The sequence below is a fragment of the Salvia splendens genome, chromosome 2, assembly GCF_004379255.2.
Source record: "Salvia splendens isolate huo1 chromosome 2, SspV2, whole genome shotgun sequence".
NCBI lineage: Eukaryota > Viridiplantae > Streptophyta > Magnoliopsida > Lamiales > Lamiaceae > Salvia > Salvia splendens.
In genome coordinates this window covers 18,970,462-19,042,550 of record NC_056033.1, presented here as the reverse complement: position 1 = coordinate 19,042,550, position 72,089 = coordinate 18,970,462, and the positions used below count along the sequence as shown (strand labels likewise).

Genomic DNA, 72,089 nt, shown 5'->3' with positions numbered 1-72,089 from the left:
AAAACACAAAAACATTTCATAGACTGGCCAGTCAAATAATCTCCCCATTTTCTCAACAATCCATCAATCACAATCATCAATCCACAGTGCGACGAAAGTGTGGCCACACTATTCGCCCACGAGAACTGCCGACTAGCAAGGACGGCTCCCGATCTCACCAGTGTACACAGCCTGATAGGGTTTGCGGCCCTACTCAGACCCGAATTCGTTTCATAACACAACCATATAGCCTAACGGAGTAAACTCAGACGAACTAGGCATCATGCTCACAATCTCAATCAAAACAATCCATGGCATGACATAACAAGTTAAACCACCCTTATAACCCCACATCATATTTTCGGAAAATAAAAAGATTTGTAAAGCAAGCCCATCTCGTTGGTTTAATCAATTCAATATCCACTTAAGGCAACCCGCGTTCCTTGTGCTCACGTACACACAATAACCCTTACCAATCATCACAACACAAATCAGCCTTCCATAAATTCACATTACCATGCATGTCCTATCGTTCCTTTTATCATTCCCTTAATTTATCCATCCCAACATTCATCAACCTAAGGAACAACATGCCATAATATTTCTCAACGTGTCACACATAATCACGTCACAGGATACCTTCCCTAATCATACATGCATCATATAATTCATTAAAACTTGGCAACAAGTGATATTTCCACATAACATTAAATCTGGCAGAACTGCGCGGTTTGTTTGTAAAAATCACCAAAAATCCATCCAACCTCATATGAAGCTAAAATTTGGTCACAACACATTAGAAACATTCAAATTCATCCATTTAAAATTTCTCACTCAAATCATGTCGATTGGTCAGTCAAAACATTAATGCAACTCTCTGGTCGGAACATAAAAATTCTGGCAGAACTGCGCAGTTCATTTGAAAAATTCACCAAATATTCATCAGATTCCCAATGAGGCTGATATTTTCACAAAACACAGAAGACACTTCTAATTTCATCCAGTTCAAAATTCACATCAAAATAAGGCCATTTGGTAGGTCAAATAGAAAACGAAACTTTCTAGGCGAGAATACAAGTTTCTGGCAGAATTGCGCAGTCGACTTCAAAAATTTATAAAACATTCATCTTTCGTCAAAAGGGGCTGAAATTTACACACCACATAGAAAACACCTTGAAGTTTACTCAGTTAGAAATTTGAACCAAAATAAGATCCTTTGGTCAGTCAAACACACGTCGGAATCCACTGTCCGAACACCACAGTTTTCAGGTCTCAAAATTTCGAAATTAGGGTTTCTTCCTTATTCAACCAAACACAATTTTTCATGCTTCCCACACGCAAACATGCTTCGAAAGGTTCTCAAAATTATGTTCTCATATAACCACACATCATTCACCAATGAATCATTCAAACTTTACACATTCATTCACAATCGCATATTGACAGTTTTTCTCATACAAACACAAATTCCGACCGATTAATTTTGCGATCTGTGATTCCTACACTCACTATATGCATGAATGAATCAAGAACAAGGTTTCAATGGAGAAGATGAGGAAAAGAGACTAGGTGGGCAGATCAACGACCCTTGTGCTGAAGACCGTGAACTGGATCATTTTATTCCCAATTTTTCTCCACCATTTGTATTTCCCGTTCGGGGTCTTGATTACGAAAACTTCAGGGTCAACTGGAATTTGAGGCTTCTTCTTAGCCTTCTTCCTCTTTTTGGCCTTCTCCTAAGAGGGGAGCTTAGCTTGCTTAGGTGTACCCTTTTTGGGAGATTGGGGAGGAGTATGGACAATAAAGATAGAAGGGTTAGAAAAATTCTCCCATTCACATGGCCTATAAGGCTTAGACGTGTCGGTCATCGTGACTGCCCTACATTCGCACTCCTTCCTTGCTTGTGGCGGTTCTTCATACTTAAGCACCTCGCTCTCAATCTTGTAGGTGGAGCTATTGTAGTTGTCACTGATGGTGATCTCGTCTCTACCTACATCAATAAGAGCTTTGCATGTGGCTAGAAAATCTCTGCCTAAGATTAGAGGCACATTTTTGTCTACTTTCATGTCAAGGATAATGAAGTCGGAAGGAAAAATAAAATCCTCTACCATTACCAATACATCCTCAATCATGCCCACTGTCTTGATTGCCGAATTGTCGGTCAACCCTATGATTACATCTGACGTCTTGAGAGGTCCGATGTTGAGCTTTTCATAGTACTTGAGTGGTATGATGTTGATGCTGGCTCCCAAGTACAAAGAGCCTTGCCCACTTTTCCTTCTCCAATAGAGCACCTTATGATGAACTGACCGGGGTCCCTTTGCTTCACGACCCTCTCTCGTTGAATGATCTCGCTGCAATGATGTGGCAACTTGAGGTCGGCATTGGTGAGTTTCTTCTTTCTCATCACGACCTCCCTTAGTAGCTTCGCGTACCTAGGTATCTCCTGCAATCATTCAACGAGAGGGATGTTAATATGGACCTTGCAAAACATGTTTAGAAAATGCTTGAACTGCTCTTCAAGCTTGAACTTCTTCTTCGGCTAGAAATGGAGTACAATCCCGTTGTGCCTCATGAGCTCATTCTTGGCAGGGACCCCTGCCTCTTCTGTAGCGGACCACTCTGGGATGTGCGGAGGTCCGCGAGGCGTTGGACAGACTCCTGACGGTGCCCCAGTCCCCAGATTTCGTTCCGGAGGTGCTGCCTTCATCCTTTTTCTGTTTCGCGACCCACTTTTTGTTTATGTTCTCCACTCGTGTTGCTTCCTTTGCCTTCTTTTCCTCGAGCTTCTTGTGTACTTAGTCCATTTGAGTTTGGATGTTCGAGACGGCAGTGGCAATGGTGTTTATTCCTTGCTCGAGATTGTTCAACCTTGCTTCAACAACCTCAATCTTGGTGTCATTGGTATTTCTATCTTGCACTAGTACTTCTAAAATTTTCATGATCCCTTAGTCATACTTGTCCTCCTACTTGATCGGTTCAACTACCTCACCTTTGCTAACATTAAACCCTGTGGGAGCGGAAGGAGTATCGGGTTTGGTGACCGCAATGATGGAGGTCGGTGGAGCCGGATTCTCTCTTCTAGATGTGTCCATTTGGTCAACCCAAACTCTAAGCTCGTCCAATTCCTTAGCAAAGGAACTCTCCTCGGCCTCCTCTATGGTCGCTACTCTCCGCGAGTTGTGCCTCTTTTCGACCACCCTCTACTTTTGGTGGCGAACTCCTCTATCACCGTAGCCTCTGGTCCTCTCTTCTTCAAGAATCCCCCATTGGCTCCTGAATCCAACATAGCATTGATTTTTTCATCGAAACCATTATATAAGATCCCTACCTGATGGTCCACGGTGAAACCGTGGTTGGGGCACTTGCGGAGTAGGCTTTTAAACTGCGAAACCGCCTCGTAGAGGGGCTCATCGGGGCCTTGCATGAACTGGAAGATCTCACTCTTTAGCTTCAATATCGTGCCTGGCGGGTAGTACTTGTTGAGAAAGGCCGCTACTATATCTTTCCACGTGGAGACTTGCTCTATGGACAGACGCTCAAACCACTCTTTAGCACAATCAATTAAAGAAAAAGGGATGAGTCTTACCCTAATGGAGTCGTCGTCGACACCATTCAACTTGAGTGTGTTGGCAATCTCCACGAACATTGAGAGGTGGCGGTTGGCATCTTCTATGGCCCTGCCTGCAAAAGGAGACTGCTCAACCCTTTGAATAAGGGTCATTCGCAGCTCAAAATTGTTAACATCAATGCGAGGGCCTTCGGGGAGGCTGATCATATTCCCGTGATTGAACATGTGCATCACGGGCACTATCTCCTTGTCTTTTTTTTTCTTGCACCTTGCGGGCAGCCTTTTCCGCATCTCTCTCCTCTATCAACAGCTTGACCATGGCTTGAAGCCTCTATGTCACGACCTCCCTTACTAAGGATAGTAAAGACAGGAAACTCGTGACTATGGGGAAACGATAAAGAACAACATTTAATATGAAAACTCAATTAACTTTAAGAGAAAGTGTTTTATTCTACAAAATGGTTAAGCAGCGGATAAAAGTCTCAAAGTACTTGGTGGCATAAAACTGTATAGAGTAATGCGGAAGGCTGGAAAAAAAATAGTTTCCACATTACTCTGTACAGTTTTATGCCACTAAGTACTTTGAGAGTTTTATCCGCTGCTTAACCATTTTGTAGTCTAAAACACTTTCTCTTGAAGTTAATTGAATTTTCATATTAAATGTTGTTCTTTATCGTTTCCCCATAGTCACGAGTTCCCCGTCTTTACTATCCTTAGTAAGGGCGGTCGTGACAGAGTGGTATCAGAGTTTCGTTCTTTCGCTCTGGTCCGAGAGTCTTCTTTCAGCTTATGTCTAGATTAGTACCCCTAGACTAGAAGTGTCACGGAGGCTCAACATCCAAAGCATCCCGCTCAACCAAAAGAAAGTGAGGTATGTTTTAAATTGTTGAAAGAATGTGAAATCGATGATGTGATGATAAGGATGTTTTGGCAAGAGTATGCATATGTGTATGAAAGTTATGTGTGAACATAATAATGTGATGGTATGATTATGTGGAACATGAGCACGAATGACACGAGTCCTAAGTATGTGTTATGTGTGTGAAAGTGTTACGAAGTAAGCATTTGAACATACAAAGCCTTAAGATGATCTCAAATTTAGTGATACGTGGCAACCTTTAGACCTATCACAAACAGCGAGTTAAAATGTAGTTTGAGGAATCTTCGTTTACTAAGGAAAATCATCGTCTTCGCGTAAATGGTACGAACAAAACAAACCGCACGCAAGAGCGCTCAATATAATGTCAGCATGCGACAAGCATGGAACGAGTACCGCCGCTACCACGGAGAGGAAGGAAAAGCCATGGGAGAGTTTGTCGCCCATTTCGAAACCCTGTTGAAAGAGATCCAAGGGCACTATGAGACGGCTTATGGTGGTATACGAAGGCTAGTTGGGTTAATGCCCGAGATTTGGAAGGAATGGATGGAAGCGACAGCCAGTCGTTTCACTTGGTACGAACAGCAAAGTAACGAGATGGACGGTGACATGAACGACCTCCTGAAGGACGTGAAGTGTGCTCTAGTCGATTCCCATTTTGAGCTACCACCGTCGGTGGAAGAGGAGGAAGACGAGATAGTATGGGAGGACAAACACATGGTCGAGGTTGGACCCGTGACAGGAGGTGAAGCCGGAGCTCGAGTAGGAATGGTTCTGGGCTTCGAGGACGATTACGTATGGGATTCCATAGAGGATGACGAAGACCTCCGTTTGCTTAACGAGTATCACGAAGATGAGGACCCGAAAGAAGAAGAGGACTCGGAAGAAGAAGAGGACTCCGAATAGGAAGAAAATAACGATAGATAGTTCGATGGTTGTTTTTGTCTTAGGTTGTTAGAAACGAGTAGAAGTAGTACCCCTTTTGCTTTTGATCTTGAACGAATGTTTTCTTTCCCTTTCCAAGCTTCTATAAAAGTTCCATGTTTTGTTTGACTTCGCGCACTTGTGGTTTATCGTTTCGTACACGTGAATGAATGCAAGGAAGCCTTGTTTTGATAACAACAAATACTAACAACGATGCTAACTTGTGTTTTAGATCAAGATGCATCCAAGACGTGGACGTGGCCCACGAGTAGGGGGAAATGAAGAGGAACGGTTTGAGGGAAGTGTTGGGAATCAACCCCCGCCTCCACCACCACCCCTACCGCAACCTCAAGATAAGGAATACATCAAGACCTTCCGAAAGGAAAAACCCCCAAAGTTTGATGGGTTGGGAGAGCCACAAAGGGCAGAGGCCTGGATTCACGACATCGAGCATATTTTTGAGTTTATGGTGTGCACTGATAAGGAGCGTCTGGCATGCGTGACTTATCAATTGACTGGGCCGGCTGATCATTGGTGGGACACTAGGCGAAGGACAATGGACCCTGCCCGCCGAGAGGCATTGACATGGGACGAGTTCATGGAGGAGGTGTATAATAAGTACATCCCCATGAGCTACAGATGAACCAAGATAGTAGAGTTCCACACCTTGAAACAGGGAAACATGACGGTGACAGATTATGACCGTGCACTTTGTGAGATGACCCGATATGCACCTGAGTTGGTGGACACGGATGAGAAGATGGCCACGAAGTTTCACTCTGGCCTTAGAACCGAGATAAGTGATAAGGCTAATTTCATGCATAGGTCTAGGGGATAAATTCGAGGATTTACTGGGTCTAACACACTGAAAGAGCATGGTTTGCGTAGGTGTCGCTCAAGCAAGGATCTATCCTACTGATCAGTATAAGAATCCCCGCTAGCCTAGAACCTGCTTTCAAAGAATCCTCAACCCTCTTCTACTGGGTAGTATAGTGAAGGTAGGGGTCGAATCCCACAGAGATGGTGACGGTTGGACAGATTGCGGTGATATTTTGGATGGTTTGGTTAGCTACCACGCTTGGGTTGAGTCTCTACCTAGACGGGAAATTAAGATGGTGTCCTACTGACTAGGAAGGGTGAATGGTGGTCGACATGTAGTGGTGTACGTGGAATTATGGTGGATGCGGTGTAACAGAAAATATGCGGAAAGTACTAGGTTTCTATAAAAGGCTAAACAAAAAAGCAGAGAATAAGTGGTAGTTGTGGTGACTAGGCTGATAGATCTGCAGGGTGTACTAAAGGTGAAGGACAAAAAGCAAAAAGCGTAAAGCGTCTAAAAAGCAAAGTGGTCTCAAACTTGGATATGGACATCATCTTCTTCAACAAACACAAACTAAAATCAGAAAACAAACCAGATTCAGCACCATAAAAACACAAATTAATAACTCACGAACACAGATCTATAATAAAAAATTCCAAATCGAAAATCAAACATCGAAACTGAAATACCGCCTACTGATCAGCATGGAAGAAAACAGGAAACACATAACTGCACCTTGCATGAAACAAACCTCTATGAAATAAAAGTAAACAGATTATGCTAACTCGAAGAAATAAACAACTAACTGGAAACACACGATTCGATACTCAGAACGACCAGAAACTCTAGATCTAAGCTAACTAGGCAGAAGGAAAAGAGATCGGCGAAGTAAACTGAACAGAAAACAACTTCATAGCATAAAACATGTTTGGATCTTCAAACAAAGTACTTCTAGGCGGTGAAATTCAAAAGCAAACAAAGATACAGCGTAAGGAAAAACAAGCAATTTAACTACGAAAGCGAAATAAAAGTGTTTTGTCACGCCGGGCGATGGAACTTCTAACTACGATCTTGATGACTGGATGAGAACGTCTGGAACTCTGGGAACTTCTTGATCTTCAAGTGACCATGGCAGTGGCGAGGAACGAGACTCTGGACTGGGCTGAAGGACTGAACTACCGAGAGAATTCTACCTAAGAGTGATGATGATGAATCTGTTGATGATCCTTTCTCTCTCCAAGTGGCTTCCTTTTATAGGGAGGCTTACCCTTGATTTTAGGGTAAAACCTTGTGGTGAGATGACTTCTTTGCCCTTAATTGTGGTTGATCAGTCCCAGCTATCCTTCTTCTCCATCTCGAGCCATTTTTGCATGTATACTGGTCAGTACGTAATCGTCCTGACTCCCTTTTCACCTGAAGTATCTGAAGCTTTGCCTACTGGCTAGAACACTCAACCTGCACGCTTAAGCAACTTGTTTTGCAGATAAAGTTCAAATATGCACATCATACTCACCAGTAACCAAGGCCTAGAATACGACTTATCAAACTGCTCACACTTACCACATGCTTGTCCTCAAGCGTGAAGAACAAATAAAAAAAAAAGAAATAAGTCGAATTCTAGCCTGGTTACTCCCCTGACCGACTCTACCTAAACTAGACTCTATACTACGACGCAAAGAAAAACACTTGAACAAACATAGAAAAAAAACACATAAACAAACATAAAAAGACAAAAACACAAAGATCGGGTTATATTTTCAACCATCCCTCCCCTCGGGATCAGGTGCAATCCGGCCTTAGACAACCTTGAACTTCTGCCGCCCCCCTTTTCTTTCCCAGTCAGTACATCCGCTTGTCAAGATCGCCCACACTCTCGGCCGAACACTAGGTTCACTCAGTCAATTGGCTTGTAATGTTTTAGGGTGGATGTTCCTAAGGCTCTAGGTTCAAAATTTCTTCTTCATTGAGGTGGGGGAACTGTGTGCATTTGGGCTCTTGGTTGTTGCTTCTCTTGGCTGGCGCTTCTGGCTATGATCTCCAACTGGTCAGTAGCTTCTTGTGGCTTCGTCACCCTTATTCCTTCTTCATTTTTTTGTGTGGCCGAGTTTTTTTCTGACCATTTTATTCATATTCTTTCTTCTTCTCTTTTTTTTTCTTTTTCCCCCGTGGCTTCGCCACCCTTATACCTTCTTTTTGGGCCTGGGATGACTCCCTGGCCGATTTTCTTCCAAACTTTCTTGTCCAGCTGGATTCTGCTTTCTTGTACACCCTTCTAGCCAGTAAGCTTCATTCGCTTCATGCCTTGCACACACACAGTCCCAGAGGCTAGGGGTATTTATCTTGGTATAAAGAGTTAGAAAAGAGGTTCTAAAGGTGGGTTTTTTTTTGGGGGGGGGTTCCTACTGCCTTCAGTGTTGCTACACGCAGTCACTTCACCCTAGGCAATTTGTGGCAGCCGCTCTTTTCTTTTCTAAACATGTGGAAAGTGGTTCCACTTAAAGCTTATAACTCACATTTTAAGAGGGCTTTCGTGTTTGGCTCTAAGTATGGGCTTTTCTCTCATACTCACATCATCTATCCTGGCTAGGAGGTACTAAGGGGGGTGGTTTCTGTTTTCCAGCATGTCTTATTTCCCTCAATTCCCCTCACCGTCAGCTCAAGACAGTTGAGTTTAAGCCCAATCAACACACAAAATAAAAAAAAACTATACCTAACAGGACACTAACACAAGCACAAACATAGACCACACATATACACATTCATCATACTGGTCATTGCGTCCCCCCTCCCACTTCACAAGTGTCTGCCCTCAGATAGGGCTGTGAAGTGGAAAAGGTAATGGCCAGTATGATGGACACATAGACAAACAGACAAAAACAACATATTAAAACTAAAACTTCTCACACTTAGACTATGGAATAGGCTAAGTGGGAGAGTTTGAAAACTTAAACAGAAACCAACAAACAAAACACACATATATACAAAACTCCTCACACTTAGCCCATTGCATGGGCTAAGTGTGAGCCAACATGCTTACGAAAAAGAAAACAGAAAACACAAACACATGCGCAAAAAAGAGAAACCCTTAAGTTCTCACACTTAGACTATAAAATAGGCTAAGTGTTATGAATGGGGTTTGCGCACAAACAGAAATTATACTACCTAAATAAACAAAACAAAAACAGAAATACGGAAAACTAAAAACATAAAAAAAAACTAACTGGTCAGTAGGTGTGGTGGTCACTTGTTCCTCATGCTCCTTCGCGGGGCAGGTTGTGGTGCAGGTGGTTCTACCGGTTTCTCCTCCTCATTCTCGGATTGCTTGTTCCCAGATTCTGCCGATTCTTCGGCATCTCCTTCCTCTTGTTCCGCCTCTAGTTTCTGCTCTGCTTCTGTCGTCTTGGTTAATACCTCCTCTGATACTCGTGGTTCATTAGCTCGGCCTCCATGGCCACTTGGTTCAACAGCTTCCTCTTGGCCTCGTTGTGTTAACTCCATCAATATCTCATCTATCACGGACGCCATCCTAGCCATTTCTGTTATCAACCGGTGGTTTTCCTCTCCTAGCCTGGTAACAATCGTCTCCAAAGCTTCTTGCTTCTGACTCTGCCTCGTCTGTCCTGCAGACTCCTTCAGGATCCCTTCCATTACTGATGCTAACCGTGTCATTTCTGATCTCATCTGTCTGTTTTCCTCCGCTATCTCGTCCACAGCCTTCTCTAGCTTTTCCTGTCTCTGCTCCTGATCTTGTGTTCCCGGATGTGCTGCAGATCTCCCATTCGGTATAGCTTCTTCTCCCATTGCGTAGAATTGGGGTGTGCCCTGCCTCATGTAAACGGTGTTCGTTCGGACGAACAAAGGTGTATCAAAAAGACCAGGAGGATCCACCATGATCTGGTCGGATAAGTCTTCGGCCTCCGTGATGATGATGTTGTTTCTGACGAACACTCCCAAGACATGGCAGAGAGTGAGGTTCCTCGCTGGGTGGGTGGCAATTAGATGGCATTGGTAGGCGGTCCAAAAACCCAGATGCAACTTCCTTCTCTGCTTGGCGCACCAGATAAGATATAACTCCGTCATCGATGTCCTAACAGCGGAGTTCGACTGCCCCAATAAATTGAAATCCAGGTAAAGCTGTACAAGACGCAGAATTGGGTTGTTGAAATGAACGGAGCGGGAAATAGTGGACTGGAATTGCCCTGCATCAGGGTGAGTAAGTTCCTCCCAGGCTTCCTGGGGCTCAAATTCCACATGCCTGCGGGGAATTCCCCGCTCCCTACTTCTCCACTCAGGCCCTAGGGCCTCCTCTAAACTGTACATTCCCAGACGCACGGTCCACTCAATCAAGCTCATCCGTATCTCTCCGCCAAACAGCCTAAAACTGATACATTCCTCATCTAGATCAGTGGTGACCTTAAACCTAAAGGTCGTGAAAAACTCCTTCGCTAATCTAACCGGGACACTCAGATCCCCATTCTCCAACAACCATTCGAATCCTAACGCGTGCAAATAAGATAGAAACTGCTCGCGAGCACCTAACTCATCTAAAGAAGGAATGTGAAGGACCTTTCCGCTCTTCACTTGCTTACTCCCTTCATCCTTGCTATCGAAAGCTTTCTGTAGCTCCTTCGAGTAGAAAAGCTTCATCTCCTCCACCAGATCATCAGTAAGGTCCACTGTCCAGCGCCGGTACCTCAGTCTCTCTACCGGTGGGTGGACTAACTCTCGATGATCATTTTGAAGATGTTGTTCTGCGTACTCCTCATCCTCCAAAGAGATATCGCTGTCGGAGGCTGATTCCTCGCTGGCAGCGTATTCGCTATCACTTCGCTCCCTCCGGTGTTCCTGGACTTGCTGAACTGACTCAGTAATGACTATGCCAGTGTTTACTGTATGTGGCTTCTTGTTGCTGGGCTTCTTCTTTATAGGGGCTTTCCCCTTTCGTTTTCTCTCTTCACGCTATCTAACTTCCTCTCCGTCATCTTTGTCTTTCTCTTCTTCGGGTTCCTTCTCAGCTTGTGTTGAAAGTGGATCCTGGATAGTAGGACTGGTCTCCTTGTGGCCTACTGACCTGGATGCGAGGTCCAGACCCTCAGCCATCCTGTCAGCCTCTTCACCTTGGCCACTCAGTGTTGGAGATACCGCTCTGGTTTCCATTGCAGTATCCTCTAGGTCGGTAACAGGTAAAGGCTCCTCCCCGGGTTTTGTGGGAGTGGTCCTTTCTTCTTCACTCAAGATCTCCACGGGATCTGCCTCTGTGTTCGGCTTCGCCTTACTAGCTGCCCATTTGCCCAGGCATCGCTGCGATACCCTTTGCGGCTTCGGTTGTACCTCCTTCTGGTCTCCCTTCAACACTAACTTCCTCTTAACTACCTTTGGTTTTATCACGGGTGGTGCTACTTGTTCAGATTCTTCTAAACTCTCTGCCGTCTCCTTCTGAGCAGTATGCTCCTCAACTGCCCCTTTTTCTTGCTGGGGAGTTTCTGACTTGTCTTCCACCATTCCTCCTGCTACCCTGGATTTGAGGTCCGGTCCCTCAACCATCCTGGCAGCGTCTTCTTCCTGCCGATATACCCCTTCCAGAATCGCTTGAAATTCTTCATCCGTCATAAGGCCCTGCTTCCTGGCCGTCTCATTTAGATCTATGGTCTCTCTTGCTACTCCTTGAGGAATCGGTTCTGCTATCGGTGTCTTCTCTGTCTCACCGCTCCCTTCTTTGTCTCCTTGTTCCTGACTCGTCCTGGCCTCACGCTCCTCAGGGTTAGAGTCGTAATGGGCAGCGACAGCGTCAAGTTCCGTCGAATTGGGTACTGAGGTTTCCGATGGCGCGGTCACCGAGGGAGTTCCCTCCTCTGAATGTACTGTTGTATGGCTGACTGGCGCAGGCGGAATTTCACTGGGTGCGGTTCCTACGCCCCCCATTTGGCCGAAACTGGTCAGCGCCGTCGTCCAGTCCCTTGTCGGGTCTTGTTGGCGAAGAAATGCCATCATGGCATCCATGGAAATCATGGGTGGCGGCTGAGCGGTCGGTGCCGGTGGTGGTGGATTTGGCTGTGGTGGTGCCTCCAGGGTTTCTTGGCGGCGAGGTTTGATTTTCTTGGCGAACGCTTTCTTCCCCATGATCGGAAATTTACGATTTGGTGGTGGAAAGTAGGGTTTGAACTGGTGGAAATGGGAAAGAATCTTTTGGGAGAGAAAGTGTAAAAGAAGGTTTGTGAGGGAAAAGGGTTGGGACGGTGAGTTTAATTTGGATGAGAGAGAGCAGTTGCAGGTGGTTGTAACCGGTTATCAGGGGTTGCCGGTCGCGACGCTTCAGATGGGAGGCGGTTGAGATTGCTGGCCTCTGATTGGTCAGCGTGTCCATTCTCTCTGCTCACGCGCCACTCCCAGCCGCTGTCACCCTGCAAAAGCTGCACCAACTTTAATTCAAATTTTCGTCCTCTCCATAATCCCCCCTATACTTACCTACTAAGGAAAATAAATCAAATGGGCCCTTAAATAAAATCTGAAATAGCACTAGATAGGCAATTTTTCAATACGTATTCCAAATTAAAATTAAGGCCCGAAAATTTTTTTGGATTTTTTTAGAAATTATCTTGCATGCAGAGATTAACTACGTATTTACAATATTTACATCTTCCTTAGGCAATTTGGAATTCCACTTGGCCAGTATATGCAAACTATTTTAAAAAAAGAAACTAGCCACGTGGAACTCCAAATTCCTATCTTACTAATCAGTAGACAACCGTAGTAAGTGGTTGAAGTGGAATTTCATCCACTACACCCACCTCACTATTCTCCCTAAATATTTTTAGCCTATGTCCATTTACTATGAAAGGTTCAGAGTTAGGAAAACTCCCTGAAATTTCCACTGCTCCATTGGAACGGAGTGAGGTGATGACATAAGGCCCTGTCCATTTCGACTTGAGCTTCCCAGGCATGAGCTTCAGCCTCGACTGGAAGAGTAGTACCTTCTGCCCAACATGGAGATCCTTGGTCCTCAGATTCCGGTCGTGCCACAATTTGGTTCGCTCCTTGTACCACATAGCTGAATCAAACGACTCCAATCTAAGTTCCTCAAGCTCCTGCAGCTGCAGCTTCCTTTCCTCTTCACAGACTGTAGCATCCATATTCACTTTCTGTACTGCCCAGTAAGCCCGGTGTTCAATTCCAACCGGTAAATGGCACATCTTCCCAAAAACGATCCGGTATGGGGACATTCCTATGGGGGTCTTGTAGGCTGTACGATATGCCCATAGAGCATCCTCTACCCTTGCACTCCAATCCTTCCTAGAAGGATTTACAGTCTTCTCCAAGATCTTCTTTATCTCGCGGTTAGAAATCTCCGCTTGACCGTTAGCTTGCGGATGGTAGGGGCTTGATAGTCTGTGGTGTACGCCGTATTTTTTCATTAATGCTTCAATTGTACGATTACAGAAATGTGTACCTTGGTCCGATATGATCGCTCTTGGTACTCCGAACCGGCTGAAGATATGACTCTTTAGGAACTTGGCCACCTCCCTTGCTTCACACGTGCTTGTGGCCTTGGCCTCCACCCATTTGGAGACGTAATCCACTGCAACTAAAATGTACAAATTGCCATAGGACGAAGGAAATGGACCCATGAAATCCATTCCCCATATGTCGAACAACTCACAAACAATGACGGGTACCTGCGGCATTTCATCCCGGGCAGATATTCCTCCGGTCAGTTGACAGCGCTCACAAGTTCTTCAGAACTCGTACGCATCCTTGTTGAGCGTTGGCCAATAAAAGCCGCTATCCAGAATCTTCCTTGCCGTCTTCTTAGGACCGAAGTGTCCTCCACATGCCAAAGAGTGGCAATGTGTCACAACGTCCCTTTGCTCCCAGTCAGGAACGCACCTCCTTATCACTTGATCGGATCCTACTCTCCACAGATAGGGGTCGTCCCAAAAGTAGTATTTTGCCTCACTCCTGATTTTCATTCTCTGGGCTTTGGTAATACTCGGCACCTCTGGAAGTTCTCCAGTCACTAGGTAGTTGGCCAGGTCTGCATACCACGGCTCTTGCCCTACCTTTTCTTTTCCTTTTTCAGTATCGTACTGGCCAGTAAGCTTCATCACTTCTTCCCAGTCAATCTTCCTGGCCTCAAAATTTACCTCACATAAATGCTCTTCTGGAAACTTGTCGTACACTTCTTCGCTGTTTCCCTCTTGCACTATTCTACTTAAATGGTCTGCCACCTTGTTCTCGACTCCCTTCTTATCTTCCACGTCCCAATCGAATTCTTGTAAAAAAAGGACCCATCGGATCAAGCGGGGTTTGGATTCCTTCTTGGCAATCAGATACTTAATCGCTGCATGGTCAGTATAAACGATGACCTTGGATCCCAACAAGTATGGCCGGAACTTCTCGAAAGAATACACCACTGTCAGCATCTCTTTCTCAGTGGTATCATAATTTCGCTGGGCTTGATTCAGAGTCTTAGATGCATAAAAAATTACGTACTTCTTCCCATCGATCTTCTGTCCTAGTACGGCTCCTACTGCATAATCGCTGGCGTCGCACATCACTTCAAAAGGATAGTCCCAGTCAGGAGCCCGTATGATAGGTGCAGATATCAGCTTTTCCTTGAGAAGGTTAAACGCAGCCTTGCATTGCTCATCAAAAACAAACTCTACTTCATACTGAAGGAGTCGGGTAAGGGGTTGGGCAATCTTGGAGAAATCCTTGATAAATCTTCGATAAAATCTGGCATGCCTCAGAAAACCCCTTATCCCCTTCTGACCAGTAGGGAACGGTAATTTGGATATAACATCCACCTTAGCTCGATCCACCTGGATTCCCCTCTCTGAAACCACGTGTCCCAGAATAATCCCTTCGGTGACCATAAAATGACACTTCTCAAAATTCAACACCAGACTTTTTGCTTGACACCTTTCTAGAACTATATCCAAATGATGAAGGCAAGAATCGAAAGAGTCTCCGTAGACCATGAAGTCATCCATGAATATCTCTATGCAGTCTTCAATCAAATCGGAAAATATGCTCATCATACATCGTTGAAACGTGCCTGGAGCGTTGCATAGACCGAAAGGCATGCGTCGGTATGCATAGGTTCCGAATGGGCAAGTGAAGGTGGTCTTATCCTGGTCTTCCGGATCCACGTAAATTTAGAAGTAACCGCTGTACCCATCCAGAAAACAGAAGTACTTCTTCCCAGCTATTCTCTCCAACATTTGGTCGATGAAAGGCAAGGGAAAATAGTCCTTCCTGGTTGCATTGTTCAGCTTACGGTAATCGATGCACATTCGCCAACCCGTGACTAGCCTCGTTGGTATTAGCTAATTCTTCTCATTCTTCACGACTTGGATCCCTGATTTCTTTGGAACCATGTGAATGGGGTTGACCCACTCGCTGTCCGGCACTGAATAGATAATCCCTAGCGACAACAACTTCAAGATTTCCTTCAATATCTCTTCTCGCATGTTAGGGTTTACCTTCCTTGAGCATCTCGATGTGCCTTTGCTCCTTCCTCCAACCTAATGTGGTGCATGCAGACGTCGGGGCTAATTCCAACTAAATCTGTGAGACTCCATCCAATCGCCTTCTTGTTCTTGCTCAACACGGTCAGTAGCCTAGCCTCTTGTTCCTTCGTAAGGGTTTTCCTCTCCATCCAATCTGTGAGTTCTCCTCTCCAAGGAAGGCATACTTCAAATTCGATGGCAATTTCTTCAGCTCAACTTGGGGTGGAAGTGTGTCTTCGGGTAGAGGGTTTTTCTCAGCCTTTCCTCCTTTCTCTAATTCTCCCTCTGGAGATTCCTCTATACTGACTGGTAGCTGAACCCCTGCGGCTCCAATGAACTCTGATTTCTGGCAGAAGTCCTTAATTGCTCCTTCTATCTCTTCATCAGTCAGCCCTTGGCTACTGATCAGATCACACCATGCAGCGGCTTCTACGTCAGCTTGCTCATAGAACTGTGTTTTTACTTTATTCACTTTACAAAATACAATTTATTCTAGTAGGTTCATTACTTCATTCAAAAACGTTATTACTTCATTCGACAAGGTATTTAGTTCATTTCAGTAGGACTTTAAATGTTTCTACACATATTTCATTCAAATAGTTTATTAGATCATTCATTGTGTTTATTACACTATTCAATTAGGCTATCACTTCACTCTGTTGTCATAGCTGGAATTTCGGGACTATCACAGCGTCGACGGGATGGTCTTGATGTCTCCGTCTGCGAAACAACCTGTATGTACTGGAATGAAGTAATAATCGTATTGAAATGAAGTAAAAACTTACTGGAATGAAGTAATATATTCTTAAATGAAGTAAAATCCTCCTAATATTTTATGACTTATTTTCCCTCGGCTGGAGTAAAATAGGCTCGTGATGAAGGCGGAAATAATTTATATATATACGCATCTTATCCATTAAAAACTAGATCTAAAACCCCTAATTTATTCTAGTTCTGCGGTTCTGCATTAAGGAGTGGATTTGCATATAATGAGATTATGTACGTTGATGTTCAAATTCATCAACCAATTTAGGATGGCGAAGAGTCGAAGTCACAAACAATTTCATTAGAATGAAAGTTGCAATGGAAAAATCACCATGACAATATATGGGATAATAACAAGGTAATTTTAAGAGTTTAATATGATAATGCTAATCTGGCCCCTCCCTTCAAAATTCATACTCGAAAAATAGAACTTTTTCTTATAAGAATGAAATTTATAGACATGAAATCTAGCAAAATCTTAATTGAGTGGTGGAGAAATATGACAACAATAATTAGGGGCCCAACTAAATATCACCTCGTGACCCAAATAGTACCAATCACATTCACGGACTCACAAATTTATCACTCTATATATCCCTAAGTCCTCACTCAAAAACCAAAAACAAAAATTCATCAACCTTAGTTTTTACCATGGATGTTGGTGGGATAGCAAAAGTGGTGGCGTTGGTAGCGGCGATTGTCGTGATTCTCTACAGCGCAAAGGCAATGACCTTGTGCAATGTGACGGACGACGGCTTCACTGCATGCAAGCCGTCAGTCACGCCGCCTAACCCAGTGATGCCCTCTCCCGAGTGCTGTGAGGCCGTCACCGGGGCTGACTTGCAATGCCTCTGTTCGTACAAGCACTCATTCTTACTGCCCTCACTTGGGATAGATCCCGATCTCGCCCTAGCTCTTCCCGCCAAATGCAATGTCCCCTCCCCGGCCAACTGCTAATATTAACTCTTATTTACAAACGAGTTAATATTAACAGATGTTGTCACACTGAATTTTCTAATTAGACATCCAAAAGTTTGTATGCCAATGTGTTTGCTTTATTTTTATGTATGTGGGGAGTGTTTATCCTAATATTTGCATCTAATATCAAGTTAAGCACAAAAATGATGCATATTCTTTTTATTATTATTAATATAAAAATCATGATTTTAAACCTAAATAGTCATTTATATCACATCTCAAGGGAGGAAAAGACTATCATCGCACACCATGAAGAATTACTCCCTCTATCCACCAATAAATTGTTATTTTGCCATTTTCTCCGTCCACAAATAAATGTCTCATTTACTTTTTTACTATTTTTGATAATGAACCTCACATTCCACTAATATTATTTCACTCACATTTTACTATAAAACCAATACTCCCTCCGCCCCACAATAGGATTGTGTAGGCACGGGTTTTACAAAACATAAAAAATATAGTAAGTTAAAAAAGTTAATGTAATATGTGGTCCACTTTTTTATATTAGGTTTATTATAGAACGTGAGTGAAATGAGTTAGTAGAATGTGAAACCTACCTACCATTTATGGTAAAAGTGAAATGTGACTCTGATTATGGGCGGATCGAAATGACAAAATGTGACTTTTATTATGGGACGCATGGAGTGTATAAAAGCAGAACTCACCTTCCACTAATATTTTTCACTCATTTTCTAATGCATTTTTAAAAACTCATGCCCGATCAAAATTAGCCTTGTATTGGTAGACGAAAGGAGTCTTTGTATTCAGATAGCCATATCAATAAAAGTAACCATACCAAAGCAAAATGTGCGAAAATTTGGTAATTGCAATACAAAATGACAATGGAAGTCAAGATGAAATTGAGTTATCACAAAAAATGGGACTAAATCAAATAAACCCCAAGTTCTAACACATAATTTTTGAGGAAAAACTGAGAATTTGACCAGAGCTCCAACTGAGGCTAACTCACCCTGAGCTGTAGGGGTGTGCATTCGGGTTTCGGTTCGGTTTTTTGCTCAAACCGAATCGAACCCGAAAAACCGAATTTCGCCTAAAACTAAAACCAAACCGAAACCAAAAACCGAAAACCCGAATTAAAAAAACCAAAAATCTGGAGAGAGAAAAAACAGTCCAGAAACTTAGAAATTTTCAACCTACAAAACATAACATGATAAAAATGATAATATCCCTAATCCATCAAAGGCATCAACCAACAAATACAAATATGCAATCAACATTCCATAATAAAAACATCAACCAAAATGTCTTCAATAGTTTCAACACATTACATCAAAATAAATCCAAAATGAAGTTCCATGACAAGTCTTCAACATTGTCCAAGTGCAAGCAAGTTTCAACAAATAATGGAGATTGATTAATTTGTTGAATCTTGAGTAGACATCAATGCAATACCTACACAAAAAAGAGTTATATAAGTACTATAAATGAAATAATCAATAACAAAAAACTTAAATGTATAAAACTACCTTCTTCTATCTTTTAGACATCTTCAAGAATTTCTTCAACACTAAATTTGGAAGATTTGCGAAGCCAATTTTAACCACAAACAAGATACTCGACAACTTTAGGACTTAAAGAGCTCCTAAATGGATCAAGAACTCGGCCACCGGTGCTAAAAGCGGACTCAGATGCTACAGTGGAGATAGGAACTGCTAGAATATCACGGGCAAATTGGGAGAGTACAGGATATTTATATTCATTATTTTTCCACCAATCCAAAAGGTCAAATTTTGGCCCACCACTCTCAATATCCTCCTTAAGATATTTATGTACATCATTGACTTCATCATGCCTTTGGTGAAAAGTCTCATACAAGGAACCCACCATTTTCATAGCATTCTTCAATACATCATTATCATCAGGTGTAGCATTCAATTTCAACTCTGCATGTCCTACATTTTGTTGGACAATTGGCTGTTTGTAATCACCACACATGTTAACTAATTCAGCCTCAACTTTATTTCCAAATGAGTTAGCCAACTCCTCATCGTACATATGTGCCAACACAAGTTTCACCAACTTCAACTTGTATCGAGAATCAACAACAACAGCCATGAAAATGAGCATATTCATGTTCCTAGGATTCCCCCTATACTTGTCAAATTTTTCTTTCATTTTCTTTGCCATGATACTCAATTCAAAATCATCACCCTCGATGAAAGCCTTCAACAATGCATGCACTTTGTAAATCTCATGAAGAAATAAATTAGAGGTAACATATAAAGATCCAGAAATCCTATTAGTTGCCTCATAAAAAATCCTCAAGAAATTCAACATTAATTTTGCTTTCCTCCAATCTTCCTCTTTTGGCACCCCGTGAACTCTATCTCCATCCACATCCTCATCCTCATCCTCATCATCATCATCATCATCAACTTCAAGATCCTTATGCCTTACTTCAAGATCCTTTTTATATGATGAGTCTATCAACTCATACCTATAGAAAGCTTTCTCAAAGGTTGTCGCAGCTTCCAACATGAAGAATGTTGAGTTCCATCGAGTTGCAACATCTAACCACAACATGCTCTTACTAGATATTTTTTCTAGTTCACAACACTCCTTAAATTTGCCCAGCCTTGTAGATGAGTGCCTAATAAACCGAACTGCATTTCTGATTTTCTTCACCGAAGGTCCAATCTCTTTCAAGCCTTTTTGCACCACTAAACTGAATATATGAGCAATGCACCTCATATGCACATAGTCACAATTTCCTACACTTTCCCCTCATTGCCTAATAGTTCTTTTCAAATAAACCAATGCAGTATTATTCGAAGAAGCATTATCAACAGTAATCGTGAACACCCTATTGATTCCCCAATCATGTAAGCACTTCTCAATTTCCAAACCAATATCTATACCTTTATGACTAGAAATTGGACAAAAATTAATAATTTCAATCATTATCAATATAGAGAGCAGCCAAACACATGTAGTTCACCTTTTGACAAGAAGTCCATGTATCTGTGGTAAGACACACTCTTTGGTTGGCCGATTTAAGTAATGTCATGAGCAATTTCTTTTCATCTTCATAGAACTTAAAACAATCACGTGAAACTGACCATCTAGATGGAATCTTAAACTGAGGACATGACTTCAAACAAAAGTATTTAAAACCCTCCCCTTCAACAAACTTAAAAGGCCACTCATCCACAATGATCATATAAGCTAAAGCTTTCCTAACCTCTTCTTGCTCAAAATTCCAACTACTAAGTGATGAGCTTTGGCCAGATTGTAACACCAACTGTGTTTGCCTAGGACCTGTAGTTGAAATTTTATTGCATTTACTCAAATGTGCTTTAAGTGAAGAAGTGTCATTCTTAGATTCTCCACACAATGTTTTCGCACAATGCACACACTTAGCTCTTGTTTCTTATTGTTATCTAAGAACGGAGCAAAATGGTCCCAAACCTCTGATCTTTTCTCCATAGTTTTCCTCTTTTTTGCCTCTCCTTTGTCTTGAGGATCCTCAGATGGAGTATCTGCAGTTGCATTATTTTCGATGGTATCTCCAACCGCTTCACTTTCATCACACAACATCTATGTTAAGAAATTTTTAGAGATACTTAGCAATCAATTTGCAACTTAACAATACATAAATTACATCAAAATTAATGAATAACTTACATTACAACTTGATGCTGAATAATCTATGTTGCAGAGTGGAGAAAAACTGTCTGCCTTTCACTTACTAAATCTGAAATCTGCAAGTACGAAAGAATTAAAGAAACATGTCAAGATTAGCATAACAATATAAGAAATCTGCCAATCTGGAAAAAAATTCATTGATAGATGTTGTGTTATTTCTTCAAACACTTACAGCTTACACGAATTAAACAAGATTGGGTAAAATCATGTAACTGAATAATACCTTTAGACAAAAAAAATCATACTCCACTTGAAGGTGGGTTTAGGGATGCAATTGAAGGTGTAAGTAGAGATTTACCTGGAGTCGGAGCTGTGAAGAGTGGAGACGACGTTGTGAAGGGCCGACTGGAGCTGGCGAGGGGCGAGGGGCGACAGGCGACGGCTGGAGGGGCGACCGGCGACGGAGGACGATGGAGTTAGTGGTGGATTGGTGGAGGGATTTAGGGTTAGAGGGAGAGGAGAGTTGGACGATGGATTGGCGGCGGATTACTCAATTAGGGGTGTATCCCGTGAGTTTCCAATTACTCAATTAGGGCATTTACTTTTAGTCTTTTAGTTATAATTAAATAATAGTAATATATATATATATATATAGGGTTGTGCTATATACAAAACAATCCTTAAGTGTATAACATAGAACTGTGTTTCATCCACTCCGATGTAGTATAATGTTAGGTAATGAACGTATACACATCAGTGAGAATGATGTCCACGTAACAATGGGGTTCCCAATGGGTAGAAGAATGATTGTAAGGTCAGAACGACGAGACAACAAACAACTAGTGGATGAGATTGCAAGAGCCGGGCAGAAGCGTAGGTACAATATGCTACCTAAGTATCTGAAGATCAAGATGATGTGTGACGAAGAAGGTGGAGTTTGGTTCAAAAGAATCTTCCTGATCTTGGTAGAAACTCACCTTATTGAGCCATCGGCCGATGGTTGTTGTAAGACTATGCTCATTGACGTACTTGAGGATGTAAATAACGCTAGAAACTACAACTGGTGTGCTTATGTATTGGATGTGCTTGTCAATGCTCAGCAAAATTGGTATGATAATCCAACTACACCATTCACGGGGCCAATCGCTTTCCTTCTGGTGAGTTGTACTATTAAATAATTCACTGCACTGTTATATGTTTAAACTAAACAATATGCTGTCATTCAATGGACTTTACAACCATCATAAACTGAAGTACTGACTAGCACAACATGTCCAGTGCTTTTATGTTGATAGGATTGTTCTGTCCACAAGGAAAGTTAGCCGCGACTTTCCATCCATGAAAGGATGGACATCCAAACTGCTCAGAAGTAGAGAAACAGAGGAGAAACAATTGGGAAGATTTGTTTGGGGATTCTACGAGGCTATGTACGACCCACATAATGACAATATTCGTGCATCATTGAAAAAGAAAAAGAAAGCTATCAGGAATGCTGCAAGTGGTGCTGCTATAGGCACATCAGATCCTAACAAATCAATGCACACACTCATGGAGGCAGTCCGCACAGCTGCAAGGGCTTTAGGTAATCTGATCACCAAGTTGAATGAAATGCCTATTGATGTTAAAAACAGGGACTACTTCAAGATAGTTGCAACGACCGCGTTGAAGATGATTGGGTTTCAAGAGAAGGAAAGAAATGAAGATGTTGATCCGATAGGTTCTATGACTCAAACCTTGATGGACGAGGATGAGGAATGGAAAGATTCATCCTGGGTAGAGGCAGTGGAGGATATGGTTACGACCGTTGAGAAGAGGGTTACATTGTGCGACAACGATGGTATCCCAAGTTTTGACTTGGGAATAGAGTGGGTAAGCAACAACGTAAGTAAATGATTCAATTTTCTGATTGAGAATACTGCTATTCCATGCTTCCATTGTTGCTTTTTTTCATGACCTACACTATTTGTATGCATACCACATGATGAAATCAAAATGCAGGAAACTCATGCTGATGACAAGGAGGATAAGATTATGAGGATGAAAAAACTAGAGAAAGGGAAGAATATCATGGAGAGTACAGCTGAAGATAATTTGAACCGAATAGATGAGGTAGTTTTTGTCAAGATAAATCAAAGGAGACATTCCCACCAAGGGAGAAGATTGCAGAGAATACTTAATTGATTGCTATGATTGATTCAATTATACAATGTACAAGAATAGAGCAATTACATTTATAGCATTACCATAGATAGAGAAGATCCTACTCTATATAATGTAAAGGTTGTACATCTTTTGATAATCAAGCAATATATGCATCTTCTACTCTCTAAACATCTAATACCTTTCTTTCGCCTAACATGAGCATCGCCTCTCTCGATTACCATCGTTAAGATGGTATCAGAACAGGTTGATCCGGAAGCGAGACTCAGAACAATCTCATCATAGTCTCGTATACCTTCCCCGACCTTTTTTTTTAGCCCTGCAAACCAACAAAGAAAATGTCAGAATCCGAACCCAAAGCCTTCCAAATCACAAACCAACCCATAATTCTATCTGCAGAACAGTTTGCAGAACTTATGAGACTGAATATGTCTCAAGAGTCTCCAAAACAACCACCAAAAACCGATCCCCAGCCAGAATCACTGGGCGAGATACATGTACAAACCAAGCTCAATGGGGAAAACTATCCCCTATGGGCGAAACTGGTGCAGAGAGCCATCGGGGGGAAGGGCCTGATTTCTCACATCTCTGGAGTGTCGAGCCCCCCCCCTCCGACTGACCCGAACTACGCCCGATGGATACAACGGGATCACTGCTGCTTCAGTTGGATCATCAACAGCATAGATCCCAGCCTCGTAAACGAGGTTTCACAATACGAAACGGCTCAAGATTTGTGGGAAAACTTGGCCATCACGTATGGAAGCGGCTCCGATCCATTCCAAATTGCGGACCTGCATCGACAAGCATACGGGATGAAACAAGGAACCTTGTCATTAGAAAATTTATGGCAAAAGTTCCAAGACATATGGATATCTATTGACAGCAGAGATCCCAACCCGATGGACACCCCTTCATCAATCGACAAGTATAATCAGATCACCCAACGCCACCGACTCTACCAGTTCCTATGGGCCCTCGACGACCGATATGATAAAATTAAACGGGAGATCCTAAACATGGATCCGACTCCAACAGCCAAGAAAGCTTACGGAATGGTCAGACGAGAGGCAGTTAATGAAATGCTACTGAAATCAGATACAAAGGACCCTGGAATTGGCGTCGGCCTCGCCGCAGTGGACCGAAGCCGACACTCAACCCAGAGCATTGGACACCCACCTCCACCGGCGAAACCCTACCGACGAGAAACTGAAGACAAGAGCAAGCTATTTTGCAGCCACTGTGGGGGTAAAAAGCACACAAAAGATACATGCTTTCACCTCCACGGATTTCCAGAGTGGTGGGACGAGATGAAGAAGTCTCGACAACAGAAGAATAACCGCAATAACGGTGGGGGCGGCGGGAGAGCGGCGGCGGTTGTGACAATCGGAGACCGAGCCACCTACGCTGACACCTCGGCGGGCGGCTTCGGTCCTACAGTGGAAGACGGAGGAATCAACGACAAAGGCAAGGCTACACCGGAGGAGATAGCCATCGCCTCTGCGTCGACGGCAAAGACATGGTCTGAAGGTACAGGGACACCCATCGACGACCGGACAACAGAGGCTCGGGTCCCCACTGGAGAGGACCCAACGACGGCTAGGGTTCCGGAGATGGAGGTGGCTAGGGTTCCGGAGATGGAGAGGGCTAGGGCTCGACGAAATTGGGCCTCACCCAATTTACATTCAACCAACTTCCCTAAATGCCAAACCAACCCCCCAACTTTTCCTAATCCCGCTCTGAAACCCCCAGATCCTCCTAAAATACAAACTGACCCCCAAGCCAAAATATACTCTCACCAAACACCCCAGATTTTCCACAAATTACAACCTGACCCCAAAATTCCGGAAATATCCACTTTAGAGCCCCAGAAAAACAGAAAATCCCAAATCAACCCCACCAGAACCAAAAAATTACAAAACACACCCCAAACTCCTGCAAATCTGGAAAACCTACCCTCTATACCGTGCAAAAATTCTTTCGATGCATTGGCCTGTTCCTCAATGTCCCAAACCGGCCCAAAAGATCCCCATTGGATTTTTGATTGCGGAGCCACAGACACGATGTCATTCGATGCGTCAGATTTTTTGACTATCTCCAAATCCACCAAATCCTATGTCCAAACAGCCAGTGGGGACCTAGCCCGAGTACAAGGGGCCGGAACAATCAATATTTCTCCCACATTACGCTTATCCAACTGTCTTTTTGTTCCTTCGTTATCACACAAGCTCCTGTCAATCAGTCATGTGACTAAGGAGCTACATTGCAAACTACTAATGCAACCTCGTTTTTGCATGTTACAGGATATCAAGACGGAGACGATAGTTGGGCGTGGCACTGAACGCAACGGACTGTACTATGTGGATAAGATAGCCCAACAAGGTACCGCATTGCTAACTCACGGATCGACGGACATGCAGGCTTGGCTTTGGCATCGTCGGTTAGGACATCCATCCATAGGCTATCTTCGTATGTTGTTTCCTAAGTTAGTTACTTCCATGAATTCCTTTAATTGTGAGACTTGTCTGTTAGCCAAAAGCCACAGACACACTTTTAAGTTGAACAATACGAGAATGAAACACCCTTTTGCTTTAGTACATTCTGATGTTTGGGGCCCTGCTCCTTTCAATGGGGGACAAGGTTATAGGTATTTTGTGCTATTTATTGATGATTATTCTCGCATGACTTGGATTTATTTTCTGAAAAATAAGTCTGACGTTTTTGAAAAATTCACAGAGTTCTATAAACTAATCCAAACCCAATATCACCGACAGATTAAAATCCTTAGGTCAGATAACGGGGGGGAATTCGTCAATACGAGCATGCAAGAATTTTTCTGGGAAAAGGGATTAGTTCACCAAACATCTTGTGCCTACACCCCCGAACAAAATGGGGTCGCAGAAAGGAAAAACCGGTATATTCTTGAAATTACCCGAGCCCTTTTAATCGACTCCAAAATACCAAAATCCTTTTGGCCTGAAGCTGTTGCTACCGCAGTTTATCCTATGAACCGTTTACCTACTGGAATCCTAAACTTCAAATCTCCCCTAGAAACGTTTTCAAAACACTTTGAGCTCCCATCATCCTTATCTTTGGAACCTAGGGTTTTCGGGTGTACTGTTTTCGTGCATATTCCTAAACACGAACGAACTAAATTTTCCCCTTGTGCTACGAAATGCGCCTTTCTGGGCTATGGAAAAAACCAAAAGGGGTATAGGTGTTATGATCCAAAAACTCAACACATACACACCACCATGAACTGTGATTTTGTGGAGGGAGAGTACTTCTACAACCAACCTAGTAGTCAGGGGGAGACACAAACTTCAGATGATCATCCGAACAGTGACCTACTAAGTTGGCTGCCTACACCTAATACTGTACCAAAGGAAACCCAGCCACAGCCAAGTCCTGTCTCAGATGTTGGATCAACAGAGGAAGTCGACGGTACCACCGGGCCGTCAAACCATGTAGTACAGGACGATGAACAAAGTGACATCGACCAAAGATCAACCCCGACCTTGAATCCTGAGGTAACTAGTTCTAATATTAATGGAAGTATATCTTCAGAGAACACTAACATTGATAGGGACAATGGAGTCGAGGGCGAAACCAGTACCGTTGACAGAGAACAACGTCACGAACTACCTCCCAGGAGTACAAGAGGAGTTCCACCCCGCAGATACTCCCCAGAATGGAAAGGGAGAAGGGTCAGATATGCAGTTGCAAATACAACACAGGGACAACTGTCCGAAATGGCCCGAGCATTTGAGGCCGCCCTGTATGACGAAGAAGAAATCCCTCAATCATTTGAAGAGGCATCAAAACATAGGCACTGGCGAGAAGCTATGAAGAATGAGGTAGATGCCCTCATCAAGAATAAAACATGGAAAAAATGTGCACTGCCTGACGGGAAGAAGCCGGTTGGATGTAGATGGATTTTCACGATCAAAAGGAGAGCTGATGGTTCAATCGAGAGGTATAAGGCGAGACTTGTAGCGAAAGGGTACACGCAAGTGTATGGGATAGACTATGAAGAGACCTTCTCTCCAGTCGCAAAACTCAACACCGTCCGAACACTTTTGGCCGTTGCAGCCTGCAAAGACTGGCCCCTACACCAGTTCGACGTCACCAATGCCTTCCTCCATGGAGAATTAGAAGAGAACAAGGAAGTCTATATGGAAGTACCACCGGGATGTGTAGCAGAATTTGGAGAAGGCCAAGTATGTCGTCTGAGGAAAACATTGTACGGGCTAAAACAGTCTCCAAGAGTATGGTTCGGAAGGTTCTGTCAGGCAATGACCAGACAAGGTTTTATACAAAGCCAGTCAAACCATACATTGTTCATAAAGAAAAGAGGAGACAAAATCACTTGCCTAATTATCTATGTGGACGACATGATCATCACTGGAGATGACAGTGAAGAAATTCAAACCCTGCGAGAAAATCTATTCAAGGAATTCGAGATGAAGGACTTAGGAGCATTGAAGTACTTTCTTGGAATAGAAGTGTTGAGATCCAGACATGGAATATTCCTAAGGCAAAAGAAGTATGTCCTTGATCTGTTGGCAGAAACAGGCCTATTGGAGTGCAAACCAGCAGAAACTCCCATGATCCCAAACCACGGCTTGAAGATGGAAGAAGAAACGGCACTTGCAGACCGCGAGCGGTATCAGCGGCTAGTGGGAAAACTTATCTACTTATCCCACACTCGGCCAGACATTACTTATGCGGTGGGCATCGTGAGTCAGTTCATGCATCGACCACAAGTTGACCACATGGAAGCAGCCTTGAGGATTGTCCGTTATCTAAAAGGAACGGTGGGCTACGGAGTATTCCTAGCTAAGAGAGAAACGCTAGAAGTCGACGGATACACAGATGCAGATTGGGCAAGTAATCCCGTCGATAGAAAGTCCACAGGAGGATACTTCTCGTTCGTTGGAGGCAACCTTGTCACGTGGAGAAGCAAGAAACAGAAGGTGGTCGCTCTATCTAGTGTTGAAGCCGAGTTTAGGGGAATCAAGAGTGGACTCATGGAAATCATGTGGTTAAGGAGGTTGTTAACTGAAATTGGCTATCCACCTACACGGATGAGCCGACTATTCTGCGACAATAAGGCAGCGATCAGCATTTCAGAAAACCCAGTGCAACATGACAGAACTAAACATGTAGAAGTCAACCGACATTTCATTAAAGAAAACCTTGAGGCAGGTACCATTGAGTTCCCGTTTGTACGTTCGGAACACCAATTAGCAGATATCTTAACTAAAGCAGTCCATCCGAAAGCCTTCAAGGAGATTTTGGGCAAGTTGAGTATCGGGGATACCGTTTCTCAACTTGAGGGGGAGTGTCAAGATAAATCAAAGGAGACATTCCCACCAAGGGAGAAGATTGCAGAGAATACTTAATTGATTGCTATGATTGATTCAATTATACAATGTACAAGAATAGAGCAATTACATTTATAGCATTACCATAGATAGAGAAGATCCTACTCTATATAATGTAAAGGTTGTACATCTTTTGATAATCAAGCAATATATGCATCTTCTACTCTCTAAACATCTAATACCTTTCTTTCGCCTAACATGAGCATCGCCTCTCTCGATTACCATCGTTAAGAGTTTTGACAACGCTAATTTCAATTTTTATAATCTGTATGCATTCTATTTACAATGAAATTCATGAAGGAGTATGATGAGGATGGGTATGCTGATCTAGCTAGATTGAATCATGCGGAGAAAGATACGTATTACTGGCTGATGACAACAAATAACGCTTACGAGTAGGTTTCTGATGATTAAATAGTACTTATATATTTACATAAAATAAAGAATTTATTAGTTTATAACAACCTCATGTCATTTTATGTCTCAGTGACATACTAGTTTACGACGATGATGTTGTGCTAGTTACAAAGTTAGAGTTTTACTCTCTCTTGCCACACAAGCAAGTATCTGAGGGTGTTATCTGCGCATGGTGCTCATACTTAAACTACATGGAGGAGTACAGATCACCGCCGTCACCGAAAAGACTTTTCTTCACAATTTACCCTTGTGTAAGTCGTCTACCTTTACGTTTTGAAAACTTACAAATAAATCAGTTGATTTTCTGCATGGATGATCCTGTTCATTTCTTGTGAAGATCGACACAATTGTCCATCGTCCAGCTGCGTGGGATATGATCCGCACTATTCAAGAACTAACTATAAATTTGAATGATGAAGTGGAGAAAATCCCCAATTTCAAGTGGGATGACGTGGATATGGTAATTGTGACTATATAAAACATTAAAAAAAATGTGACAAATTTTAACTAATACTCCACATTTTTTCTCTGTAGGTGTTCTTCCCAATTTCTTCAAATAATCACTATTATGCAATATGCTTCTGTTTCGGTAGAAAGTCTGTTGTTATACTTGATAACTGTGACGACGGGGATTATAAGAATGTAGCAGCTAAATATGGTGTCATTCCTGAGATTGTGGTATGTTGAAATACAAATCACACTGCCAGTACATTATGTAATGTTGTAGTTCTTCTAACATTATGAACCTAATGCAGAACTCCCTCATTTATTTATTTTTTTTATGCAGAAAATATGTTTCTGTGAATACCTCAACCTAATGGGCTGCCACCTTCAATCAAAATCTGTTATCAATGCACAAATAGAGAGGATCAAATTACCATGGATGACAGAACCTAACAAAGAAGATTGTGGTGTGTATTTGATGAGGCACCTTGAAACTTATATGGGTCAGAATGGAATTGTGGTTTCACAAGGAGGAACACGGGGATGCTACAAATGGTGAGAGCAAAGTACTCTAGTGCACTGTTGTTGGCAGATAAAAATGAAGTCAAGGATGAGAACAAACTGAAAGTATCAAGATACTATGCACTATCCAGCAAGTTCAAGGAGATTGATGTCGAGCAGATGATCGCCAACTATCCAAAGAATAGTTTTTAATTTCTACATCGTAGTAGTACTAGATTGTAGGAAGCTCAATTTCAATTCAGACTAGTACGTTGGTTTTTAATTTCTACTTGTCGTTGTAGTACTAAATTGTAGGAACCTCAATTTCAATTCAGAGTAGTACTTTGGTTTTTTAGAAATGCATTGTTTTAAAGTTTAAATTTATAATTTTTCTCTAATATCGAACTTAATCCTCATTTTGATTTTTTATTTTAACATATCAGTAAATTTTTGGAACTGCATATATAATTAATAAATTAGCTAACGACTCATCCCCCGGTTTGTTTTAATACGTTGCAATAAAATATTTACTTCATCAAAACCATTAAAATGTTGTATTACAGAGAAGGCAAATTATTTAAATACACAACGTAGCCAGATACCAATGAAATTGTAAAATAATTGATCATGTCAGAAGATTGAGATAATTTGTTAATTTAAGAAGTTGTGATATACTCCCTCCATTCCACGAGAATATGCATTTTTTCCTCTTCAGTCAATGCAAAAAAAATATATTTTTAAAATTTGAAAACTCTTCTCTCCCAAATAAGGTGGAACTCTTTCTCCACCAATAATACTTTAATTACTTTTTTTCATTATCTCTCTCTTATCTTACCAATTCAGCATTAAAACTCGTATCGAACTCAAAGTGCATATTCTTTGGACACGGAGGAATACTACATGGTAAAAGGGAAATTATTATAAATATTAATGTAATGGGTATTAATACTTTATTCTGATTCCATTACCATGTAATATAAAATTCTTATATTTGTCATACATGAATATAAAGTTGAAAAATATTTAAACTAGTGAGAATCAAGTGACGACTCGATTACTTGAACAAGTTCATCAATTGGAGAAAATCAATTCCAACTCAATTACTTGAACAGGTTCATCAACCGGAGAAAATCAATTCCAACAAGATGCAAAATACGTGAATTACAAAACGGAAAATTCGATTGCATTCAACATTTACCAGATTAAAAAAACTCATAAAAAATGAACTCATAATAACTAAAAAAAACATTAAACATCTCATAAAGAGTTTAAAACATGGTCACAATAAGTCTGATTATAGTAATAAAAGTTCCTAAAACACTCCACAAACTTAACAATCACAAAAAAAAAAAAAAAAGTCACTCACTTCATTCCGTAATTTTATTTTTCCCTTGTACGTTTTTGCAATTACGTGAATCATGACGACCAACTTCACCGCATTTTGCGCAACGGCGACCAGGTTTGCTCATCATTCGTATAGCTTGAAATCAATCTGCTGCCGCTGCCCTTTGTGCTAACTAACTGCGGTGGATGCACCTCTATTACACTTGGAACTTCACATCCATAGAAGCTCTCAATCATCTTCTTCTTCTGAGCTGCTGACATTACGACACCATCACCTAGTAGTTGTTGCTTGCCGTCATCAATAATAGCAGTAGCAGCATGCATTAGATCAATGCTGCACTCGACACCTTGCACTAGTTCAAACAATGATTCATACAACTTGTTGCGTGCATTCACGTAAAAAAAATTACTTATAAAAAAAACCCCTTACAGCAACATAAACATGGTCTATCATTATCATGTCATATGAGTTCTACATTACACCAATAAACTAGAAATCACGAATTCACTTTAATATTTTTACAATCGTAACAAAAAAAATAATGCAATTCTCAAAAAGTTTACCTTCATCATTCATATTATCATCCATATCTACACCTTCGCCGTCACCTTCGTCAGGATCATCGTCGGCACCAATGCCTGCATCATAGTAGGGGACATTATCTGCAAGCCCGTTACAAAAACCAAAGTCACACTGATCTTCATTCATGGGGACAAAACCATCGCAAAATGCAGACAAAGACGATCCAGGATCCATAACTATCAAATACGGAGCAACAAAGAATGAAATGAAAAAGAGAAACAGAAACAATTTGACACTGCAATAATACACGACGGCGTGTTATGGTTACTTAGTTATATTAATTAATATATGATATTTTAATCCCACAAATATAGGACATGATCAAAACTACCGAATTATAAACTACCAAGTTTAACCTTATACGTATTTATAATATATTTAAATAACATATTTAATTAATATTGGTTCTACGTTTAAGAATGGTTCTACATTTAAGAATGGTTCTATCTTGATCACAATCCTATATATATATATATATAATATAAATAATTAAATAAATTTGGTTATTCGGTTTTTCGGTTTTTTCTTCACCTGAACCGAACCGAACCGAAAAACTGAAATAACCAAACCGAATTTTAAAATTTCGGTTTGGTTTGGTTCGGATATTCGCTTTCTAGTTTTTTTGCTCACCCCTACTGAGCTGTTTGAGTCTACTCACTATCAAAACTGTTATCACAACAATTAAGTTTGTGATTCCACCACCCTCGTGTGCTGATCGTGCAATCTATGCGGAATCTTGTGCTGATTCCACGAGCAGAATCTATCAAAACTGTTATCTCAAATTCTCACATTCACGACCTCCACTTTGCCGCCGCCTCTTCCCGGCGCCTCAGTGGAGGCGGGAGGCGGGAGGCGGCGTGAATGTGAGAATTTGAGAGAGAAGATTGACTTTTTAGAGTGGAGCGCAAATCGTTTGGATGGAGTAGAATGAAGTTTTTGAGAAATTGGGTTAAGGGTAGGGAAATAATAAGAAAAATGAAGAGAATAAATATAAAAATGCAAAAAATTATTCCGAAGAATTAGTATGCCTCGGACCCATATTTCGAAAGGTCGGCAAATTTAATCACTCATTTCGAAAGGTCAGTGAATTGAGACCCATATTCCGAAATTTCTCAACAAACACAACATCTTCCAACTCTCTCTCCGACATTGTTACAACCCCTTGATGAATCTCTATTATAATCCACAACCAATGCTAAGAATAAGTCGTTCGAGTAGTACAAGCTCTCTCGGAAAAAGGGTAGAGGACAAGCTTGAGTACCTTTGTTAAGCACCATAAGATCTACATCATTGCCACAGTACATGATTGGATTCTGAAAACCCTTTGATAAAAAGAAGCAAGGTACATTTGCCTCCAATAAAAGAAAATATTAAAGGAAAAAAAAGAAATTCCAAGTGCAAATAGGCTACCCACTGACTTAAACAACAAAGAGAGGATATTGCATACCTTGCAAAAGTACTCACATTGTTGAGCAGCATAATAAAAATGAACATCCTGTGGCATAATAGTTCACATAAGAAGCACCTTATGTGCTTGAAAGTACAATAATCATGATAGATTTTCATATTTTTAATTAGTCATACACAGCCCAGTAAAGCTCAACAAAAATTTCTAATAAACTTCTTGTTCCCCTGCCCAGTTAAAAATCCAAGGTAGCTAGAAGAAAATGTAAATTTCAATAGGTGATGAGAAGGATTGTAATCAATCACTATATTGTCTAGATATATGTGGTCTTCAGCCTTCACTAACATGAGCAGTGATAATGCATGAATCAATTAGAATTGTAGAGACCGTTGTTCTTATCCCACATCGACTTTGTAAATTTGGAAAACTCTCCATTTTTTAAAGGGTGAGTGGCCCATTTCTACGCTTTGGTATCCTATATCAATGGGTCACTCTGTGGTCATTACTACAAGAATAGTATGTAATATTTTAATAGAGCAACAAAGATGAGTTTTATGTGTCAAAAGAAACAATAGGAACTTTAAACTCGGTGTCTTTCTTAAGGGTTTTATCCACCACAAAAACTATATTTACACACAGGTTATATGTAAATTTAAGAATACTCAATAAATAAATATGAGATATGCAGCCTTACTACCAGTTTAATCATATCAGGTTCCAATAAGGGAAAAACCTCAATTGTTCTTGCTAGACAACTTGAAGGCACAGTTGTAAGGCAACAACTTGAAGGGAAGGACACCTGCAACATCAAATATGAGCCTGTGTTTTACTATGCTAGACTTTATAACACTAATTTACCAATACCTCTGCTGTAGTGATTTTGCCTTTTTAATCATTTTGGTGCTATCTTGATTAGCCTCAAATGATCCTTCATTATATCCAACAACAATAACTAGGAAAACCCCATCTCCATTAGTAATATTTTCCCTTCCTGGAGTAGTATTCAGCAGACAGCAGTAACCCAAATATTGCTATAGATAGTTAATACTAATATGACAGGGATGCAACACCAAACAGGTGCTCCAATTCCCTGAAATGGTGCCTGAATAAAACACACCAATTCTCAAAATTTAAGCTAGAGTGAGTAACATAGTAGCACTGTATCATATGATGTCATTGCTGCATTTCGCCTGTCTTTCAACTGGCTAACAAACGCTCTAAAGGACTTCCCAAATTTTTCAGTTGTAATTATAACGTATAAATCAAAGATACTCCCTCCGTCCGCCCATTCTTTGGTGGCACGGGTTTTAAGAAATGTTAAGAAAAGTAGGTGGAAAATAGTTAGTAGAATATAGGTTTCACTTATATATATTAATTTTAAATGAAATGTGAGTGGAATGAGGGACCCTATTACCATTTATGGTAAAAGTGTACCGGGACTCCTATTCGCGAACGGACTAAAATGAAAAAGCGAGACTCCTATTCGCGGACGGAGGGAGTATATCTTACTCGTCTGATTACATCATTTCTATGAAAGCAGATGCTGCTGGAGTTAAGTAAGATCAATAACTACGAGATAACAGGGTCTCAGAGTTCACACAATTATACTACCCACTTCTTACATCGTATCAAACTTAGCCTAAAATACTGTCAAACTATTACACAAAAAAATTGACAGAAATTCATTGGATAACCAACTTCCTCTTCATGGTTATGAGATATTTTTTGTTTCTTCATCGTCTAAAACTGATGCGACCTAGGTGAGGACTACGACACATATGGATAATATGGGCGAAATAACTTTAAAATTAAATTTACTAATAATATTTATAAGATACGTATATGGATCTCTTAGAATTTTATGGAAAAAAACTAAGGACAAAACTAAATAAAGGAACTTTATGAAGCTAAAACAAACAATAAATAAAAAAAATGAACATTGTGAAACTAAAAAATTCAATCTACAAAATTTAGGGCACTTATGGGAATCAAACTGTGGACTTGATGGTAGAAAACGGAGTAATCAACTACCTACGCTATCTATGGATTATTGATTTAAGGGTACATGTATGTATAATATAGTAAACACTGAAATTGGTGGGGGAACCATGGGATGGATCAATGCAAGATGGTGCGGAGAGACAGATTAGTGAGATAGCAGTGCCGGAAGAGGAAGGGACAACCACGTCTAGACAGAGCAGCAAAGGGGAAGATCATGCAAGTGGACTAGGCGTGCTGGGCCGTCCGCAACGGGCCTCGAAGAAACCAACTAAGTATGCAGATTACGTATCTCATTAGGAGATACCTTTTAGAATTGTTTCCTTATTTTTATTTTCCTTATTTTGAACAATTTAACTAGATTCCAGTCAATCTTCTTGGATTTTCATCTTGATTCTTTCCCAAGTTGTATGTCGATGAATTCTATAAATTATAGAATTCCCTTTAGATCGAGTCATTAAGAATTGATGAATAAAAATCTTTTCTCTTAAACCTATTGTTCAAAACCTAGTTTCCTGCTAGGGATTGTTTTTTCTTCTTCTGCAAGTTCCATAATCAATTTTCTGAGTGCTCTCAAATCGCATAGGACAACTAAATCCTATCAGCATGTTACCAGTGATAGATTTGCTGTCTTTTGAAAGGCTACTTGGACTACTTGGAAAGTCTGAAAAGACTGTTGAACCTTTTCCTCAAGTTATCGACAATTCATAATCATTCAATAGCTATGTTTATTTTAATCCTACAAGAACAGTTAATTTAAAACGGTATTCACCGGCAAGGAATCAGCTCTAATAATATTCCTATCAGTGGCGGATCCAGAATTTTTTGTTTGGGGTACGATAAATAATCATAGTGATTTGAAGCTTCAAAATTCGACGAATCTCTTATCTTCTTTCTAATAGATTTATTTCAACCATAATCTATATCATTTTTTATTAAAAATATTTATCTTACATAAAAGTGAGTTACTTGTTGATATTATTACCTTCCACTATTTGAAATAGATTTTCTCATATAAACTTAAATGTATTAGGAATTGAAAGCACTTTTTATTGTTTTCAAAAATACTAATGTGATTAGAATTTTAAAAGCTACTAACTCAAAAAATAAGAAATTAAATGTATTAGACTATAATAAAATTAATTCATAAGAAATTGAGAAATGAAAAAAAAAACGAATTGTATTAGAAGAAAATTAAAGAATGGTTTACAAAAATGAAATATATTAGACGTTGAAGAGCTAAATAAATAGATGTACTATAGAATGAAAAAAATTCATACGATTAGAGGAGAGATAATTGATTTAGAAATGAAATCATGATTTAGAATTTATAAATGCTCAAAAACATGAAAATAAGAAGGTAAATGTTAAATGATAAAATCATACACAAGATGGAATTTGAACCTGCATCTCCCCTGAATATAGTAGAGATTTCTACCACTGCACCACGTTGCTAGGATATGTTTTGGGGACACTCGTACCCCTTTATTCTCACGTGGCTCCGTCACTGATTCCTCTCTCATACTCCCTTCATTCCTTAAAAATAGACTACATTTATCATTTTGGGATTTCCCTTGAAAATAGACTAATTTGATTTAAGAAAACTTTATTCAATCTAATAAGGTTAGGTCTCATTCTCCACTAACAATACTCTAATCACTTTATCTTTCTATCTCTCTTACTTTAACTATTGTTAATTAAAAGTCATGTCATTTAGAATGAAAGTAGAAAATTAAAACCGGGAGCAATAAATGAATTGCAGTTTTGAATTGCTAAATTTACCGGGATGAATCTTAGGCAAAACTTGGAAAACACATGCAGCCTCAATCTCAAGTACATCTTCCAAATTGCTGAATTTTTCTTGTTTTTTTTCTGGGTTTAAAGGAGGTTTGACGGTTTAAAGGTTAGAGCATTCACATCCGTGCTCTTGTTAACAAGCAAAGATGTGGGATCAGACCAACTTTTTCTGCCTGCTCTTAGGCAAGAGCATAACAACCACATCCGTGCTCTTCCGCAAGGACGAGCACAATGGTCCCACCATTCCATTATTCAATTTAAATAAAAACATTTTCAAAAAATTAAAATACAGTAAAAATATCCGGAATAATATTACAAAATACATTAAAAATTAAAAATTACTTAATTAAAATAAGAAGATCATGATCATGTTCTGTAAGATAATACACGTGTACATGATGTCACCGATATTTTTCACGTACCACAGCCGAGACGGGGCCTTCACAATGTTGAATCGGGCTTGAAGGACCCCAAAGGCTCTTTCGACGTCTTTCCGCGCGGACTCTTGATGCTGCGCAAAAAGAACCCGTCTCGGGTCTTGCGGGTTGCTGAGTGTCTTCACGAAAGTCGACCACCTTGGGTAGATACCATCGGCGAGATAGTAACCCATGTGGTATACATTTCCGTTGACGGTGAAGTCGATCGCCGGTGCTACACCATTCAACACATCATTGAAGAGGGGTGAAGAATAGAGCATGTTCAAGTCGTTGTTGGATCCGGCAACACCGAAATATGCATGCCAAATCCATAGGCAGTAGTCGGCGACCGCTTCAAGGATAAGTGTTGGGCCACCGCCTTTGTGGCCGCTTAAGTGCTGCCCCCTCCAAGCAGTCGGAAAATTCTTCCACCTCCAATGCATGCAGTCAATGCTGCCAAGTATACCGGGAAAGCCATAGACTGTTTCGTGAAGACGAAGCAACCGTTGGCAATCATCGGTGGTGGGTGCCCGAAGGAATTCATCACCGAAAGCTGAACGAACGCCCTCGCAAAAATTTTTAAGACAAAGGATTCCAGTGGACTCACCGACATGCAAATACTCGTCGAAGAGGTCGGTCGTTTGCCCAACAGCGAGTTGTCGGATGGCACACGTACACTTCTACAACTCCGAGAGACTTTGCCGACCGGCTGCATCTGGACCTGTTTGGAAGTATTCAACACGGGCGGACAATGTATTGACAATACGCATAAACAAGCGCTTTGACATGCGAAAACGGCGCCTAAAGTAATCTTCTGGAAACCACGGTTGGTCGGAAAAATAGTCGGCAACGAGCCTTTCGTGGGCTCCCTCCCGGTCACGATGAATGTAGCGGCGAGTTGATCTAGTTGGTTGAGGAGGAGGGGCGGGGGTATTCGCTGCGACATATGCTTCATAAGCGGCACGATGTTGTTCGTAGTATTCTTGTTCTTCGCGCTCCGCTTCCGCAATGAGATGGGTGAAATCCATTTGAGGTTTTGAGTGAGAGATGAATGTGTAGATAAGTTGTATGAAAAATATGAATGAGAGATGATTTGATGTGAAAAATGGATGATGAATGTGTGTATTTATAGATGATTTTGGGGAAAAAATAAATAAATAAAAAAATACAGAAAAATAGTAAAAAAATGACCATTTTTTTGGGATGGTGAAAATATTTTTTTTTGGTATTATTTTTTATTTAAAAAAAAAAATTCCAACGGATATGTCGTTGGCCAATCAGAACGCGCCACGTCGCCTGCTCGCTGGCACGGACGTGCTCGATGCATCGAGCAGTGCCGTGCCAGCGGCGGACAGCGTCTTCGTGCTGCTGGCACGGACGGACGGACACGTCCCTGCTCGTCGACGTGGATGTTCTTAGAAAATGGAAACGATGCCTAATTTGAGAAAAGAAAATCAATATTCTTTTTTTTTTAAATTGTAAAATAAAATTTCACAACTGGTCTCCTAATTTAATATCGCAAAATTGAGAAATGCACATTATCGGTTGAGTAGTTGAGAGAGAAGTTTGAAGCATGGCGCATGCCGGAGTTCCCTCCACCGCCTTTTCCTCCGTTTGTGTTACAAATTCGCACCAATCTATTTCCCGGAGAAGCTATTTCCTCAAACACACCCCTTCACGCCCTAATTTCCCATCTCTCTCCGCTACTCATGCCGGCGCCACCATCAACGGCGATACTTCTAAGGGAGAGGAAAAATGGGATGCTTCTCAGTACCAAGCCTTGCTTAAAGGAGGAGAGCAGGTCACCTCTGTTCTCGAAGAGATGATTAAGCTCGTAAGTCTTCAATTTTTTTTCTTCTTTCTCAAATTTACTCTTTAATTCCCGGGGTATTGGCGCCTAATATCACAAAATTTTCCAAAAGTTTGTTTTTTCACACAAACTTTAAACTTGGCAGATAATATGATAATATTACGAACTTATATCGGCAAAATCCGACTACATTAAGCTTAATAGATAATCATATATGCATTCTAGTGGCTTTGTAATCACATAACTCTCATTTTTCAGTGAGAATCATATCTGACATGTTGTGATGGTAGGTGAAATGAAGTCGGATTTTGTCGTTGGTGATAAAAATGCAACAATTATATAAGATTATAAGTTTGTTATATTATATGCAAAGTTTAAAGTTCGTGTGGAAAACAAACTTTTGGAAAGTTTCGTGATATTAAGCGCCAATGCCCCTTAATCCTATGGGGAACTTAGTCTATATCTACAGTGGTACCTAATTTTGCATCCTGAATATGCTTGTGCTGAAACTAATTAAAGACATAGGTAACTAATTTGCGCAATATGTGATGCATTAACAAATTTTCTTCAGAAATACTGTCAAACAAAAGTTTGAGCAGAAATTACCAAAGTACATGATGCGAGTATTGATTTCCCGTGTTAATCATTCACAAGAAATCATGAACTCTTGTAGTTTTTATAGGTGGTCTTATGTTCGTACTCAAACTTTTCATAGGCATGGAACTTCAGAACTACATCCGACTGGTTATTATGAACTTATGGTCAAATGAATATTAAGAGCAAGTTCTATGGAAGGAATATTGCTTTTTAAGTATTGTAGAATTTCCAACTCATACAGATTTGTTCATGTTTTGACATATAAGCAAGTTGTATGGTAGAGATTACTTATACCTTTTTAATGTGTATGAGTAGTTGGAGGATATGAACATGGATGAAGCATCTGAGGAGGTGGCGGTCCAATTGGCTGCACAGGGAGTCATTGGCAAAAGAGTTGATCAGATGGAGTCGGGGTTTATGATGGCTCTCGATTACATGATACAGCTTGCTGCACGCGATGAAGATGATAAGGTAATGATTGAAATTTCCTACCAGCAAGTCATCATGGAAAAATAAACTTGTTTTGGCTCGGTTTAGGTTACTGATATATTATATTTTCGAATTTGTTTGAAATGATTGTGCACTTAATACCATCAATAATCTGTGTTGAAGATGATGCTACATCAAGATTGCATCATTGTTAAACAAATGGACAGACAACTTTTGTCTTCCCTTCACCACTCAATTGGACTGGACATCAATAGCTTATGTTGGAAAAAGAAATATAAAATTAATATTATAACAATATCCCACATTAGTGTAACGAGAGTACTGAAACCACTATGTAAGTCTCATGAGCCACTTCTCCTATCACCAATTGGTTTTAAGACAGAACCCCTGTGGATTTCTATCATGGTATCAGATTGGGTCGCCAATTGTGGGTTAAATTTAACTAACCCAGCTGAAACTGTTTGAGCCAACAGTATATCGAACTTTAAATTTGGGCTAGTTCAATAGAGGGTTGGTCCAACCCAATCAAGAAAAAGTCCACAACCCCTCCAAGGGTTACCTCGAAGGGTTTGAGGAAGGGCATGTAAAGAGATAACCGAAACCACTATATAAGTCTCATGGGTCACTTCTCCTATCACCAATTGGTTTAAAGATGGAATCATATGGATTTCTATCAGCTTTGTTCTTGTCAACTGATAATTTTGTAGTTCATTGACAAGTACTATGATTTATGTGTTTATTCATTTGTTCTTCTCACTCTCAGAGGAAGTCTCTCTTGGAGGTTATCAAGGAGACTGTATTATCTCATCTGACGAAAAAATGTCCTCCTCATGTGAGACCTTTAACTTATCCATTATCGATTTTTTTCTTTCACATTATCTACTAGAACTCTTGTTGAATGAATTTTTCTACATGGTTTAGGTTCAAGTTGTTGGCCTGCTCTGCAGAACACCCCAAAAGGAGAGCAGACAGGAATTATTGAGGCGTGTGGCTGCAGGTGGCGGCGTATTTCAAGGTGACAATGGCACAAAAGTTCATCTTCCAGGGGCCAATTTGAATGATATAGCTAACCAGGCTGATGATCTTCTAGAGGTGCTTTCTATGTAGAATTATAATTTGCTGCTTTCATCCGTCATCTTTTAACTATTGCTATTTCTATCTAATAACATCTGGGCAGCATTGCTGCTTCTAACTAGGAGTATAAGATATGGGTACTCCTGTTATTTTTCAGTTATGGAATAATTAAAGTAAACAGTAAAGCTTGTTATAAGATGCTGAATTCATCGATGCAAGTATGGCGACTTTTGATGTTGCTTTGGTAACATTTGAGTATGCGAGAAATTATATTCCTTTACAGGATGCCAATGTTGATTATTTGTCACCGGTACCCTGTTTTAGTACTGAAGTCAATACATCTTCTAAACTTTTAATAATGCTTTGGCAAGTGAAATTACAGATCATGCTCTAGCCAAACTGAATGTTTATAAGAAAAGGAAGAGTTTTTAATTGTATTTGAAATTAAACTTGATATGTCATTCATTTATTTGGGGTTGCCACTGCTTGATTCTGTATTGGTCAATATCATGCATCGATGGTACTTTATTTCCTATAATTGGCGCCTAAGTTATGAACTTGCTAGTTTGTAGTTCAATTGCCTCTGCAATAAAATAATACTTGATCAATATGTTTAGGACTTCATATTTTACTGCTGTAACAAACTATTTCTGTTGATTAATACGTATAATATTTTATGATGCATTAGCTCATTGCTTGCTTGTTTTAGTACAGTTACATAGCGATTGCATCACAACTTTAATTATTGAAACTGATCAAGTTAGCCATACAATGTAGTACACTTGGTTTGTAGACGGACCTATGATAAAAAAAATTGTTTTCCTTTTAAGGCAATGCATTTTATCTGTCAAGCCACCCATTTATAGAGAAGAAATGGGACAGTGCTATATGGTTATGTTTTAATTAATATTCCCAAATTGCTTATTGCTGGACACTCGCCATCATCTATACTATTCGGTGATAGTTGTTGAACATATAGAACAAAGTAGCATAATATTATCTCTCGAGCACCTTGATATTTTTTAATTAACCGGCCTTCGTGTATGCTAATAACTACTTTATAAAATTCCACATGCTCGCCAAAAGAATCGGTACCAAGTCCAAGGGAATCCACCCATTGAAATTCTCTCTCGTTAAAAAACATCATGCCTAGTGTTTTTTGTGGCCTTGAAAGTGGGATTAATTAATCTAGCTTTCAGGAATAGGTTTTGCAGTCATGACTCTTATTCATTATGCTTGTGCAGACAATGGAATCCCGTCCTGTCATTCCTGATAGAAAGCTACTTGCAAGGCTTGTTTTGATCAGAGAAGAAGCCAGGAGCATGATGGGCGGTGGAATACTAGATGAAAGAAATGATCGTGGTCTCAACACGCTACCTGAACCAGAGGTCCTTATATTTCTGTCAATCACTACCTAACAGTAGTATGAAATTGTTCTTACTAACTGAAGTGTGTCAATTATAACAGGTCAATTTTTTGGCTAAACTTGTTGCTCTAAGACCAGGAAAAACTGTACGCGACATGATAAAAAGTGTAATGCAAGGAAGGGATGAAGGTGCAGATAATTCTGAGAACCAATATGGTTTCGTAAATGAAAGGCCTTCTGGAATAGCAGAAAGGGTCAGTTACTCTGTTCTATAGACCGAATCTTCTTATAGGAGCCTTGTGAGCTAGGCGGTGCATCAGTTTAACTCCAACTCTTGATCTCCAGGCTAGCATTACTGGTCGTAAACCTTTACCTGTGCGACCTGGCATGTTCCTTGAAACTGTTTCCAAGGTAACCGTTGATTCAGGAATCATTGCTTAGTTCATATTCTTATCTTAAAATTATTGAAAAAATTATGCTTGGTGAAGTTTGTAAAAATGAGACTCCTCGGATTAATCATTAATTGAATTGAGATTAGAGATTGCCACTGCACAAACTTCAGATATGTTTAGCATCAAAATATCGTGTTTGATTCTAATATAAAACAGGTGAGTTTTTGATTTACCTAATCTCTAATTTCCTGCAAAATCAGGTATTGGGTGGTATATATGCAGGAAATACTTCTGGAATAACAGCACAACATCTAGAATGGGTATCTCTCTCTCTCTCTCTCCCTCTCTTGTATGCACACACACACACAGAATCGAGAAAAGAATCAACGCATAAGTTACAATATTCTTACATTAAATTAACTTAAAGTCAACTTGCATGGTATTTCTATAACTAATAGTAATTACTAATTAACTAGAAGTATTTCTCTAGTTATTTATATGATTGGGGTATAAATTGTAGAATTTGTAAAATAAGAAATGATATAATCTGAGAGAGAATTCACAAAGTTTGGGAAGATGGATAAAAAAGTTTCGAGATCCTTATTTCTACATGCTACAAAAGGGTTCAAATGGTATCACATAATAACACATGATATTTGACATTCTCTTGAAGTTCTGCAGTCTGTATTTATATCATTAGTGGTAAAATCGAGCAAGTAAAAATCTGCTCTGCACAGTGTTTGGACTAATGAAACGTTAAATGGTGAATGTGATACGATCCCACATCGGTTTCACACGAAAGTGTGGAATAGCATATAATAGGGAGTCAACCCTTTACCTTTGACCATGGTTTTGGGTTAAGTTAGGGCTTCCTATCTTATATGCTTATCAATTTGGTGCGGTGAACGTGGATCCGGATGTCCTACGGAAAGGGGCTACCCGTAGGTGTGACCAAGGGGTGCCACCGAAGAAACGTGGGAGGACTCGGCCAACTTTCAGCAGCAGTTCGACATTTCCTATTTTTATGCATCTCCTATTTTTATGCTTTTAGTTGAGTTGTGTTAGTATAAATAAAGGTAATTAGGAAGTTCTTATTATCTGGGAAAGATCATTGTAATTGGACGACTTGTGTCGTAGGCCTCTGCGGAGGAGGGTTCTCATTATTCATTTGCAATACGAGTGATCGATTCCAAACATTATTAGCCTCACGCTTTACATATTGTGATTTTCTGTGCACATCTCGTGCTCCCTACCTCTCCCCTCGTCTTCACTCTTATCAATTTGGTGCGGTGAACGTGGATCCGGATGTCCTACGGAAAGGGGCTACCCGTAGGTGTGACCAAGGGGTGCCACCGAAAAAAACGTGGGCCCGAAAGGAAAAAGGGCCGTAAAGCGGATGGTGGGCCCGTGGCGTGTGCCGTCCGTGGACGTCCGGTTTAAAAGAGGGATGGATTGATACGATCCCACATCGGTTTCACACGAAAGTGTGGAATAGCATATAATAGGGAGTCAACCCTTTACCTTTGACCATGGTTTTGGGTTAAGTTAGGGCTTCCTATCTTATATGCTTATCAGAATGTCATCATGTATTTGATCTTAAACCCACATGGCAGTGGTATTGGTCTTGAAATACTTAAGTTGTTTCTTCACCAAGTCCAGTTTTTTAGCTCAGGAAAATCAATTATGTGCGTCTTCATTGTGCAGATATTGAGCTAATCAGTTTTTAATGTCATCTCAGGTTCATCAGAATACACTGCAAATTCTTCAAGAAATCGCATTCTAGTTCCCTCCACAGTAATCGCATCAGGTCAGTTCTGCAAGCTCAGTGTTCAGTTTCTCCTCATCACAAGGTTCCTAAATCAAATATTAGGGAAAATCAATACCTTATCTGTATCCTCTTATGCTAAAAAGCTTCAATGTTCTTGGCAAGTCTACTAGTCAGCCCTTAATAGTCATCATAACACTGAGAATTGTTGTTAACAGTAATTACTAAGGTAACTGAATATGATCACATTGAGAATTTGAGAGTGAGCACAGGTATCATTATTTCTATAGCCGCCCACCATTGGAAGTGATCAAGGGTGACATCCACTCTTGAAACATATGGAAAGTTGGAAACTTTGGGCAATAATGGCGAACACTCTGCTCACTTTCTTATCTTTCTCTTTTTACATATGTTACATCGACATATGTCTCTAACATTAAATTTCCTTCAGGTACAGAACTATGTTAAAACAGGTCGAAAGCCAGTATCGCTGATGACGCCTTGCTTCTCTGATGTGATTTATATATCTCTCTCTGGTTTAAAACTATTTTAGCATGGGAAAAAGGAGTTAAAGGGTGGTCATGAAGTGCTGGAATATTAAGCATAATCTTGCAATGATAAAGCAAATCAGAGGCGAAATGCTTGTTGAGTTGTATTGAATCAGTAGCAATGATGACTGAAATTCGAAATTGTGGCAAGCACCATGTGTGCTATTGGGCCTACATACGTTGGGGTAGTGAAGAATCACGGTAACCATGGACCACCTGAAACATGGTTTATGGGAACACTTTGCTAGAAGAGCTCGTCCATTTACACGGGTCGTACTGTATTTTTGCAATGTTTTCATGTCTCATCTCTGTGTTCGTATATTCGTTATTGTATGCTGTGGGCGGGGGAGTCACCTTCTTCTGCTCTTGGTCTTGGAAGAAAAGGTGAAGCACATGATGTTGGAGAGAAAGCAAAGCACGTGTGTGTATCATTGAGCTATTAAATAAATAGTGAAAATCTTGTTTCATAAGATTTCTCAATCTTATATGCGTTATTTTGAGTTAATAAGTTACTCGTTTGACAACAAGCTAGGGGGTTAAAATATTTTTCTACAAAAATATATAGTACTAATAACAAAAGAAGTTTAAGGATTCTAGTTTTAAGTTTGTAATTAGTATAAACTATTTAAAATAGTAGTATGGTATATGTGTGTGCCATATGCTATTTGTGATGTTCCATGGTACTTGTACTCTATCTTGCATTAGGTCTATACCAAATTTAGGTTACCCTACCTTGTTGCCCAATTTCTTTCTAATTTGCCCCTTTTGTTATATGACCAGCAACACTCTGTTGCTTACGGATACCAATCACTTTTGTTGGGATTAGTTAATAATTAAATTCATAACATAATAATAAAGATATAACGCATGACTTTATTATATTTTGGAGAGCCCCTCGAGTTCACATCATTGGAATTCTCTAGGGTCGGTGCAAAATGGTACTTTCTCTGTTACATGAGTTGATTCATTTTTTTTCATTTTGAGACGTTCTATGGTTGTTGAATCATTTCTCTTTTTAACAAAAAGTAACACATTTTCTTACCCATACTTTATTCTATCTACTTTTCCCACCCTCCTACTTGATTATCTATTTATTTAATATATTATACATCTTTTTCTTAATCTTTGCGATGAAAAGAAATGACTCTACTATAGCGGAATGGAGGTGAATACGAGGGGCTGCACCTTGTGTGTTATCACTGTGGTTGTTACGGCCAGAAGGAGGAGAATTTCAGTCTTCGTATGGCGCCATAGATGAAGCAGAGAAGGATGAGACCCTAGCTTTCCTGTGCTAGCTGGTCTCTGAATGGTCTCGCTAAGGAGAGGTGAACCGGGCTTACAGTCTATTCTTCATTGCTGGATTCAATTCAAAGCCAAGGAGAAGCGTTTCTTGGCCCAAGGGAGAAAGTACGGGTGAGTCAGGAGTGCTGTCTAAATTGTAACATAAGCCGAGGTAATATGAAAAGTAGAAGAAAATGTGTACACTTCCTCTCCTCAGTCCGCCATTATGTGTTCAATTTTCCATTTATGACTATCTTATTAATTATTTTATTTCACTCTTAACTTACTTTACTCAAATATTATTATAAAGTTAATATATAAAGATAAGATTCATATTCTACTAATTTTCTATTCACTTTTCATTTCTTAAACTTCATGCCAGATCTAAGTTAAAAACATAAAGAAAGAGAGAAGCAAGCACATTGACACTATTGACTTATGAATGTTCATTTCTCTGATTTTGTAAATCAGTTGAAGGTAAAGAATAGAACACGTTAGATTTGGTATTTTTGTAAGATTTGGGATTTATTACACTACTAGAATGAGATATAACCGGTGCATGAATTAAATTTGGAAGGAAGATCATAAATAATATGAATTATTGTGAATAAGTGCATCAAATTAATCATCTCCTAAATTATATCGTCTCATGTAGTTATCCATTAAACCTGGAATTAATGTGGATTTGGGTAGGTCGGTGATCAATTCAAACTTTATAGAAAAGGAAGCCATAGTGTGGGACATGAAATTTTGAAAATGACAATCAAATCCTTGTGACAAAATTGGTCATCTCCAATTGATGGATGCATTATGCATACGCTCCCATCCCCACCAAACAATTCTCAATCAACTTTTCTCTTTTCATTTTTCCAATTTTGGGAGCGTTTGATTCGTTACTCTTTTTTTAAAAGGATATTGGCGCTTATTATCACCAAATTTTCTAAAAATTTGTTATTTCTCAACGAATTTAAACTTGACATATAATATCACACATATAGACAGTTATTGATTTTTTTCTCCCGCGACAAAATCCAGCTATATTTCATTTGTTACTATATCACATAAAATATGGTTACCACTGAAAAATGACAGTGATATGATTACAAAGTTCATAAAAAACCAAATATGGTTATTCATCTCATTTTGATTTGGTTAGATTTTGTCGCCATTGGAAAAAAAATTCAACAACTAGTTAAGTTCGTGATATTATATGTCAAGTTCAAAATTAACGGTAGAAAACAAATTTTTTATAATTTTTATAATATTAAGCGCTAACATCCCTTTTTTTAATCAATAAATGAATATAAATTTTAAAGGTCTCATCGAATTCAGGACCTTTGGTGTGCTGGCATAAATTTGATATCTTATCCATCTACTATAGCCATTTTCTTTATATTTTGTTAAATTTTTTATATAAAATTTATTTATAATCACTTTTTGTATCAAAGTCAGCAATACCCTCAAATGGGAGAAAAATAACAATACTAGATAGTATTTGAATTGCTTTTGAGAGACAATATGCACATTATAAAAATATGTTCATGCCTAATAAAATACCACATATGCTCATTGTAATTTGATATTGAGAGAAAGATCGCCAACTATTAAAAATATTAATTGTGCTGAACGAGATTTTCTTGCTTAATTAGTGAGAGCATTAGAAAACAAAAGAGATAGTACATGTTCAAATTATAGCCAATTATACTGAATTAAAATTAATCAATACTTCAAATATAATGCTGCATTCTCTTAGTTTTACTATGTTAAGGACCGAAATCCCTAACGATCCGATAAAACGGACAATAACGAGATAAAGATAATCCGGCGCCCGTGAGGGTCGGCGGAGATAAAGATCTGGGCGGCTGTGCGCGGGTTCCAACCCGTCGGGCAACGGCTACAGATCAGATATACGTTCCGGCTGTGCGCGGAGACCTTCCGTCGGGCAGCAGGTAGCGTAGGAAATTACGGATTCAAAGCATAACTCGAGGCATTTGGCCAAAATAATATATTCATTGATTCATTGTTGGATGCTTAAATATGATAACAAGCTCTTCTATTTATAATAGTAGAATACTACCCTAACTTATTGAATAAGAAAACTAAGATATGGAAAAGATTTGGTGAAATAAAAGATAACTAAATAATTGTGATTTCCTAAGATATGGGATCGTATCAACTCCCCCACGGTTGAAATCCGCCTTGTCCTCAAGGTGGAAACTACGAAGCAACGACGATAGCCGTAAGCAAAAGCTTTGGTGAGACGTCTCCTCCTGGATCAAACACATACTGAATAGTTGAATGTATCCCTCGATCACTTCCATAAAAAATCAACCAAGGAGACCTAATTTGGCCACCAAAATTCCGTGCCAAAATGAAAAACCTGTTCACACCTCCAACAATGCTCAAACATGGCGTGTCATTGCGCGGAGGGATCAACCTTGCATCGGTGTCGAGCGATGTTGATCGATGATTCATACTTGGAACATCACCGACATTCAAATCCACATAGACACAAGCAAGTGCATGCGAACCGGAGTGGGCGTTTAATTTAAGCTCATCCTCACACAACCTTCGCTTCTTCTCCATTTCCTCTTGATTGTCCCGTTTTTTCATATCAAATCCAGCCAGGATGTCATTAACAAGGCTCTGATTCTCCATGCTCTCTCTCTCACTCGGCTTCTCCATCAACACACTAAAATCTTTCTCTTTCGGCTCTAAACTAGATTGAAGGGCGTCGGCTTTATTTTCTTTCTCTAGCAAAGTCTCTGTATCTTCTCTCATCTCCAATTCCTTATGTGTTGGAACACTAAGATCATCAATCTTCTCATCAAATGCCCTGACGAGCACTGGCCGCGGCGTATTGCCGGTCTTGACGATCTCTTCTAGGGACTCGTCGATTGGAACATCAACATCAGGATTAGCGTCTCCATTGTGAACGGTGCTGTTGGGAACATCCTCAACTAGATTTTCGTCATCTATATTTTCCTCAAACGCTGTATTCAACTCAGCGAGGAGGGAGGAATTCTTCAATCTATAAATACGCAACTTCTCGTTGTAATCACTTACTGCAGCTAGGTGGGCTGGGTAAGGAGAACAAACCTTGAGGCTGGGAATATTGGGCAGACCATGTTGTTTCCCCGAATCAACAAACCTGCTGGACTGTTGAGGCGAATGCGTGGCAACGGCAGACAACGGAGCTGTGCGGTGACTCAGCGGTCTGTCATACTTCGTAGGCTGCAAGGTCTGCGGGCAGCGATAGTCGGGCGGATCCCAACGACTAGGCGGACCCAGTGGTGGCTGATCATAATCCGAATATCCTCGCGATGGTTCCCAACAAGAGGGCTGCCACGACTGTGGTGGGTCGTAACAAGTGGCTGGCCGACTAAACTGCTGATCATACCCGTCTATTTGTTGACGATGTTGTTGATATCTTGGTGGGTCCCAACATGAACCCTTGTAATTTCTCCCATCGCGACGATATCGATCTCTCTGCGGGCTGTCACGCGTGCCAAAATTAGGGTTTCTGGGGCGAGGCCCCCCCTCCCAATTACATCTCCGTCGTGCCCCATCACCATCAGAATCGTCGTCGTCATACCCTGTTCGCTGATCATACCTGCGGTAGGGGTTTGGTTCAAGATTATCGAACCGGCGATCCATTTCATCCCTCCAAGAATCCCATCTGTCGAGTCTATCTATCAAGCGATCCAATTTATAACCCACGGAATCATCGTGGTCCGCATCCTCCGTTGGGCGACCCTCACGGTCCCCCTCGTCGGTCTGCTGTCGGTTGAAACCGACGTTGTCTCGGCGGCCAATTGCGTTATCACGGCGCGACGAGCCATTCAGAAAGTAGTCGGGTCGGTTTGTGCCCCAACCTTGCCTACCGTTGTTGTATCGTCTCATGAGTACTGGATGAAAGCACCAGTTGTTAAGGACCGAAATCTCTAACGATCCGATAAAACGGACAATAACGAGATAAAGATAATCCGGCGCCCGTGAGGGTCGGCGGAGATAAAGATCTGGGCAGCTGTGCGCGGGTTCCAACCCGTCGGGCAACGGCTACAGATCAGATATACGTTCCGGCTGTGCGCGGAGACCTTCCGTCGGGCAGCAGGTAGCGTAGGAAATTACGGATTCAAAGCATAACTCGAGGCATTTGGCCAAAATAATATATTCATTGATTCATTGTTGGATGCTTAAATATGATAACAAGCTCTCCTATTTATAATAGTAGAATACTACCCTAACTTATTGAATAAGAAAACTAAAATATGGAAAAGATTTGGTGAAATAAAAGATAACTAAATAATTGTGATTTCCTAAGATATGAGATCATATTATAAAGAGATGAAGGCATATAAATATTTAGGTGGGTGATGTTGTTGGGAGCAACAAATTGGACTTAAATTGTTAACAATGAATTATATATGTTGATGCTACTGAATTATTTGTCAGATAAAGTTGGGCAAATTAAGTGGCCACGAGGTTGTGTTGATTATGTTGGTTGTGCCTCAATCCTAATTATTTACAGCAGTAAACGAAAGATAATTAAGTACATGCTTTAAACATCATTTGGATATTAAAATAGGGAATTAAGGGCCCCTTAGTAGGATATAAAACCATTTATATCATTTAAAAGTGCCACAAATAATTATTTCTCCTTTTCTAGAAACACTTATTTCGTTTAGACCATCAATCAGTAAGTAAAACTCTTTATTGATTGGATGCAATCATTTGCATACTAATTTTAAACAATTCATGGCTTTTTACCAAAAAAAAGATGAATCTTGATTTCACACGTATTATGAATCAATCTTGAAGAATAATATTAATTTGATATTCATACTATTAATTACACGTACATAAAAAATTATTCAGTACACTCCAACGACCGTTGATGCAAATTCTAGTGCTGTGTTTCTAATTGGAACATAGTAAAATAATCGAATAATATATATATAGATATCAAGTGTTGTGTTTCTAATTGACTTGTAGCAAACAAAATAAATAAAATTAGTTGAGGATGAATTGCATAAAAAAGGATAAAAATATAATTGACGACAATTTTTGATAACATGAGCTAAGTATTTAAAAATTTAGACTACAACCTAAAACCAATGATCACTGCAAATTGTTGTATTGTGATTTAACGAGATTTTTTATAGTGTAGCATATCCACACCCGCTGCTTATATGAGGGCCACTGTCATTAATTTTAACATTGTTTATTTGATTCTATATATTTTGTTTGATTTTAATGCAATAAAATATGTTATTGAATTTTTTTTCATTTCATAAAATTGCTTAATTTATTATTTTATTCATATATTTGAAGGTAAAGAGAAAACAAGCAAATCAAATTTTATTTTTTACTATTATATTAAAATTTTAATTAATATTTTTAATATATTAGAATCAAACTAAATACATATTACTATAACAAAACAAATAACGTTAAACGTTGTAGTGCTAATCACATCACAAATTTAATCTCTATTTACAAAGGATGAAAAATCATGAATTACTATATTTTATATATTTTTACTATAATAATATTAAAGATAGTATAATTTATTTTAATATTAAAAAAATTATTTATAAACCATTAAAATTGTGACAAATGACACTCCCTCAATGCACATATTATAGTTGTCGTATGTTAATTATCATAAATAATATAGTTAATGACTTGTCAGAGGTTGACATAAAGTTTAACATTGTATGAGTATGAATTCAAAATATCGTTGTCGATTGTGCAATGATTCACTGATTCACATAAACTTTCAATTTAACAAAATTGACATAAAAGCATTCACAATAGGGGCACCGTCCGGATTGCGCGCGAGAAAGCCAAGCGATGGCGCTCGGCAATGGCCGACGAGACGGGCAACAGCGTGGGCACTCGGCGCCAACTGCGCGCCTAATGACCGCAGAACGTGTGCCGTCGTGTTTATTTCAATTTTTTTAATTCTTAATTTTACCTATAAAATACCGTGATCCCATTTCATTTTCTCATCCAATTTTCTCACTTCTCTCTAAAAATGGCTTTCATCAAGTGTTGATGATGATCCAATTGATAAGCTTATTTTGCAAGCCTTGTGGGACGAGTCGTGTGCCCAATTAAACCGCGAACTGGAACGACTTGTGCAAGCGGAGCTGGAGGTGGCGGTCCCTCGACCGATCCAGCATCGATGGATTGTCACCCATGACCATGTCGTGGCTCACCAACGACTGTTCGGTACATTGTGGCAGCGTTATCCGCGCTTTACGCATACTTCCAATAGCGATCTGATGCCAGCGGTAGGCCCGGATTATCACTGCTATAGAAGTGCACCGCTGCAATTAGGCAATTGGCTTATGGAGGATCGGCCTACAAGTTCGACGAGTATCATCACATCGGCGACACAACTGGTCGCGAGTGTCTAAAGTATTTTTGTCAGGGCATCATCGAAGTATTCAGCCCCACATATCTTCGAAACCCCACCCGAATGCCAACATCTGGTTGATTGCACGGGAGAGTGCATGGCTTTCCTGGAATGTTGGGCATCATAGATTGCATGCATTGGCAAGGAAAGAACTGCCAGACCGGGTTCAAATGCAAGCGTCCGACAATGATCCTCAAAGTCGTTGCTAACCATCGGCTGTGGATTTAGCATGCGTACCTGGGGATTTCGGGTCGAACAACGACATCAACGTCCTACATGCCGTTGCCTCTCTTCAATGACCAGTGCAAGGGTGTGGGTCCGACCATCAAGTTCGAAGCCAACGACAACCAACATAAAGTATACATTAAGTAATAATTCTAACTAATACCCCCTCCGTCCCATAAAAATATGTGCAATTTTCATTTCCGTCTGTTCCATAAAAATATGGGCATTTCCATTCATGGAAAATTGCCCCCAACTCATTATCCATATATACCAGTTTGTTTACATCTTATACCTCTATGTCCCACTATTATAACTCATTAAACAATAATTATAATATGAGTCTCACTATTTATTAATACTACTTTAACTCTATTTCCCATCATCTTTCTTACTTTACTAATTATTCATTAATTATAGTAGCATTTCAATTGCCCATATTTTTATTGGATGGAGGGAATATTTATTATAGTGTACTCACTATCTAATTATTCTGTGTAAATAATTTAGTAATCTTTATAATCCAAATTTGTAATTTTATTTTCTAAAATTGAAATCTAAAAGTGTACTCATAATTTAAATAATTTTATGTGTACAATTATTATATACACCATTTGTTCACGATTTAAAGAGCAATACTGAATCAATGCAATTTTAAGAATTTGTTAGACTTCGTGAATAAAAGTGAATGAAAAAAATTTATGGAATACAGATAAACCAACAAACATATATATAATTTTTTTTTGTAGTTTTTATCCCCTCCTATATGCGCATCACTTCTAAATGTTCTTCACGCCCCAATTAATTTTCTTCTTCTCACATGTTCTCATTTTAGCTTCCAATATCCATCATATTTAAAACTCTTACAAGCATGGGGTGTGAGCATTGGTTTCGATGCGAGAAGAAGTCCTTTTTGATTAAAATATGTCAAGGCGAATGGAGAAGGGTAAAATGTTGTCAACAAGTAACGAACATCATGAAAAATCTGTCAAACAATTTCTTAGGGTTTAGAATAATTAGTAGAAGTCATTTTTGGACAAAAATATGCCAAAGCGTATGGAGAAGCATGGATGATCCAGGAATTCTATATAAATGGAGCAAAAATACATATAAAGATAAGAATTAGAGAAGGGTCATATATAGGGGATATTTCAAAAAAATTTAAAATAAATGATCAAAATAGTATAAATAATTTTTTTTAAGATAGGGCAATTTCCCCTTTTAAGGCTAATATTGATCCGTCCCAAGTGGAGAAAGGCGAGATGTTGTGAACAAGTAATGATCAGTCAAACAATTTCTTAAATGATTGTGAATAGAAAAAATTAATAGAATATTTGGATCTGTATAAAAAAAGAAAAAAGAAAAATACTTATATCTTTAAATATGATAAAATAAATTTTTATATAGTGGATAAAAGCATCAATAGTTTATTATTACTCCATCAGATGTTAGTATGTGGATACATGTGGGTTGGGTTGAATATGACTTGGATATTTGGTAGCTTTAGTTAGGTATTTTGTACTCGATTTATTACTTAATTTCTTTCCTCAACGATAACTTAGCATTAAACTAAACATCACATAAATATATATATATAACTAAATTAGTGACCGTTATTTGCATATTTGAATATTTTTGAAAAACAGAGCTAACTGATAGCTCTATCTCCGTCTCCTGCTCTTCTCACTCACTCAAACAACCTTTATTCTTCCCCAATTTCTCCATTTATTTTTCAATTTCCCTCTCATTTCATCACACCGTTCAAATCATGGCTGCTTATGCAGGAGTGCTGGTTTCGGATCCATGGCTCCAGAACCAGTTCACTCAGGTGGAGCTCCGCACCTTGAAATCATCGGTGAGTGTTGCTTTAATCCTTCTCCGATCCTTCTATTCTCGTTTTCGCTTCTCATCGCTGCGCTTTCCTGCAGTTCATCGCCATGAGGAGGGAGAGCGACGGCGGTTTGAAGCTGGCCGACCTGCCGGGGAAGATGTCCAGGCTGAAGCACGTCGGCGAGACTCTCACGGAGCATGAGCGAGCGGCGTTTCTTCACGATTCGTATCACAATTTGGAAATTGATGTCGATTTTGAGCTCTTTTTGAGGGTAATCATGTTTCTCATTTCTGTGTTTTCTGCATTCAAGCTTAATTAATAGATTATCGGGATCGTATCGCTTCTCTTTCTGTTTTAGAGTGTTTGTTTGGGGCAATGTGTAAAAACATAGAGATCGAAGTAAGTGATTCCGTGTTTTTTTGTTAGTTAAGGAGTTGCAAGGCAATGTTTATCTTCAAATGAGTGTTGTTTGAATTATTGACTCTCTTAAAGGTTTTCTTCATTGGTGATTTTGCATTCGATCAGACTTACTTGTTTCTCAAAGGTTTATGTACCGAGATCTTTGAACAATTATGTATTACCACATCTATTTTTTTTTTCATATTTCGGTGGGTTCGCTTTTCTTCTCAGCAAAAATAAGTGCCGTCTACCTTGAGATTTCATCTCCATCAAAGGGCTAACTCATTCTTTTCGCTTGACTTTGTAATTGGGATTGGGATCGTATTTTTGCAGTATGCCGGAGGAATCCATTTTCCTGGAAACTTTTGTGGGTTTCGAATTTAACAATGTTTCATATCTTAGTACTAACAAGGATGGTTCTCATCTTCATCTTATTCAGTAAAAAAGTCTTTCTTGCAATGAGCAGTTATCGTGGAATTTTCCTCTTATTTTTCCCTTTTTCTCCTTGCTCAAGCAGTTGTTCCCAGCCCTGTTTTGTTGTTATTTCCCGTTAGAGCTGTTGAAAATTGCTTCTTATTTATGTGGTTTGTTTATACCTTCTACGCTCTACTGCACTTTTCTAATCAACGAGTGTCATTTGATTTATAACGCTACAGGTTTATCTTAAACTTCAAGCTCTTGCCACTGAAAAGAGGGGAATTGGTGCAAAAAACGCATCTGCATTTTTGAAGTCTCCTACCTCAACATTGCTCCATACCATAAGCGAGTCTGAGAAGGCTTCATATGTTGCTCACATCAATAACTATCTGGCAGAAGATGAATTCTTGAAAAAGTACCTTCCTTTAGATACAGCAACAAACAATCTCTTTGAGATCGCCAAGGATGGAGTTCTTATATGGTGATGATACTATATTTTGTCTTCATCATCTTTTATATGTTGAGTGTTTGCTCTGAATACTTAATAACAGAAAAATGCCTCTTGGATGCAGCAAGCTTATAAATGTTGCTGTGCCTGGAACAATTGACGAGCGGGCTATTAATACAAAGAGGGTGCTCAACCCATGGGAGAGGAATGAGAATCATACCTTATGCCTTAACTCTGCCAAGGCAATTGGATGTACTGTTGTCAATATAGGGACTCAAGACTTTATTGAAGGAAGGGTATGTTCACCTTTATAGGAAAATAATACTCCCTCCGTCTCAAGATATTAGACTCGTATACCACTTTGGGATGTCCCAACACACTTGAGCCATTTCTATTTACGGTAAAAATCTACTTTATTACCAACCCCACTTACACCACTAAACAACACCACCTAAATTCTTGTGCTAAAAGAAATGAGTCTAATATCTTGGGACGGAGGGAGTATCATATAAAGATTACAGTTGTGGTTTTCAATAATGAATTTCTCCACGGCAAGAATTACAGGCTTATATTTACCTTGCTTTGTGTCTGATTTGCAGAGGCACCTTGTTCTTGGGGTCATTTCTCAGATTATCAAGGTGAGGATACTTGCATGTTAACAATAATAGTATAAGATATGATATTCAAATGCTTGAAACTGAACTGCTTGGAGTTAGATCTTTCAAATGTTAGACCAAAAGTTGTAAAATCCTTCCATTATTTGTCCTATGCTGGAACTTGACATCCAAGTTGATGTGTTGTTCTAGATACAACTGCTGGCAGACCTCAACTTAAAGAATACACCACAGTTAGTGGAGCTTGTTGGTGACAGCAAGGTACTCACTTGTGCTTTCAACTAAAATATGGATTTTTCCCATATGTGCATTTTTATGATATTACTACTTGATAATGTAGGATGTGGAGGAGTTGATGAGCTTACCACCAGAGAAGATCTTGCTTAGGTGGATGAATTTTCAGTTAAAAAAGGGAGGATACTCAAAAACAGTTACAAATTTCTCATCTGACGTGAAGGTAAATGGAGATGTCAGATGTGTAAAAACACTTCAATTTTCAGCTTTTATTGTTCTATCATATTGCAATATATTCCTTCCTGTCAACCTCCCCATAGCTGCTTAGGGAGTTTATGCAGTTCTTTTACAGATATAACATATATGTATGTGTTTACTTAGTTATCTTTTTTAATCCTAACTGGGAGCATGTAATGGTGTTTTCAGGTGCCGCCATAACTCAATGCATTTTGTTTTAATTGAAGCTTGAATAAATATGAAATTATTTATGAATTACTTCGGAGTATCTCACTGATGTTTATAAACTTCTCTATCCTGAAAGAAAGTTCAGTATATGTACAGCTGTGGTTTTTTTCCTAGTATGCTATAATTTTTAATGGTATGTTCAAGGCATGAATTCTGTCATGATTTATGTAGGATGCAGAGGCTTATGCTCATCTGTTGAATGTTCTGGCTCCAGAACACAGCAATCCTTCCACACTGAAAGTTAAAGATCCTCTGGAAAGAGCAAAATTAGTTCTTGAGCATGCTGATAAGATGGGTTGCAAGAGATACTTAACAGCTAAAGATATTGTGGATGGTTCTCCGAATCTTAATCTTGCATTTGTGGCACACATCTTCCAGCATAGGTGAGGGGCACTGGAAAATTTGAACTTTGACTTATACGGTTTTCCCCTAAACTTTAACAAGTAAATGTTCCTATGAATTATGTACGCAGTTATGCACCAAAATATGTTGGATGAAAAAATGCTTTGCAGCCACGAGTTAGATAGTATAACTTCTTCTGTTTCTACTAATACCAATTTCAGCTCTGTTATCTGTCATATCACTTCGTGCATAAGCAAATAAATTTGCATGAGGTCTGAAATCAGTTAAGTTATAGCCAACTGCAAATGCTAATAAAACCATAACTTATATTGCATCTTTTGAGTAACTTATTCCCTCTCATTTTTATACTAGTCCCTTGACCTTGAAATCTCTAACTTTCGGAAATATGCTTTAGTGTCCGCTTCGAGCATGATTACTACGTACGAGTATCAACTTTTTGTATATTATAATGAAAATTAGCTTTTGCTGATTTTGGTAATAGTAATACATAAGTGACACATTGTTGAAGATGTGATCCACTCAGAGTTTTTCTTTTTCTTTTTTAATTAATGTTTTGTTGTTTCTCATCCAATTCTCCCATGCGTAATGCTTTTCCTGATACACACACTCTCTCTCTCTCTCTCTCTCTCTCTCTCTCTCTCACACACACACACACACACACACACACACTCGCACATATATTATTTTCCTTATTTTTTTTTCATTTTGAGATTGATACCTGCTTTTACGATATTGCTTACAGTTATTGTTAATTTCATATGAAGGAATGGACTGTCAACCCAAACAAAACAGATATCTTTTCTTGAAACTCAACCTGATGATGCACAAATCTCCAGAGAAGAGAGAGTATTTCGTTTCTGGCTAAATAGCCTGGGAAATTCCTCATACATCGATAATGTCTTTGAAGATCTCAGAAATGGGTAAGTGTTGCTACTAACAAGTCAAATCCAGCTTGCATTTCTGCTTCATGGTTTCTAATTAAGAAGAAAGACTGAAAACTTTATTATGTTTTTTATTACAATCTTGTGCCTTTTTTTCACAGGATTTATAAGTGTAGTTAAATCTACAATTGGTTCTTCTAAACAGAAGATTTTGAAGTGTATATGTATTAAAGAATAATTATGCTATCATTTTGTTGTGTGCAGATGGATACTCTTAGAGACACTTGACAAGGTGTCTCCAGGGATTGTTAACTGGAAAATTGCTTCTAAGCCACCAATTAAAATGCCATTCAGGAAAGTAGAAAATTGCAACCAAGTTGTCAAAATTGGGAAACAGTTGAAGTTTTCCCTTGTTAACGTTGCTGGAAACGATATTGTTCAAGGAAACAAGAAATTGATACTAGGTATATTCTTAATGAGGGCTATAGGCTATTGAGCTCATTATAACTGCTATTATTGTCACGTAAATATTTCATGTTAACTAATGTGTTTCAACTTTACTTTTCAGCCTATCTATGGCAGCTGATGCGATGTAACATGCTTCAACTATTGAAACATCTAAGATCCCATTCTCACGGGAAGGAAATTACTGATGCTGACATTTTGGAGTGGGCTAACAGCAAGGTCAGAAACGCAGGGAGCCAAACCTGTATGGACAGTTTCAAGGTATTAATCTTTTGTTAATTCCCACTTTCACACTAGTATTACTTAGAAACTGAAAGTGCATAGTCCATTGCTCATGTTTCTTTAGGTGATGCTCCAATTTTATTGCCATATTAATAGTATAGCGAGCATCTTTCTATTCATGTCTTCAAATAATTTTTTATCCCTCCCCCCGGGCACGTTTGTTGGCTACCAGCATTCGAACTTGTTATTCTCAAGCTTTGCTGAAGCCTGATGTAATTGTAACATTCAAAACTTTCCACAATATAGTACTGCCTTTGATTATAATCTTATTAATCCAATGCCGGGCAAGCTTGATATTAAATATTCTATTCTGTATTTAATAATAACTGTGAGTTTACACAGATAATTCTTTTGAACTAAGCTAATAAAGTACTTTAGCAGAACCTGCGTACGAGCTTTAGCTTAACTTATCCATGCAAGCACGCTGGTCAATTTTAGCACCGTATGTCTTTTTTGTGATTCCTGAAAGCATCTGCAATATCAAACTGCAGGATAAGAGGTTGTCTGATGGAATTTTCTTCCTCGAGCTACTTAGTGCTGTGCACCCAAGATCGGTCAATTGGAGTCTTGTCACAAAAGGATCAAGTGGTAAGTTTACTTCTAACTGAACTTGTAGGTAGTTTTTCTTTCAGTCTAGTATTTCATGATTATGGTGTGAAACTCAAGCAAAACATTTTGGTAAAGCATTGAATTATTGGCAATTTATGTAACAAGGTTCTAACAAAGTGCGTATACAGTATACTATGCTCGTTTTAATTCCCTGGTAGTGGAGAATATCACGCAACGATATATATCTTCTTGTCCTTTTACTTCGTCTTCATTTTCTCGTGTATGCAACTGAATCTTAGGGGTTGTTGTATTGTATCGTTGAATGTAACAGAGGAGGAGAAGAAAATGAATGCTACCTACATCATTAGCATTGCAAGGAAACTTGGATGTTCCATATTTTTGCTCCCTGAAGACATAATTGAGGTAATCCTCGTTTCTCCTACACGAGCTCAATTCACGTCTTCTACATTTCCTTGTTCTTACGTTTAGTTTTATCTGAATAAACTAGGTGAATCAAAAGATGATGCTGACATTGACAGCAAGTATTATGTATTGGACCTTGAAACAACAACCTGTTGAAGACCGAGCTTGTGGAGGTTCAGACACTGAGACAGGAAGCCTTGTCGACTCGAGCTCAAACTCGACAGTCGACGACACAGCCTCTGAATCATCAACAGATGACAGCAGCAGTAACTGATGTCGTCTTGACATCGGGTAAGAAACCAAGCAAATAGTATATTGTATTGATTCTTGATTGGAAATTTTGGAAATGGTTAGTGTTTTTGAAGGCTGTAGAGAATATTGAGCGATTTGGATGCAGTTTTTTTACTGAAGCAGAAAACAGCTCATGTATGTATGTGTATAGTCATAAACAAACGTGTATTTGGATTGGTATACGTACAAGATTGCTCCTTGTACAACCTTTTGACGACAGATTTATTGCGTGGTCTTTGCTTGTTGGCATGTAGAAAATAATTACTATATTCAATCGCGAATCATAGTATTATATAGTAGATTTTTATTCTGTGTGAATTTATATAACTAGCATCTCATTTCTCATTATCCACAACTCATAATCATTTTAGTTCAACCTATTTCAAATCATCAATCTCGACCATATTTGTGGATACTCAATCATGATTTGGGCCATGATTGACTAAATTTGTAAATTTCGGAATTTTATAAAGATAAATGGTGGGTCCGGTTAGGTTGACAATTATCTTAAATTGTACTCCCTCCTTTTTCGTTCGTCTCAACTAAGATGACCCCTTTCTTATTTAGGAAATATTTAAAATACTCAATTATCTTTTTCCTTTCTTACTTTATTTCTCTCTCCTATTTTTAAACACCCAACTACCTTTTCCCTCTCTTACTTTTTACATCTCTCCTACTTTTAAACATCAATAACTTTTTATCTTTCTTACTTTATTCATCTCTCATACTTTTAAATACTCAACAACTTTTTCTCCCCCTTCTTAAAGACTTTAAAATTAGCATGCATAAAATCTCATGCCGTCCCAAGAAAGGGTCATCTTCTTTGAGATGGAGGGAGTAACTAATAATTATGTCAACAACCTACGCTATAGATGTGACTGTCACATTCATCTGAAATATAGTAAGGCTACGTTGCGTTTCCCAGTTGATAATTTTTTATTGAGATATGTGTTCATGATCCTGTTTTGGTAAGAATTAATATTTCTCCAAATAGGGACCATGTTGTGCATGAGTCGCACTTATAACCCCGACTGACGAGCAAATGGAAGTGACTTATAGGAGCTTTGATAGAGTGTTAGCTACCCGCTCGTGTTGGCCAAGGTAAGCCTCAAACACAAACAAGTGTTGATCAAGTGAATATATTTGAACCAAGATGATCCTACGCGGGTGAACGTCAACGTCTCACTAGACCTATCCACGTTTAGTTGAACAAGTAATCCAACCGTTTTAAAAAAAACCTTAACCCACAAGCTACTAATTAGCACATGAAAGTAAGGATCCGATACCACAAGAATGGAAAGTATTAATATGTGTAATTAAGGACAGTTTGGAAGGGGTTCACTGTTGCAACGCAACTTAGAGTGGGTTAATAATTAACTATTTGACTTAAATGAAAAAGTAAGGAATTTTACCTAGACTTATCAGTTAGACTGAAAGCATCCACAATAGTGGAGCCCAAGTCCAAGGCCAAGCCACCAAAACTTGGCCGGGCCACAAAAAAACTTGTCCACCCCAATAGTGGACAACCCAAGCCACAAATAAATGATTTTTTTTCATTTTTGCTTATATTTTAATTTAACTACAATAAAAATTATCGGGCTATAATATTTAGAAAAAAATATAAATTAATTAAAAAAGTTGACAATTACAAGTAAATATATTTATTGAAAATTTGAATTTTAATTATTTCCGTAATTAGGGTGTGAATTGAAATCACAATCCTTAATTAAATAGTTGACCAATTTTAATTGGGATTTAGTTTTAAAGATGATTTATTTCCTAAATTAATGTCAAATTAATTATTTTTTGAAAACATGCGTCCCTCTCTGTCTCTCTCCATACTTCATCTTCTCCAAAATTCCCCTCCATAAAATTAGCACTAAACTGAAAAAAAAGAATTTCGAATTGGGCGGGCGCCGCGGCTCTCGGCCGCCACAATAGCGAGCCACGGCCCACTCCCAAGCGCCCCGGCCAGGCCACCCGTGTGGCGCTCCCATGGTCTCCCCTCCCACCGCGGCTCTTCATGGCTCCAACAATAGGGAGCCGTGGCTCCCCTATTGTGGGCGCTCTGAGAAGGCATGAAAACATGAATAAAGTGGTACGTAAAATAGCAAACATTTAAATCTAGAGTGAACTGCACCAAATGGCCATAACTTTTCGCTGTGTAACAGCAAAGGCCCCTAACTTTTAAAAATCCCACCAGAGGGATCTAACAAAATATGTAATCACAAATCGTGTATATTTTACCATTTTTCGGACGAAAATGCCCAAATGGGCTAAAGGGTAGTTTAGATCTTTTACGTACTACACCTGCTCCATATGCCTGCACATAGTCTGCATGTGCAGGGGCTGTCTTGTCAAACAGTATAGTCTTCATAATTCCATTCTCCTATTTTCTTTCTTCTTTCCCTCCCTATCCGTTTCATTTTCATCTTTCATATTTCCCTCTCTAACATAATAGGCGATTATATTTTGTTCGGCATCTGGTTCGGCATCTGTTCGGCATCTGGAAATTAGTGGTTTTCATCTGGATTTCGCTGAATTTATGGTATCCATAAGGGTTTAGGCGATTTCAGCTGGAATTTTATTTTGCAAATTGGTGGTTGATTTTTTTGTTGAAGGGTAGCATCTGAAAAACTAATTTGCAATTCTTGGTCGAATTTAATGGTTGTAGGGTTACAGTCGGGGCATGTGGAAAATTTTGCTATTCTTGGTTGAAGTTTACAGTTGGGCGGAAATTTTAGTTTACAAGTTGGGCGGAAATTTTAGTTTTTGTGCTATGTGCTATCTTTTCGGCGAAATTGAATTCAGGCCGTGTTGAATTCTTGCATTGCTGATTTGAATTTTGTACTGTCATATTGAATTCAGGTCGTGTTGCAATGTCTTCTTCTTCTTCTCAATCTTTCGGCTCAAGCTTCAATTGGAATTGGCCTCGTCCCGAAATTGTGAAATGTAATCACGATCTTGAGGCTGAGCTTGTGACATCTAGGACGGCTGCTAACCCAGGTAGACGTTACTATCGCTGCCCAATATGGAAGGTTAAAACTATGTATTTTGGTCTTTTTTCCATTAATTTTCTTGGCATAAAGATTAATGAGGATGTATTATGCTGGAAGATGATTGCAAGTTTTTTTCGATGGGTTGATGCGAGTCTATCCCCAAGTCAAGACAGTTACTTTCAGAGAGTGAAACTTGAGCGAAACCAATTCGAATCTGAACTTCGAGCCAAATCAGTACTTGAAGGTGTTCTGCAGGAGAAATTGCGCATGAAAACTGTGGAGGTTGAAGCCTTGAAGTTACAACTGGGCATGAAAACTGAAGAGTGTGACGATTTGGCGCTAACAATAGGTAAAACGGCAAAAACTCTCCGACGGTTAAAAATCACAATCTTGTTCTTATGTATTGTAATTTTTCTACTGTTATAACACAGCTATGTCGTGTTCACTTCGTCGTTATCTTCTGATGTGGATTGATTACGCTTTGCAAAGCTTTGTTTTAATCTATGCCTGAGAAATCACGACTGAGGTTACTCAAATATGACCGAAATCACAAACCATGTACACAAATGAATCACGAAATACTCTATCAAATGCCTGATATTGATTGACCACGTTTTGTTATAATCTATGCCTGAAATCGAAATCACGAATGAAGTTACCCAACTATGACTGAAATCACAAACCATGTACAACAATGAATACAAACCGAACTCTTTCAAATGCGTGATGATGATTGTTTTCTCTATGCCTAAAATCACGAATGAAGTTACCCAACTATGATTGAAATCACATACAATGTAAAAAATGGATACAAACCGACGAAGTACTCTATCAAATACCACCAAAATATGTCATGATATCATTTCCACCAAAATAGTAGAGTAATTTTGTTACAAACTAGTCTGTAACATACATAACATACATATCATATCATCACTGCCACCAAAATATACAAACTCGTAGTTACCATACACATCATATCAATACTGCCACTGTAAATTGTTCACTCATCCCAAACAAACACAAAGTTTTAAGATTAAGTAAGGCCCGTCAATCTTGATCACCGTGGCGGCCGCATCTCTGAGGCTGAGTCTTGGTCCGAGTGCTTGGTCCCGGATTCGAAACATTAGGCTGCAACACTTAACAGCATAGTAAGTATATACGAGAAAGCACTGTGTACAATTAGAGAATATATGTTTATTGCATATTACCTCTCGGCAATTATTTGACGATTCTGGCAAAGTACTCTCACCAAGTTCACGCGACCCGTTGTGCTGCGAAGTTCCCCAACCTGAGAACGGGCATCTGTCCGAGGATCATTGTTGCATGTCCTCCTATTACGACCTTCTTGACCGCACCGCCGACATTTCATCACGAAGGTGCGACGCAATGACTCACCTCCGTCCGCATGAAGACGAATCTGGGGCTCCTCACGTCTCCGTTTTTTCGGCCTACCACGCTGTCGCTTTGTCCGCGGGGGCGCCAGTTCCAACACATCAGCAGAAGTAGACTTTGGCCAATTGTCCACCCTATTGATGGGGTAAAGGACATTCTCGTACAACATGATCATTGTGGACTTCAAATAATATCGGGAGACGAATCGCGTCACGTCATCGCCATTCTTGTTGATTGTTGCGATAGCATGCGTGCATGAGATTTCGGTTAGCTGCCACAATCTGCAGGAGCATGTGAAATCACGCATGTTGACTACATATTGGCCAGACGGCCCAGTTACTTGGTACGAAGACTGTCCGTTCCATGTAGCCCTCCACGATGACGCCCTCGCGTACCACTTGTCAACAAGCTCCTTGATAACAGGAGGAACTGCGTGAGTGTAGCTTTTGATCCAATGGCCTCTGATCTGAATTCTTTCCATTTGACTTGTTCGAATCTCCTCCAACATGCTGATAATTGCTTTCTCTCGAGCCAATGCAATCTTCGAATTGAATGTCTCACAAATGTTGTTCAGGAGCACATCACAACAAGTGTGTGGAGAGAAAAATGCCTTGACCCACTTTTCTTTGGGAGCAACTCCAGAAAGCCACTGATGTGTTTGGGGATACTCGGTCTGCAAAGCATTCATCTTGTCCATATAATGTTCGAGGGTGGTACTCGAGGCAATCTCCCACAACCGTTCTTTGAAATTTTCTCCAACAAATCTCTTCTTGAAATTGTTGTAAATGTGCTGCACACAAAAGCGATGCTCGCTTTGTGGGAATTCCTCATCAATCAATTTTGCAAGCCCCTGATGCAACACAACAAAATATTACCACAAAATCACAGTTCAAGTACATCATGTATTGATCAAATCACAGATAAAATAAAATCACATACCAAGTACATTATGTAATATTGAAATCACAACGACCATACCTTTTGTTGGTCAGACATAAACACATATCGTGGCCCATTTGCATGCAAGTTTAGGTCATCAGATAAGTACTCCACGAACCACTTCCACTGGACATAACTCTCGGCTTCAGTCACAGCCCAAGCAATCGGCCACCAGCCATTGTTGGGATCAATCCCCATTGCTGTCATGAGCTGTCCGTTGTACATCCCTCGCAAGAAACAAGCGTCGAAGAAGATAATTGGCCGACATAATTGCATCCATCCCTTTTTCAATGGTCCAAGGCAGCAGTAGAACCTCACGAATCTCAGGCCCACGACGCCAGAATCCCTCGTATTTTCTTAATGTATATGAATGCTGGAATCAGGGTGTGTCTGCTCCAATTCAGCTTTGTAGTAGAACAAGTTTCTGTATTAGGTTGCCGCAGAGCCGAATATGCCATCCAGTGCGTGCTCTCTGGCCCGATATGCCTTCATCCTACCTATCTTCAGGCCAAAATCTTCATCGACACACTTCCGTATAGCTGCAAGTGGAATGTGAGGGTTGGCTTTGATCTTCTCCATATAACGCTCACCAAGCCACTTTGCCGTCAGCCACTTCGAATCCAACACCTGAGAGCATGTGTGCGCGTGATCGCGTTGCATATTCATCACAACGTAATCATGACCGTTGTGTATTTCGTGCTTCATCAAGTATACATACCACTCACACCCTTGTCCTTTACAAATGGCTCGAAGCTTGTCGCCGTCATTTCTTTTCACGTGCACCCGCCTTCTGGTCATTATTGCGTACTGTCTCATCACGTCATAGAAGAAATCACTATGCTTAAAAACATCACCCGGCTTCCACAACGAAAGCTCATTAATCTCGAGCTTGAACGGGGTAAACTTTATGCCGCTCTTCTTCAAACCCTCCAAACCCTCCAAATCCTCGAGGTCATCAACATCTTGTAGCTCGTCCACATCTTCTTCCTTGAAAAGTGGGCTGTCTGTCATGTTCCTCTTGTCCACATAAGGCGAATACTTCCTCCGCCGTTTATCCCCTGACCCCCCCGACCCCCTGACCCCGGCTGGTCTTCGCCTTGACCCGGCTGGTCTTCGCGTTCACCTGGCTGGACTTCACCTTGACCCGGCTGGTCTTCGCGTTCACTTGGCTGGGCTTTACCTTGACCCGGTTGTTGTTGGAAAATGGATTCGTAATATGAGGTGAAAAGCTGCTCATCTCGGCACATGTGTGCCAACGAGATAAAATGGTCCATCTCATCATCTTCATCATCAGTCGGCGGTCCCTCGTTATGTAGATGGCAGCCGTCCGGAACGTACTCAAACGATGGAATGTATACCTCCTCTTGAGGTTCTACTCCCGGACCATCATGTACTTCCGGAATACCTTGTACCTGGGGTCCAGCTTGCACTTCCGGTCCACCATGCACTTCAGGCCCATCATGCACTTCCTGTCCAGCTTGTTCCACATCACGTTCAAGTCCAGACATTAGCAATTCATCCGGAATCTCCTCTTTAATGGGAACTTCCGCCTGCAGTTGACATTGCGGTTCAGCTAAAAAATCCAGGGTCGGGTTGTACACACTATCGTCAACATGCTGAACATCTTCACTATGATTAGATTGCCCTATCTGATTTAACATAAAATCACAAATGAACACCATACATACAAGCATAAATCACAACTATATTACAAAAGGTGTGCACTAACCTCTGCCATGCTATCAGGGTCTACAATTGCTTCATCTTCATGCAGGAGAATCTGACCAAAAGATGAATCACATATGAATACCAAACATAAACAATAAATCACAAACATATTCCACAGTGGTGTACTAACCTCTGCATGGTCTATAACTGCTTCAACCTCAACCTCCGGTTGTTTAACGTGTTCACCATTGCTACCTTCATCTCCATCTTCTACCTCAATCTCATCTCCATCTTCGCATTCATGGACATCTCCTTGTCCAATAACTCCATCGACTGCATCATTCTCTTCAACCTCCACCACAACAGCTTCTGCTTGGTCTGCACTACATGATGCAAATGCATCCATCAAATTCTTATTTGCTGCCTTCTCTTCCCTCTTCCATTCGCGACGTTTGTCTTCTAAACTTTTCGTCAAATACTCTTCAAACTCGACATCCCTGGGGTACCACTCAAGCATCAATAATGGTGCCGATGGTTTCCTCTGCTCCTCGTGCTGATGTTTCTTCCTTTTCGGTTTACTCTTCGGCACAATTGGTTCTGGTTCGTCAAGCTCTTCAATGACCACAGTGGTTTTTTTACAAGCGTTCACAAATTTTAGAAGCTCCTCCACTTCTTCCTTTCGCTTCTTGAGCAAGGCGGCCGCCTCTGTCAGCTCCACGAGATAAATGTGAACAAGCTTTGTGCTAGTAGCCGCGACTTCGAGAAAATGGGCCAGATGTGGATCGTCCGTAATGGGCAGCAAAGGACCTCCTATTTCCACGCCCATACAGCCAATACTGTACATTGGATGAACGTAATAGAACTCACAGATGGTTTTCCTATTGTACCCCAACCGCAACACCATTGCGGAAAGATCTAGGAGCTCGAATTGGCGAATCCAGCAATAGTCGAAGAATGTCAATTGCCCCCCAACATACTTCTTCTGTCCATTGATTTCGAAGATGGACCCTCCGTGATGAAAAGCGATGGAAAACATCCCGACATGGTCCCCTGTTAGGGTTTGTATAGAATTAGAAAACTTCCAAATTTAAACCAACAAAATCCTAATTAGAAAACATCACATATAAAGTCCTAATTTCCCAAACGTGACGACCTCAAAACAATTTCACAAAACAACCAATTTTCGGAGCCCTAAATCACAGTCAAAATCGCTTGCTTGGAATTTTAAATTTGAACTTACTATATTCTTCTTCCGGAACAAAGAAATCCAGCAGAGGATCGCGAATGCTCCACGTTTCTGGGTCTACGTCGATTAGCTCCGGGCCTCGAGCCCTTCTACCGTATCTAGGTGATGCCGGAGGTGATGGTGACGAAGACGATGGCGTTGGCGTTGGCGACTTCTTTTTGCGCCTTGAAGAACTACGGGTGGAGGACGCTCCACCGGAACTTCGTCTCCGTTTTGGAGGCATTGATGAAAATGGCGTGAAAGGCAGCGGCGTTTTCCGAGAATTAGTAGAAAATTGTGATGAGATACGGTTATGCAGACGAAAATGATGCAGTTAAAGTGGATTGGAAGGAAAAATGAAAGAGAAACTACCGCCTAATTGTTTTGGCAAAATGGCTAAAAATTGGAAATTACAATGTAGGTCCGAGGGTTTGAAAATAATAGGGGACAAGAACCATGCTTTGCAGTCACATCAATTACTTTTCGCAGGTCCCATCAACATTGCATGCAGCAGTGGCGGCCATACAAAAGGCCGGTTTTTTGCCCTTCCAAGCCCTGAGGGTATTATGGTCGAAAATACACGATTTGTGATTACATATTTTGTTAGATCCCTCTGATGGGATTTTTAAAAGTTAAGGATCTCTGTTGTTACACAGCGAAAAGTTAGGGCCATTTGATGCAGTTCACTCTTAAATCTAAATTGAAACAACTAAGAACACCTAATTAAAATGAGTACTAAAAACAGGTCAACATGCATGTAAAAGTAAATTGGTACCATATTTTTACAACTAAGAACACCTAATTAAAATGAGTACTAAAAACAGGTCAACCTGCATGTAAAAGTAAATTGGTACCATATTTTTTAAATGAACTTTTGAACATGTACTCATATCCATTTAAATTGGTAGATCATCTATTTACTATTGAGATGTTCCAAAATACAGTCTATTTTTAAAAAAAATGGATTAATTCTATAAAAAATAGAAAATTAATTGTATTAATGCTTGTGAAAATAATAGGTAAAATTAAAAACAAAGGAATTCAAATAAGCAAATTAATCACTCGAGCAAAATTTGAAGTACAAGCATATCGATCGAATTCTGACCGATCGTAACCAATTATACCACGAGACATCTGACGACACAGTCACAGATTGGTACATATATTTGTGTACACTCTAATCAAATGGATTTTAATTTTAATATTAAGAAATAATAAATTAAAATATATTTCTATCGATCAGATGTGTTACTACAAATTTGGGAATCAGATTCAAGAAAAGATGATCAAGGATAAGAAAAGTATAACTTCGAATTAGCATCCACGATTACAGGATAAGCCATTGGTAGCGGTCCATTGATTTTGATATTTGCAACTTAGTCGAGCCATGATGAATAGTGTTGATTAAGCTCAAATTTTATTCGTTTATCAAAACCGAGTCGACTTTTATTTAACTATTCAATATTTATTTTTCAAAGGTTGAAGAGCTTATTCGATCTAATCAAGCCTAGGCGAGCATTTTAAATTTGTAGTTAAATATAATCTTTAAAATATATTCCCTCCGTCCTATTAGAAATGAAACATTTGCTTTTCGTCATATAATTTAATGTAGTGTTGTTTTGTAAGTTAATAGGAGAGAATAAAGTAAGAGAGATGAAAAAAGTATAGATGATGTTATTTCCATTTTAGGAATGTTTTATTTTTAATTGAACAATCCAAATAAAAAAAATATTTCATTTTTAATGAGACAGAAGAGTAAGATTTTACTTAAAATTTAAATTCTTACTAAGGGAAACTATATAAGCATAATTTTTTCATGAGCTTATTTAGTTAACAAGATTTACAAATGGAATTGAATGATATTCTTATCGAGTTGAGATAAAACTAGAAACTTGGGTAGCTTGACTCGTTTACAACTACGATATATTCCCACGTCCCATAAATGTTGTCACGTTTTGATCAGGCACAAATTTTAAAAAATATAATGGAAAATGAGTTGAAAAGGTTAGTGAAATGATGACCGTATTTTTATATATTAATTTTATAATAAAATGTGAGTGTCAATGAATATAATAAAATATGAATTCCACGTAGTAAAAAGTGAAATATGAAAATTTTTGTGAGATGGACGGAAATGGAAAAATGTAACAAACTTTCTGAGATGGAGGAGGGAGCAATTTTGATAAAGTATACAACAATATTCCCTCCATTACTAAATTATATTTGCCAAAATTTAAAAACAACATATGGCTAATAACAGGCTTAATTACATGGTTTTCTTTAAGGTGAAAATTTAAAATCGAGTGGTTTTAGTTTTCCCAATTTTTTTTATACATAGTCCTATTAATTAGTTCATGCTGAAGTCATTAATACAAGAAGTGCACCAGGGACATTATATATTAATTATGAACAATAATTAGAGACATCATATTTAAGTCATCTTTTGGGTCTAAAGAGTACTATTTGATTATCACAATTTAATTTGTACTATATCATGTTCACCCTGATGAGAGATTTCGGAAAAAGGGTCTCAATTTGCAAGCCTTTTGAAATTTAGGATTAAATTCGTTGACCTTTCGGAATATGAGATTGTGAGAGATTCAGAAGAAGGTCTCACTTTGCAAGTCTTTTGATTAAATTCATTGACCTTTCGGAATATGGGATTGTGGCAGTGAATTTTTAATTTGGAATAAGGGATATTCAAATTTTTATCTATTTTCTCTTCTTTATTTTTATTTATCTCATAATATTAATGAATTGACCAAATTACCCTTAATATTTTCACAACAAT

The 72,089-nt window shown here is 39.5% G+C and overlaps 4 protein-coding genes across 5 annotated transcripts; 3 read left to right on the top strand and 1 right to left on the bottom strand.

Moving 5' to 3' along the window:
• Window positions 1-17,055: 17,055 nt before the first annotated feature.
• Window positions 17,056-17,567, top strand: LOC121769938 (putative lipid-transfer protein DIR1). Its single transcript, XM_042166725.1, has one exon. The coding sequence runs from the start codon at window positions 17,097-17,099 to the stop codon at window positions 17,400-17,402; it is 306 nt and encodes a 101-aa protein (XP_042022659.1). The 5' UTR covers window positions 17,056-17,096; the 3' UTR covers window positions 17,403-17,567.
• Window positions 17,568-18,983: 1,416 nt separating this feature from the next.
• Window positions 18,984-20,984, bottom strand: LOC121775440 (zinc finger BED domain-containing protein RICESLEEPER 2-like). Its single transcript, XM_042172525.1, has 4 exons — window positions 20,804-20,984; window positions 20,507-20,705; window positions 20,179-20,313; window positions 18,984-20,112 (listed from the first exon to the last, which is right to left on the bottom strand). Exons 1-4 carry the CDS (start codon window positions 20,982-20,984, stop codon window positions 18,984-18,986), a joined length of 1,644 nt encoding a protein of 547 aa, XP_042028459.1.
• An 18,035-nt stretch (window positions 20,985-39,019) lies between these two features.
• Window positions 39,020-45,953, top strand: LOC121790804 (protein PEP-RELATED DEVELOPMENT ARRESTED 1, chloroplastic-like). Of its 2 annotated transcripts, none has more exons than XM_042188925.1 (10): window positions 39,020-39,315; window positions 40,204-40,359; window positions 41,102-41,170; window positions 41,260-41,430; window positions 42,657-42,800; window positions 42,880-43,032; window positions 43,124-43,189; window positions 43,431-43,490; window positions 44,909-44,977; window positions 45,393-45,953. In XM_042188925.1, exons 1-9 carry the CDS (start codon window positions 39,055-39,057, stop codon window positions 44,951-44,953), a joined length of 1,125 nt encoding a protein of 374 aa, XP_042044859.1. In that variant the 5' UTR covers window positions 39,020-39,054; the 3' UTR covers window positions 44,954-44,977; window positions 45,393-45,953. The 2 variants fall into 2 exon arrangements, with proteins under 2 accessions (XP_042044859.1, XP_042044854.1); XM_042188920.1 differs by having other exon boundaries at window positions 45,387-45,953.
• A 9,098-nt stretch (window positions 45,954-55,051) lies between these two features.
• Window positions 55,052-61,390, top strand: LOC121762475 (fimbrin-2-like). The gene is made up of 14 exons (XM_042158360.1): window positions 55,052-55,265; window positions 55,339-55,512; window positions 56,297-56,538; window positions 56,630-56,801; window positions 57,105-57,143; window positions 57,312-57,380; window positions 57,460-57,576; window positions 57,990-58,201; window positions 58,946-59,101; window positions 59,327-59,526; window positions 59,631-59,788; window positions 60,301-60,397; window positions 60,690-60,781; window positions 60,867-61,390. The coding sequence occupies exons 1-14, from the start codon at window positions 55,179-55,181 to the stop codon at window positions 61,053-61,055; spliced, it is 2,004 nt and encodes a 667-aa protein (XP_042014294.1). The 5' UTR covers window positions 55,052-55,178; the 3' UTR covers window positions 61,056-61,390.
• Window positions 61,391-72,089: the final 10,699 nt, after the last annotated feature.

Bases quoted from the DNA above. Each gene is read 5' to 3' on its own strand.
- LOC121775440 (XM_042172525.1), bottom strand. From the start codon at position 20,984: ATGTTGTGTGATGAAAGTGAAGCGGTTGGAGATACCATCGAAAATAAT. The intron at 20,314-20,506 runs GTCAGTTTCACG...TCCAATTTCTAG, and splicing joins TTTAAGATTCCATCTAGATG to TCATAAAGGTATAGATATTG. The intron at 20,113-20,178 runs GCAATGAGGGGA...TCATATATTCAG, and splicing joins TATTTGAAAAGAACTATTAG to TTTAGTGGTGCAAAAAGGCT.
- LOC121769938 (XM_042166725.1), top strand. From the start codon at position 17,097: ATGGATGTTGGTGGGATAGCAAAAGTGGTGGCGTTGGTAGCGGCGATT.
- LOC121790804 (XM_042188925.1), top strand. From the start codon at position 39,055: ATGGCGCATGCCGGAGTTCCCTCCACCGCCTTTTCCTCCGTTTGTGTT. The intron at 40,360-41,101 runs GTAATGATTGAA...TCTCACTCTCAG, and splicing joins CACGCGATGAAGATGATAAG to AGGAAGTCTCTCTTGGAGGT. The intron at 43,491-44,908 runs GTATCTCTCTCT...ATGTCATCTCAG, and splicing joins CAGCACAACATCTAGAATGG to GTTCATCAGAATACACTGCA.
- LOC121762475 (XM_042158360.1), top strand. From the start codon at position 55,179: ATGGCTGCTTATGCAGGAGTGCTGGTTTCGGATCCATGGCTCCAGAAC. The intron at 58,202-58,945 runs GTGAGGGGCACT...TTTCATATGAAG, and splicing joins GCACACATCTTCCAGCATAG to GAATGGACTGTCAACCCAAA. The intron at 59,527-59,630 runs GTATATTCTTAA...TTTACTTTTCAG, and splicing joins AAACAAGAAATTGATACTAG to CCTATCTATGGCAGCTGATG.